Genomic DNA, 72,089 nt, shown 5'->3' with positions numbered 1-72,089 from the left:
CCATGGCGCATAGAACTCCACAAGCACTATATCCGTATCCTCAATAAAAGTGTCAAAGTTATTATCTGTCAGGATTAAGACCCCATTTTCATCCTTGACCTCACTGTCATCGTCATTCTCTTCCCCCTCCTCGTCGTCTACTTCTTCCTCTGCTACATCTGAAAACAATGTGAAAGAATGTGCAAATTCAACCTCTTTCATCAGCAGTAAAACGGTAGCCTATACTATCTACGCGAGAATTAGACCAGCCAATACAGATAATTTAATACAGAGGCAACAATGTATGTCCGGGTATAGATTTGCAAAACCAAAAGCGAGTTCATAAAAAAATTATGGCTTGAGCAATTAATTCCTACACTCGTGGCTATAGAAAGGCGGGTCAAACATCCTCGAGCACTTAATATTTAAGATGCAAGTTAACATACACTACTAACTACGCTAACGTTATGCAAAAGAACACGCTGATGAGTAATGTGGTGTACGTGCTCTACTATAAAATCTGAGCGCTAATTACTACCTATGTAGTTAGTTTACATGAAGTTATCGGACCTTTGCTTGGTCAAAGATAGCGTTATTGGAAATGGGCCACAAATCTCATATCGCTATGCTAGCTAGCCAATGTTAGCCACGTAGCTACTCACCATCTTCTTCACCTTGTATAACTGCGACAAACTGAGCTATTCCAAGTAACACAATGAGTAAAATTACATTCTTCCTTTTCATTTTACTTGATCTTTCAGCGAGAAATTCCGAGGATAACTAGATTTGTCGTTGACGACTCCCTCGGTACCGTTACAACTATTAGCTAGGCTAGTTAGCTAAGATCCTGTTAGTCTGAATGAAGCAATGCAGATTACTCGGTCATGCCAAATTGTGCAAGCAAACGTTGCTAAGAATACTGATATTGAATTCTGAGATCACCTCAGGGAGGAGACATGTAACGGTATCTAATCTACGTCATGTTAAAACAAAAGAAAACTGACTTTGCACTGCTAGACGCAGGTTTTACTGAAAGCAGGCTGTCAAACTTGAACTAGAAGACTGACTTGCCACAATCCCATTGGCTTTCAGAGACCAATCGTACAATGCCACTCGATTCAGGGAATCCTGCACGTTCAAAAGCGGGATTGGCTAGTTGGACAATAATTGTTATCTTATTGGACAATTCCTTAAAAATTCCCTAAACCGAGAAACATAACTGTTTTCAGTAAATCTACTTACTAGTGGTACAGTTTCCCTTACAGCAGAGAAAAAACTAGGAAATTGAATTATGTATTTTGTAAGGGATTTTCATTTGCATTGCATGAGTAAAAGTATAGGACAGTACACTTAAAATATATACCACACAATAGTGTCATAAATGCATATTTCTCAGGTGCTGACATTTTTCTCGGAATATGTCACTTAACTGTCATATTCTCCTGCCTGGCTGTGTTGTTTTCATGAGTATGTCACAGGACACATGTTCCAAGCTGATTTTCATCTGTTATAATGTAATTAATGAAGCATATTAATAGGACTATGATATCAAGAGCAAAAACAGGTGTAGTTTTCCAGGATGTTTTTTTAATGGGTGTGGTGTTCTTCTGTTGACATACCTGAACAAACAGAAGCTGATGGAGTGTGGTGGAAGCACTAAGGTATTACTGTACAGTACATAACCGGATGTCAAAGTAATATTGTGTGCAAGTTACTAAAATACATTTGAATATATTTTTCCGATTAGTTGATACATTAGCATACTTTATAAGAACATGTTACAGTAATTGAAAACATTACTCTGGTCCCTCAATTTCGGAAATGTTTACCTCTGATACTGATACAAATATGAATCTATTACTGTGTAACACATGCCCAGTCACATTTATTTAGCTTTATATAGCGATATAGAGGTATGCATTAACAGCGTTACTAGCTTTACATTTAACTTCAATGAATTTAGATGTGAAGGTTTATTTATAATTATAACATAATGACTCCTTATGTAATAGAATGGAAAAAAGGCAATTCAATATTATAAATACAACACATTTAAAGACAACCAGAAAGAACTTTAGCAAACATATCAGCATTTGTATAAAATAAATATGGTAGTCTGTAGGGAGCCTTCCCTTTTAAAAAACAATCACATCATGGCACTATAAACCCTGATGCCAGATTGACTGAAAAATGAGATGGTTATCTTATACTGTAGCCAGAAAAATGCTCACCCACATATGCATTATATTATTATACAGAGCCTTTTTGTAATTTGGCCTGCATTACTTGATATTTTTAAATGTATCAGTGATCTCCTTAATTTGCCCACACATCTATCCTTCAAGTCAGACAGCAGGATGGCAAACTAAAACACAGGTCAACTTCCAGATCGAAGCCTAAATCTTAGCAGACATTGTGCTGAATGATCCTACTGAGATCAGTATACAATGAGTATATAATTGGTCAGTGTCTAGATGTTTAAAGAGTCACCCCATTTCCCACTGGACCTAAAACAAAACGCTGCTTTAAGTGATGATGGCTTTGGATCTGAACAGTGTGTGGAAATGGCCTCTAAGTTCTCCTGGCTGAAAGCTCCTTCCCTGCCTTTATGCTTCCACGCAGAGGCCGGATAGCAGTGGTGTGTGATCGTCTGACCAGCTTGTGGTTCTTGGCCATCAGGTCTGTAGTCCACTCCAGGACTACAGACTAATCGACTTTTTCTCGTCTTATGTTACCTCAAATGGTTTACATAAGGAGAATTGTCCTCAGATGGTAGTAATAAATGGTAAATATCAGGACTGTTCTTTGATGTCATCCCCTCCATATTTGATGTAATTTCCCCCATTCTTCCACATTCAGTTTTCTCTGGAAACTCCTTACTATAAATAATATAGAGACAGGATTTAATGATAGAACCGTTTCTACCTACAAACAACAGCAATGCAGTGATCGTATGTTATTGTATAGAGCAGGGGTTGTAGAGCAGCCCTGCACTACAACACAGGACTCAACTAATTAACTACTAATAGTCTTCAATCAAGATAACGATAAGTAGAATTAGGTGTCTTGGCTCTGGGCTAAAACAAAAACATGCACCCACACCAGCCCTTTTTGGGTAAGATTGGATACCCCTGGTATATAGCTTCTGGAAATTACCGGTGAAAAACTGAACATGCGGTGAACATGTATTGCCATATTTCCTTCCTTTTTATACAATTGATGATGTAAATCTGTTAAAACTCATTCTTTATTCACAAGTAAGATCAATGGCAAATACACTCACCGAGCACTTTATTTGGAACATTTTTACTTTATTACACCTACTTATTCATGCAATTATCTAATAAAGTACTTACTGATAAATACAAGCATTATATTATTATATTCTTCAGCATAGGTCCTGAAAATATCTGAAAGTACTGTACATTATTATGATTGTAATTATTCATGATTGTAATCATATTCATAATATGAAGAAGTGTTCTAAATAGTACATATATGTACATTTATTTTTTATTGTCAAATATGATTTATAAATTACACAAGTTCAATAAAAATACTGCTTGCTCACAAACCAAATCCTTTTATGACAAAATAGAGCATAGACATTTACTGAGTGAGCACTTTATTAGGGATTTAGTAGACCTATTTTTTAGACTTATTAAGTCTTCTCCTAAAACAAATAAAGATACATGAAAAATGGGTAGCAGATAGTCACAGAACATAATTTGATTCCACACCAGTGCTGATTTTGGGCAAAAGCAGCCCCCACTTCCTTTCATTCATTCATATTTATTTGTTCATTTTTCTGATTCAGTTAAAAACATGATGAAGCCATCAATCACATGTAAATGTAATGTGGCACTGCTCCTGGACTGATGCTGACTTACTGTACCAGTGCGGTCCAGATGACGTACACACTGAAGAAGGATCCATAGAGTGGAGGGATTGAGCCTTTGTTGTGCTGGTACAGTGTGGACAGGGCCTTCAGCTGGCTGATGCCCAGGCAATGTGTGACGACAGTTTGGAAGGACCGGACCAGACTGCTGACATGGTGGGAGCTGGACAGGAACAGCACATTCCCCAGGCTGGCGAAGGCAATAAGGAGGATGACACCTGCCACCTGCAGCATGCCAACAACACATGAGAAAGGAATAATTTACAGTATATAAACTGTGCAGTCACACAACAGATACAGGAGCATATTCTGAGGTTGACAGTTTCACATATGTGGATCAAATCAGATAATCATTGCTTGTCCCTCATAATAATTCATACCATCCTGTAATCTCTCTGTATTTTGCTAGTAATTACTGCAGTACATATGGTATTAACTACTGTACTCAACCAGAAAACACACTTCCACTTACCATACATTTTTTTACATTATGATGCTAACTGGTTCATCCTCGTTCATGACTGGTTGTGCCTACAGCAGTGTTTTAGAGATAAATACAGCAGACTTATTGGGCGTATCCTGAGGGACAGCTTCAGCAGTGTCACAGAAGGAGGAACAGGAAGACCATCAGACCATGGAGGCAACGGGAGAGCTGGGTGCACCATGGAGCCATGAATAACAAAACCATTTGATCTAACATCATGAACGCTTTAAAAATGACTGAAGATCGGTATTGCCACCATGCCAATTCCCATGTGATTCATAAAATAATTCACCCCCCAAATGTTTCCCACCATTTCCATTTGACAAAACCATGTCATCCTGAGAGGAAATTTGTGAAGAATTGAAAATAATGGCTGTAGTTACTGTATGTAGCAGGCGACACACGTGGCAACATCTCAACCTAACCCATCTGAAAAGTTGTCTAACCTGTTCAAGAATAGGAAGCTAATATCCACAAATGACTTGAAGTTCTACCTCAGCCAGAGGTCAATTGTCTCCACAGCCAGAAGGAAGTGGTTCAATAATTAATTCTGTGTATTGGTTAAATTTACCTCCACATTTGTCCCGCCAGTACACCAACAGTCCTTTCTGACTTACAGTACATATTTCTAAGTACAGATGAAGTAGTATGAACAGCAGGAAGAGAAAACAGGAGAGAAAAATCAGCTGAAAAACCAGCATTGATAAAGCACAGAAAATTCACAGTAGACTATAGCATTAATGCCCCTTCAAGGCTGTACGGCTGTAACTGCTCTCCTTGGTCTGCTGGCATGAAATACACTGTACTAACACACATACCCAACTTATTCATAGCATGTAAATAGGCTTAGCTGCCACACAAAGAGAGCCCTGAAGCCTCCAGCCACTGGACTGCTAGTCAGTCATTGCATGTGAGTGAGGTATTAATACAAAAAGTGGCTTGTGTGGCCTGTGTGGCTTCTGTTTGGCTCATTGTATTAAGGCACTCTGCTCGTACATGAACCGGCCTCACATTCTGCTATAGAATCCAGACTGTACTCATGCCAACTGGCCGACAGTTCTACAGGTTGATGCAGAGTTGGCTCTAGCGTCACCTAAAGATGGCAGGGCTTCAGCCGGCTGGTAAGACAGCATCCCACTGCGCCCCCTGCTGGTCAACTGGGTGCCTATGGAGTTGCACATGAAGAGACTTCATCTGGTCAGGAATTCTTAAGAACAGAAGGCACGTGCTCTCACCTCACCGGCCATGACGGCGTAATGGAGGGGGCTGGCAGTCTGGCAGACCCTTATGGTCTGGATGAAGGCAGAGAACAGCATATGCACTACACTGGGCTGCTCGGCCAGGCTGAGCTGAGTCCCCATCCCCTCATAACAGGCAATGTGTCCGCAGTGGCGATGGCTGCCTGTGAGGGCCGGGTCAACTGAAGACTCTGACTGACCCCAGTCTCCAGGGCTGTATGCAGGGAGCCATTCAGGAATCAGTACTTCAGAAGAGCTAGGCAGCTTAGGACAAAGTGTTTGCTTGTAAATGGCAGGCATTTATATAGCGCCTTTATCCAAAGCGCTGTACAACTGATGCTTCTCCATTCACCCATTCATACACACACTCACACACTGACAGCGATTGGCTTGCCATGCAAGGCCCCGACCAGCTCGTCAGGAGCATTTGGGGGTTAGGTGTCTTGCTCAGGGACACTTTGACACAGCCAGGGCGGGGAATCGAACCGGCAATCCTCCATCTGCCAGACGACTGCTCTTACTGCCTGAGCCATGTCGCCCCCATGTGATACTTGTGATACTAATGTCAGACTGTTGATGGCATATATGGTCTTACTTACCGCACACAGGCTTATGTGGTGACATGCACCATGTTGTTCCCACTCAAGATCATTCACTTAAGAACCCAGCTAAGCACTAGACTGTCATTTTCTGTCGCCATTTTCAGAATGGTTTGAGCTGGACTGGTTGTGAATTGAAGAGTGCTCCTCTGTTTTGTGTGTCAGTTTAGCATTTAATTAGCATCTTTTAGGCAACCTCTGGAATTGTCATGAACTCTCAAATCCATTTTAACTGGTTCACTGGAGTGAAAAGATCATAATTATCACTGCAATTGTACTGCGGTCTAGAACATTTCACCCTGTTAATGAGATAAGTTTAAAAGTACAGCTAGGGTGCCATCTACTGTTCATAATGGACAATTACAGTTAAAAGTTATTCTGCCTTTTAGTTTGATTATACCAAGAAACATGCAAGTCAGTTTGACCATGCACTGAAATACATGTTTCCTTTATCATCTTCATTGTATCATGAATGCTTACCTTGCAGACTGTTTTCTTTTCCACTGCTATCTTTTTTTCAGCCAATTGCAGTTGGTTCTCTAATCAGAATGTGCCTTGGACAGAACCTGCAGTTCATCATCATACACATTGGCACAAAGAAACACACAAATCCACACTGTGACAGACGATAACTCTCAGTGATTTGTTTTCAGAAAATATGGCAGGTGTGACACAAATTCAGATGTATTCTTTTCAAAATGAAAGGTCAGATGCAATAGCCTTTCAACAGTCACAATGCGATATGAACCCGGACGTGCGCCTTGGCATTAGTACAGACCTTATTGTACCAGGTGTCCCAGTAAAGCCCATCCAGTAAAGCAGTTAAAGTCCAGTTCCACCAGTCATCATGGGTTTTCATGGCATGAAAGTCGCAATTAGAGCTCAACGAGTGTATGTAACAAGGGATATGGTATAAATGAGTCTGGTCACATACCTGTTAAATTCACTTCTGATGGCTTGATTCAGCTGATATTTACTGTTTGAGGATTTTCCATAGGTGACAAACAGGAGAAAAAACTACGGTCTCTGGTGTGCTTCAGCTCTGCGGGGGTCGGTGGGCAGGTAAGGCGCAGATAACGAGCTCTCTGACAGGCTGCTAAAACCTGTCAATTAAAAATAGTGCCATCATCATGTGGGCAAGGAATCTTATTTGGAAGCAAAGGCAATCAGAAATGGCATAAATATGTATCTGCTTTTAGCACATGGATACAAATTCTATGCTTTAAGTCAGACGTCTGCGCTTTAGACTTATAACAGATGAGAGAAAAAGCTTTTTTGACATTTTTGACAAACATCTCAGATAGAATCCTATAATTCTAAGATGTCTGTTTCTGTTTCTGGTCCTGACTGTGATCACTGCCAGAGATTCTAGGCGGGTAATAATATCCATTTTTTTACTGCCCATTTATTATAACATTAGTCAGAGAAATTGCATCACTGCTAACCTTTATGTATTCAGGTGGTGTCTTCAGTAAGAAACTGCATATTGTGAATATATGAGAGCGGCCTGCACAGCTCATGGTACAGGTCAAGTGCTGGAGACACCGACCATATCCCCACGAGTCCTGTGATCACAATGCAGAGGAGGGTCAGTGACAAACACAGAGTCCATGTCACGAAGCGACACCATGAGGGCAGCACAACACTGCTGCGTCCCTGTTCCACTGCTACGCTCTGGAGAAACACGGCGAGGAAAAAGGGTAGACAGAATAGCTTTAAAAAGGGTATTTTTAAAAAGGATTTTGCAGTGTCAGTTACTACTACTCAAATGTATTTGCATGAATTGGGCAGCCTATTATTATTATTATTATTATAAAAAATAAAAAAAACTGCATTTTGCCCTTCTGTGTTTTATGATAATGTAGCTCACTAATGGAATTGAGAGTAAACAACTGGCTCAGTGGATTGCACTGTGGATATGCACCCAATCATTTAGTCCTGAAAATGGAAGGTAATTAGCCCTTAGCAATTTATACCCTGAGATCTTCACTGCCCATCCCAGGGGGAGGGTGTAATATGCTGGTGGAAGACAGCTCCTTGTGTATTCGGATACCTGCTGCACAGCCTGACTGCAAGTTTTTACTGGACTGCTCCGTTTGCAGTCCTTATCCAGAAGCTTACTGTTGTTGTTGGAGCTGACATCCTGGAAGCCACTGGAGCTGCACCATGCAGTGCCCTGGCCTTGTTTCTGGAGCTCACAGTATGGACGCCTGGCTGGGGGAACGGCAGTCTATCACTCCACTCTGGGGGGAACCCACAGCAACACCATCATACACTCTCCGAAGAAAAATGGTTCTTTGGCTTGTCTCCATAGAGGAACCCTTTTTGTTTTTTTATGGGAGCCTCTATCATACAGTAGGTGAGAAGTGTGAAAGCTCCCACACAAAGAACAATTTTGCCTGACAACGAACTACATAGGGTTCTTCTATGAAATCAATCATCCAAAGATCAAATCAAACCATTTTTTTCTGAGAGTGTATCAACGGGTATGTAAAACAGCTGTAAACAGCTTTCAGGTAAATAACCTGGCATTGCATCCTCCATTTCTCCTGTGCCCATTGCTGAAAGCTGTGCCAAGGCAGGTATGACTCCAAAATGCTGTCATCAGCCAGCAGGGCATTAGGATGAGCTGAACAGAGCAGAAATGAGTCACCAGATGGCTTGGAGCTGTGGACAGCTATAATATTCACCTCTTATACAAAAAAAAACACATCCATCTCTCACCTTCCACAGAGCAAATTTCAGGTATTCTAGTCCTGTACTGCTCTCCAAAACAAGCCTTATTAGCCCTATTAAGCCTGTAATTTTAAGGAAGAATGAACACACTGATTTCCAATGACAGGGTAACCATGAAGTAACGCTGTTGGAACTGGGAGAAAATAAGCTGTTTTCTGCCACTGATATCAAGAGAGGACGAGTGAATCATGTGGCGTCACAATGCCAGTGACACTCTGACCTTGCAGGGGGAGAACAGCAGGGACACCAGACCCCCCAGTGGCAGAACCGCCTCGTTAACGAGGCCCAGCTCCACAGTGTCCTGCCAACATCATGAGAGAAACGACACAGCAGACCAAGCCCAGCTTAAGTCCAGCTTAAATTCACTAGTGCTCAAAGGTCAGCCTACAGGCCCTAGATCAGTGGTCCTCACTCCTGATCCTGGAGAGCCGCATGGTGCGCTGGCTTTTGTTGTTACTCAGCACTTGATCAATTTAAGCAGTTAACACAGCTCATCTGGTTTCTTGAGTCTGAATTGGTTACTGATTATTAAGGCGAAAAAAAAAAAACACCACAGGACCACTGCTCTAGATGTCTGAATGCATCCACTGCAGACATTCACCTTGGTGACACCATTTCCATAAGCAGTATATTCTAGTGGGGAACACACTACACAATATACATCAGGGTCAAGAAGCTGAAGAGCCACATGTAGAGTATGTGTTAGATACTGGACAGTCATTGCAGATGTATTGAAGGTGATGACATCCTTCACAAATATACTATACTTCTCAGTGTATTATTCTGGCAACATAATTAATTTTCAACATTAATTCAAAGGTTAATGGGATTTCTCTCATATTATGGGTGAATACTCTCACAAAATATGCTTCTGAAGTGTATGAATATATTGACTTTTGAGATGACCTCGTAAAAATAAAAATGCAAATTACTGGAGCAAGAAGTCATAGAGAGTGCGCCCAAGAAAGGTGAAATCAATTTGAGAGGTGGCAGAGATCCAAGAGCATGTAGTGTGTTGTAATAGGAGATGAGACAGGACTGCAGCCTTGTTATCTGTGCTGATGTTGTTGCTCTTCCTGGCCACATGGTCCTCCTTCAGGGAGATGAACAGGGTGTTCACACACACACACACACACACACACACACACCCCTCCAGCAGCACCAGGACACGCTCAGATGCTGTACAGAGGTGAACCGACTGTGAGAGGGGCCCCACCAAAGCCCACGAGTGGAAGTCCTCCAGGTACTCAGTCAACTTCAAGTACAGTAACTGCTCAAAATACACACATAAAGAGAGAGAGAGAGAGGGGGGAGGGAGAGAGCGGGGGGTGAGAGTGAGAGAGATGGAGAGTCCACCATGTTCACTTTTTTATACATCCCACATAAATAAGTAAAACTGAGTAGTAGTAAAGCTGGACACTTTTGTGAAAATCTTGAGTTAGATGGGTCAGGCTGCCCCCGCTGATCAGGTCCATCACCACCGAGGCTCAGGTACCAGCTGGGGGAGGGACGGTGTTATTGTGCCAGATATGGACCCTCCGTATGGGGCCCAGGTTGTCTGGGGTGCCAAGGCGACACTGCTCATGTTTTGCCCTTGAATACTAATCAAGTCAGTTGCATATTCAGTGAGTTTTGAAGGACTCATGAAGTTTATATAGTGACTATAGGACTGGACTGTGTACCTCAGTATGAAAGCATGCCTACAGTTCCTTTCAAAGAGAAGCTTGTCAAAGAAGTTGAGTTCCCTTGTCTGTGAGGCTCCTCCTTCACCATGGAGGATAATGTGTACCTAACAGGCACAAACCACAGTTTATTTACCCTTTATATGAAGCACAGTGTACTCTCTGACCATAAATATCAACCATAAAATCTTCTCAGAAAAATATCTGGGGATGTTAGCTTCTTCATTAAAGACATGACTGAAGATACCAACACACAGGACAACCAAATTGAATGAATCTGCAATCATAACAGTTGCTACTAGGGGACAACAGTGATAAGTGCAGTGACCCACCAGGAACTGATTTCCATAACCACTACACCACATACAACCCGATCATAACCATGTAAAGTGTAAGGTTTACCGTGTGTTAAAGCTGGCACGTGCACGCTGGCATTCACTAAGCTGGACTTTGCATGTGGTTGACAGTGTGTGACACAGCTTGGCAGATGCACTGTGTGGTCTGGTGCCTTGGCTGTCATGGAGGCTCTGGAGCAGAATCCCGGGTCGATGGTGACAGCGTACAGCTGCTTGTCCAATAAGCTGTTGTCCTGTTGCAGGATTGACCCAGCTGTCCTCTTCCTCTGGATGTCAGCCCACTTGCATGCTATCATCACAAGGATGTATACAACCAGAGAAATTACTTGAACACTGCAGAACATCAGGTTATTGAGGAAGCTGCAAGATAAGGGTATATCACAGTTACAGCAAGCGTCTCATGTTTCAATGCTATATTGTTTCAATTACAATGCTTTAGGCCTATGTAGGGAAGATAGTGGATTTTTACTTACCCAATAAACTTAGACACATCAGTAAATTCATGATGGCTTTGTATTTCCTGATAAGCCACTGCAGACATTGCCAGATGGTTGCACCTGAAAGAATAACATAGCGTTTATATTTCCGAAGCTGGCTCTAGTTACATGATACAATTACAGAATGTATTAATCTTTCACCAATTCATCTATCATGGTGCCATATAACTTTATCCTTAGAGGACAGAACTAATGATGTATCAACTTATTTCTATGCAAATCAGACAGTATCAATGGTGCAAATATCAGCTTTGTGCATGTGATAAAGTTACAGAACATTCCCTGCCCCATCTCTACCCCAGTGGTAGAGATCAGTGGTCATCCCCTCCAGAGTGGTACATCCATCAGTTTCCCACAGCTTCACCCCATCCCAGGACACATGCCGTGTGGAGTTTATGGCATTAGAGATGTACTTATCCCATGGATTTCTGTTGTAGTCTGCTTTAAGGGGGGCCAAGTACCCAGTGCCTGTGTCTGCTCAACACACAGTTAGAACAAACTGGCAAACTAATTAAAACCATTGCAACAATTGCAGAATGTGTGGTAATACAGAAGTAGCACAATGCTTTGGGATGGGAGAGCGAATTAAAGACGCACCGTTCGGGGAACAGGGAGGCAGGAGGATGTGGGTTGTGTTTCCTTCCCATAAATCCTGTGTGTGTTGTACAGGCTGGGCGTGGGCCTCTCAAACATTCTGCGCAAACAGCAGGAGAGAAATAAACACCAATTACAGCTGCTTTGTAATACCACTGTGAGGGTAAAGTTAAGCAATGAAATTACTTTACATAATTTTGTCTCAGGATTGCATGTTTCTTCCTGAGAACATTTCCGATCTGATGCTTCGCGGCAGCTACCAGAGAGGTCCTCACACACCTGAAAAGGAGCATTGTGGGAAAGGTCTGCCTGGTCGGCTGGGTGAACTCCTGCACGTTGTCTGGTGTCATGTTGAACTGGTGAATGTTCATGTGACTGCGCAGCAGGGAGAAGTGGTTGCTCTCCTGTGGCAGTAAAATACATTTCAGCATTTGCCTTGAAACTCAAAATTAGCAAACAACAATAAAACAATCTTCCTTGTTATTTCCCACTGGGCTGCTTACACCAGCAGCCTTACCAAAACCGTACATATCCAATTGGGGTAGAAACAGAATGCACTCTGATCGCTCTCCTGGCGGTGCAGGTATACAGTGTCAGATCAGCTACATTGTTGTTCATCTGAGAAATAAAAGAATCATAACTCTCACCTGCTTGCAGAAGCCTGAACTATCACTCAGATCAGCTCTTAAAATCTCAGGCCATCCTGCTTTACACCAGGAGTTTCAAACACTGGTCCTGGAGAGCCACATCTATAAAATAGTTGATTACACAGTTATGCTAATTCATCGTTCTTGGTTACTGATTTTCAGGTGAAAATAAAGCCTAGTAAACCTCTAGCAGGCTCTCCAGGAGAAGTGTTGAGGACCTGATTTGTTATAGGAAGGACTAAGTCTATTGTTCATTTGCCATCTTCTCAGGAAATAGGCCTCTGCCTTACACTCTTCTCTATACAGGACCTCACCTGAACAGGTGCATGGCCCCAAAACTATGGGTTCTGCTTAAAAAAGCTTTTGGGGGCCATTGCTGTGGGTTGCCACACATCAGGGAGGTAGAACGTGGTGGAACCCAAGCTGCTCCATTGGCTGGTCTAGAGCTTCATCGGACTAGTGATCACACTGTACTCAGAGGCCTCGTTCAAGAGCACATACTTCTGCAGGCCAGACAAAAAGACCTGACACAAAAGAGCTTTCATTAAACCAAACACTTTTATTGATTCTACCCTACATGTTTGCAGAATATTTAATATGATCATTATATTATATATTCAAAGTAATAAAATACTTTGTAGTAGTTTCAATTAAAATATGAGAAATGCATCGGGCATTTTAAGCAAGAAAAACACGTTTTCATCTTGTGAAGTTATGAAATTGGCCAAGCTCTGGTGATTGAACACTGCGTTTGTACTGTGGCTGTGTGCAGCACTCACCAGCAGCAGGTGGGCAATGGTGTGGATGCCATCAGTTATCAGCTGGGGCTAGGCATGCTGGGTGGACCACTGGTTAGACCCAGGACATAAACAGAGTTGTCCACAGTCATTATATGCATGGCCTCTGGAAATATAACTTCACTGCACAACCTGCTTAAGAATGACTTCAAGTGTCATTTCTTGCTTTAAGGCCCTGAATGCCCTAGAAAGTGACATGCTACTGCCTTTTTCACTTACTACTTACCAGCAGACACCCCCAGCATATAAAGGCCCTTGGCCCTCAATATGAAGGGTTTAAATGTGATGACAGGAGAGGATATGCCTGAATGGAGTTTAAACAAAAGAGAATGGATAGCAAACTACAGCATGAATTAATGTTCTGTAAAACAACTACTGTTGAATTTAAACAGCTAATAACACACTGCTAGAAATTAATAACAAGAACAGCAAACTGTATGCAAGACAGCAATACCAGTATTAGCTGTAATAATTGTATTGTATTATAGAAAGTAAAAAGGACACATTAAATATACATTATACAATTCAGAAATAACTTTTCCTTGATCCAGAAATGAGCAAAAATAAAATGACTCAAATATTCTTGTTTTGTAGTATCCATATGTAACAACATGGTTAAGCAAACGGACAACAGTTTACACATATTTACTCAAGTTTCCCTTCCTGTGAGCAACATTCAGTAACCTACTGTGATATATACCTGTGAAGACGAGGGACTGGACCACAGCACAGTCGATGAGATCGTTTTCTCAGGGCGAGTCAATAACACTGGGGTCCATCAGGTTGTCTCCCCCTCCACCACTGGAGTCTTTAATCACATTGCCCCCACTCGAGCTTCCTGACCCTACCACTGTCTCACACACACCATCACACACGCACGCATGCACACTCACAAATGCACAGAGATCAGATCAGATATTTCCTGGATTTCATTTTAAAACAATTTCCATATAAAAGAGATTGAATAAACACCATTTCATCGTAGTAAATGAAAACCCCAAATATATCACGTTTTTATATACAAAGGCAGTGAAGTGTTCTGATTACCAGGTTGACCAATGGCAGCACTGCTTTCAAAGATAGGGAGAAATTCAGAGTCAATGGGAAGTTCAGTGATGATTCTGTGATAGAGTACTCTGAATCATGGTATGGACGAAGAGGGATGCTGTAAAAATGCAGGCACAGCAGGCAGAGGCCCAGAATCTGTAATTTGATTTCCAGATGGACAATGGTTTAATGAAATAATGACAAATTGATATGCAGGGCCAGCCCCTTCCATAGGCCTCCGCTTATATACATCTGTTTGGGTTCATTGTCTTAACAGACTATTTTTCTCTGGCAATGTATAAATCCCTGTAATTCACAGGATTTAAGGGGTTAGTAGAGGATTTTCCTGTTTTCACAGAATGGCTCAAATGTTATTCTTTCCCATCTGGAGTTTCTTTTTCCAGTTGATGCAAATAAACAATGGAAACAGTGGATTTCTTTACCTATTTAACATTTAAAAAATCAGTTTTCAGATTAGTTTTTATCTCTGACCTGAAAGGCCTATTGGTTATTATTTTTAGAAAGGGGCTACATATTGTCCACTCATATACCTGTGGCAGATTCAGCCAGATGGATGTGGGGGGGGGGGGGAGTCTGCTTCCTGTGGCTTGTCTGACCTCTGCTGTCTGGTACGCCCCCCGAGGGCTGGCTCTCCTCAGGAAAGGGCATGGGGAGGGGGGGAAACAAGGGGGAGAAAGGAGGGGCGGGCAGAGCTGGAACTGTGGTTGGCTCAGTTACCATTGTGCTGCTGGTCATGTCTGATAATGTCACAGGGCCACTCTGGTGCTCTGGTTATCTGAGGTGTGTCAGGGACTGCAGAAGCTTTGGAGGGGGATGGGCAGTTAAGGTGGCTGATGATGGAACAGCAGCGATAGTAGAGTACCAGGGCATTGAGAGGTTGTCCCCAGGGGCAGAGTCAGTTCTCACAGTGGAACGGAGCTTGGGCCTTCGAAAATCCTGGAAGGCAGGGTCAGATCCACGGTCTTACAAAAAGGAACTGAAGGAAACATAACCACAGTTAAGATATAATAAAATGCAACAGATTCACTGTGATGTTGCCAAGACAGGAAAAACTAGCTTCACTTACCCTCAACAATGACTACTTGAGGCGTTCACCAGAAAAAGTTTCCAGGTATAGAAAATATATCTTGGGAAAATGCCATAACTTTCACAATGAGCTTTGACAGAAAACTGCTCATTCCAATTCACTGTGCCCCCCTGGCACTGGTAGCAAAACACTTGCATGTTCCTGAAAAGAAGACCAATTTCAGGTTCCAAATAGAATTTCAGATTAGACCCCGACCACCAAAAACCAGTGCTCCTTCTGGTTCTACTGGTGCCGTCTCCAAAGCTCCAGTGATAAGTTACATTGGTGCCACAGTTGATCCTGCAGTTGAAGTCTCTCTTTCAGTTGCTGGTGCAAGCTGCTTTAAAAATATCATTAAAAGTGGTACTACAGCTGAACTTCAAGGGATCATAGCAATCCCAGAAAGGGTACACAAGGTAAATATATTCAGGGAAGCATCTGAAAAACCTTCCCCCAACAGTAACCTTAAACCTAGGATCGACTGTAAACAAATTAAGTTAATAGAAAAAATACAAGAGGATTACACAATTGTGATATGTACAACTTACTGCAAAATAACAAGATCAAAATTTTCACATCTGACCTTTAAGTCTGAAGTACAAATAATAAAAGCCTTGCTTTAAAGTCCTTAAATTCAGGTTTCAAAATACATAGTTGATGGGCCGGTACCAAAACATTGTATAGCTGTAAAATAATTTGACTTCATTGGTTGAAAATCGGTTCTAATTGCCACAACCAATGCCGTTTCAACATCAATGCATTCACAGAGAAGGGGTGGGATAAACAGTGTTGTGGTTTGAACATGTTTGTTGCTTTGCTGTGGTTTGTACCTTTAACTAGTCAACTTGTTACATTTTCGCTGTGGCAGCCTGTCACGAAAGTACCACAGAAACTCCAATGGGCCCAGTTTGGGGATTTGTGTGGATCCCCAAAGCTGAAACACAGCAGATACGAAATTAACTGCAGTAAAAAGGAATCAACACGTTGATACACCATCTCCATCCAGACAGTGTTAAACAGTGTGGGTATTTTTACAACATGCAAGTACTCTGCATGCAAATAAACACAGAGATAAGTCCTGTTTCATGAAGCAAGATTACTGAGGTAGCTATGTAACAGCACTGAGTAAAACCTGGAACCCTCCCAACCAAATCTGTCACATGGAATGAAGTAGAAAGTGCTGTTTTGAGTTTCTCAGTGCAGTGACTGTATCCAGCTAATTTAGTAATCCTGCTTTGTGAAATACCCCCAACGCTATGTGTAATGGTGTGTTTGCACATTGTAAGTGGTAATATATGGGCATGAGCAGAGCTGGCCTCAGTACAGTGTGTATGTACGCTGTATCCTGTAAAGAGCAGAGATGCTTATGCTGGCTGTCACACTCCGCATTTTGTTCTGGGCAGTTACTGATACACTGTTGACTGCTGCAGTCAGAAACAAGTGAGAGACCACAGGCCCTGGAGACACAAGCACAACATTAACTTATGCTTATGCTACCTGCTTGCATTTTCATTACTGTTACCATTCCAATCAAATCAAATCAATTTTGTTTGTATAGTGTTTTCATAGAGAACTGTCGAAATATGGTTCTGGTGAATGACTGAACAGTAAACATGGTAAATGGTAAATGTAAAAGACTGATGAAAGAATACAGTAAAGATTATTGAAAGAATATTTTTACTGGAAAAGAGAAACTTTTTTTTGATTTCTTTTATCATAGGTCATCTGATCACCCATATGCCAAGAGTATGTGACATTTGTTCCTTGTCCTAAGTGTGCATTAAAGAGAGATGCATTAAACGTAATGTTTATGGACCACTCTGGAGTTTGCAGTGAGGTGTAAGGTGCTGACATTTTCTCCACGTAGAATGGGCACTGAACCTCAGTGGCATTGTAGAATTCATTATATGCTCATCACGTGCAAAACAAAAAATTGTGAATAGTACAAAGTAAAAAATATTACACATATCAGATAATAAAACCTGGACTGAATTGCACATTGTTGCCAAAGTTTTACTAACAATATAAGTGTTCTAGCCTGAAATTTTGTTACTTGACCTCTATATGAGGCAGCCAGGAGAAATTTAACCACACAAAAATGACTACACATTGATACAGGGTATAAAAAACTGTTTATTCACATTGCCACCATTTTATTCATTCTGTTGAAAGGATTTCTTAAATATATAAAGATGCCCTTTATATAAATTCCATGATCTAATTCTGAGCAACCAAGTGCTACTTTTGCCTACGCTGGCAGCTAAATGTCAAAGGAAATGAACCAAGAGATGAACTTCTCATATTAAAACTAGAACTACATTCACCATTGATTGCAATGCCCGTGGGCAAGGTGAAGTGGTGTTTTTATTGCACAATAAATCAGCACATTTGACAGCCACAGCAGTGAGTGAATACAATTTCTCTGCATTGTTTACTTTATCTTTACCTAACTCCTGCAATTATATTTCAATGAATCTTGCTTTGCCTCCATAATTCATAGGAATCATACTCTGTATGATATGAGCATCATATACCTATCTGTAAACCTGCATAATAAAAGTTGTGGAACATACTTTGGCAAATGTTCTGTACTCTAATATTGGTGTTGGGAAATACTCTAAAGCAGTTCACTGCACCCCTTCCCAGAAAAAGTATTTCATTGTTTTGGAGTGACTGCTGTAAAATTACTCTTTGAATTTACTGTGGACCCTCTTTGTTTCATTCTCCTTATAAGATCTGCACTTTTGTCTCCAAGTCCATGTTCCAGTTTGGAGAGAACTTACTTAACTGTTTATCTTACCCTTCACCAAGACAATGCTTTCCGCAATAGGCAGGCTTCATGCCAGCTAACAAAGACCCCAACAGTAATAGGAGAGGGAAGATACAACCAACTGCAAATATAGACATGTACAAATCACTGGACGATTTCACAATCAGTCATTTAGCGAGGGCATGCAACAGAACTGTGTACTGTGTCATAGGAATATGCAGCTATTGCTGTAGCATTTCACAGAATCTTAGATCATGTTCCCACCGCATAGTATATTTCAAAATACATATGTAGCGGCAGGAACAAGCGCATAGTCTGCAACCCATTATTACAAATACAATGCTCCATACTAACTGTTTTATTTTTTTATTAGTTGATTTTGGACGTATATTAGAACATAACAGAAAGTCCTGACATCTGAACCCAGAAAAAAAGCTATTTCTTCTTTCCAAACCTGTGGCTATACCAAAAAGACTAATGTGAGAAGATTCATTAGGCCTAATGCCTTTTTAATTATGTATTTAGAGAGCTGTGGCATGCACACAAATAGCCCTACGTTTTGGAGGGAATCCGCAAAAGTAAAATGAGCAACACACAAAAAACAAAAAATCCCAGGTTCATTAGCCAATAATGTGAGATGTAATTTTAGTTTTTATTTCCATGCCATGTACTTTTGTGAAGATCTTTTATTTTGATAACGTAGCTACTAATGAATATGTTACCTTTTCCGATTTTGATTGGCCTGGAAGGTAAAGTGAGGCCTCTTGGGTAGAGGAAGGAAAAAAGACGGGCTGGATTGGAAATTGAGTAACGTTGAAATTAGTGGCTATTTTAATTTGTGAGCGTCATCACTTCTCTGACTAAAACAATTGCGGAACTTCACGCAAACCCCCGGTCCACGAAGCCCCCACGCTTTACACTAGGAAACTTGACGTCAAAAAGCTAGTTCGGACAAAATAAGAATTTTCCTTGAGGTTTCTTGCACTCTCAAATTCCGCTGTCGCCTACAACAGCAGCTGGAGCCAACAATGTGAAAACATAGAGCTGTACTGTGTGACAATCGTGCCATTTCCAAATGATACATTTTGCATCCAGGAGCTCACATCACTACCGGACACTTCTGTCTACACGTGCAGGGCGGATGCTTAGTTCAGCAACTACTCTTATTTCGAGTACTAATGAGAGCTGGGCGTGGTTTCCATTAATCCTGCTAAATAAATGCAGGTGCACTGCATTCTTTATCCTGTCTATTTATCCTGTCTCACATCGACGTTAAATCCGGAAACAATACTTGTAAATGTGACCGACCACTTTTCTGCTTTAATTACAGGAACACAGATCAGTATCTGAATTCTGAAATAGTTAAAACCAGTTCAATCCAATGATAATCGCAAAATAGGAATAACCATAATTTTAAATAATGTATAATGTAGGCTATTAATTATGAAGAACACGCTGTGACACCTGTAACAACAGATGAACTGAGCAAAACATATTTTAAACATATTCCAGCCCTAATGGGGGCCATTAGGAAAGAAATTAACTACATTATTGTGAACGTATTTTGGAAGGCCTTCGGGCTGTCCGTGAAAGGATACTGCACCGCTCTTAACTTTATAATCGTTTGTAGAGGGACTCCATCAACTAAAGTAAAAGTAATTTACAATAATATTAACAAGTGTAATTGGTTATAAAATATGACATTTAATCTCTTGTTAATTAAAGCTGTATAATTTTACTTAAGGCATTACTGTCCCCACTTCTCAAGTGATTGGCTGCAGAAAAAAAAGGTGTTGATTTTGAGATTACATTTTCTAGAATGACATCCATTATTTGTTCTTTGGCAATGGTGCTTCTACTTTGAATTCATCCCTTGCAGCCATTATTGAGTGCTGGAACCAATTGCTAAATATTCTGCTGACTGCGGTAGATGTAGAACACTGATCCTCTGACTGAGTGCTAAAGTGTTGTGATATTGCAACCCTAAGCAAAGATTTTGCCCATTGATTTTAAATAATCAATGAAATACAGGTATCTTTCAATTTTGGTGTTATATTATGGCAAATAATTACCTGTACAGATTGCAGGTGTGCGTTGCAAAAACATTCCTGCAAACATGCCTCTTTGCAGTTTAGTTTTAAATCCTAAAGTCAGTCTTTTCACAAGAGGTGATAGTCGGTTTCTCTGACATTTCCAGGCAATATGAATGCAAATGATGAACAGGATTATTATGAATTCTTATAGCATCATATGCTCCTGTTTATGTGGGGGGCGACATGGCTCAGGCAGTAAGAGCAGTCATCTGGCAGTTGGAGGGTTGTCGGTTTGAACCCGCCCTGGGTGTGTCGAAGTGTCCCTGAGCAAGACACCTAACCCCCAAATGCTCCTGACGAGCTGGTCGGTACCTTGCATGGCAGCCAATCGCCCTTGGTGTGTGAGTGTGTGTATGAATGGGTAAATGAGAAGCATCAATTGTACAGTGCTTTGGATAAAGGCACTATATAAATGCCAACCATTATGTTTTACCAATTCAATATTTGAACAGACACATTAGGCTCTGCTGACTATGCACTGTAATAGTTAATCAAACTAAGGTAGAAACTGTATAATAACAGTTGGATTCTTATGTGACTTGAGCTACTGTAACTCGATTGGTGACATTTCCAATGTTACAACAGCTGAATTTGCATTTTCAGTGGATGCCCTTCAGTGTTTTGTTAGTGGCACATGACATTTGAGAGACTTTATTTGGTTGAGATGGTAAGATGAAAAAAACGAAAAGATTTTTATATTCTTCTATTCTTCCTATATTCTAGGTTCTTTTATAGATTCTTGGTCTCCTGGCACTAAGGCAGATCTTGTTAAGGACACAAGTCATTGTCTTGTTTTTTAAGTGAATCTGCTTAAACTTACATTTGTTTTCAATAATCTTCATACAGTAAAAGAGACATTCATACTCTTTACAACAAAAAAGGATGTTCCATGAACAAGGCCACAGTGCTGGTAGACTTCCAAATGGAGAAAAAATGTACCCCCGGGTATTATGGAACTGAAAATATATTATACATATTATACTGTTATACTGCTAACTGAAATGAAAAAAAGTTTTCTTGGCACCTCCAACTGAAGCATTACATCTCGCTGCGAGCCTGGCATAGCGCCACCATCACTTTATATGCATGATTTTTCAAGAAAAGGAATTTTTTTAAATGATATTCAAGCTGTACTGTAATGTTATACTATATTCAGCAATAAATGGTTATTTCAGAAAATGAGACACCAAGTTGCCACTACTGTGATTGGTTTTGCTGTATTCGAGTTGATTTGGGATAGGAACCCACACTGAAGAACAGTTCATTACAACATCCAATGTATGTAAGATGTAAAAAGACACTTAAATTTAAATATTGCTGTAAAAAAAACAGTAGACCAATGATATAACATCGATATAATGATCATCCAGAGAATGGAGTACTAAAACAAGGTAGTGGATGTTATCTGTAACCACATTTATTTGGCAAAGGTCCAGATTTAAAACCAAAAGACATGTTTTATTGCTTTATTTAATACCTACAAATAAAATAAATGGTCCAGCCAAGAATGTTCATAACCTTCCCACCATTATGCTTTCTAGATATTTTAACAGACAGACATGGAATGCTATATATCAGAATTTACTGGTGTTTTGCTAGCATTTCACGAATGACATCCAGACTGTATTATTTACATATACTTAATTATTTATTTCATAAGTCATTTCATGGTAGATGAACAGAGACCTTTCAATAAGAATGCAATTGCAATACTGGTAGGAGTCTAAAAAACTCTAATGTAACTACTGCGTCTGTGTAAATTGCCTGCACAAACTGCCTCATAATGAATGGCTACTCTTTGCTTGACCCATAATAAATGTCAAATATAATTCAAGAAAAGCTATTATTTTTAAGCATGAAGGGAAGATTAAGGAAAAAAGATAAATTAATCCATCCATTATCTCAACCCGCTTATCCTCAACAGGGTCGCAGGGGGGCTGGAGCCTATCCCAGCATACATTGGGTGAAAGGCAGGAATACACCCTGGACAGGTCGCCAGTCCATCGCAGGGCACACACACCATTCACTCACACACTTATATCTATGGGCAATTTAGACTCTCCAATCTGCCTAACCTGCTTGTCTTTGGACTGTGGGAGGAAACCGGAGTACCCAGTGGGTACCCACGCAGACACGGGGAGAACATGCAAACTCCACACAGAGAGGCCCTGGCCAACGGGGATTCGAACCCAGGACCTCCTTGCTGTGAGCGGCAGTGCTACTCACTGCACCATCCGTGCCGCCCCGATAAATTAATCCAACAGCGCATATTAGTTGAATGCAATCACTAAATTAATTAATTATATTTAGTGTAAATAATAAAGAAGACAGAAAGTTAATGTCAGCAATGTCAACAGTAATACTCAGTTCTGATTCAATAAGAAGCTTTCTGAGCCTTGTACTTTGGCATCATTAGAAAAGTTGCTTCAATAAAATAAGATAAACAACTCATATAGATAAACAATGGACAGTGAAAATGTGTTTAGTTTTTGAGATATGAGCCCTTGAAAATGGCATCTTGTGAAAAAAAAAAAAAAAACATTTATGGCCCAATAGATTTAAATATGAAAATAGATGAAGGTTTTTGACACCTGATTTGACTTCTGCACACTAAGAATCACCAGTATGCCAAATATCACATTATTTTGTCAGTTTGCTTGTAGAAATATAACTATTTAATGCAACTTTTTAAGTAATGGCCCCCTAAATTTGCCTCTAGCACAAAAACAAAGCAGCATATGAAGCTCAAATTTTCTGGATTGCCTACCACCACACAAATTTGAAAAGATTGAGAAGATGCTGCGCTGCAGTTAATTTCAGTTGAAACAGAATGACCATTTTTTTCAACAAGATTTGTGTGAATTATCCACTTAGTTTACCATGATACCCTTCTACCATGTACTTGAAAGCATGCCACTGTCCCTGTTGCTTCCTCTACATACCCAAAGGTTTGACCTAACATTGTAGCTTTACTGAACAAAGGAGAAGTAATGTGATAAAAATAACAATAAATCTGATTGGTGACTTTTATACTTTTTTTTATACTTTTATAATCTACTGTTTTTCCTTGCGTCATTTATACATTTATACAAATGCATTGTGTTTGTAATTATACAAAGTTCCATAGAGGGTTAAGGGAGTACACTGTCATATGCCTCTGTCCGTATAGTCAGATGGGGATTTGCTGTTGATAATCCTCTTGATGTTTCCTAATATAAAGAGTTGTTTATTTATGTGTAAGAACACTCTTAAAACATAGAAGCGGGTGTATATGCGATCTCAGTGATTGATAACCAAAGTAGTGCCATATGGCTGTCCATATTTCAACAAGTTTTCCATTTAGGAGATGTGTTACAACTGCCATTGCATTCTTTCAGTAAACAAGCATATGCATCAGCACGTGCACCATTGCTTGTTTCCAAACTCTGTGGCTGGAAGGAATTGCATTTCTTTTTCATTTTCATAAATCATTTCATATGGTATATTTTGTGACTCCCTGTCTGCTTTGACCTATAGCTTCCTGGTTCCTGGTCTCCAGTTGGGCCTAATAAAGGCATCCTAATGCCATCTTAACATGTGGGTTATGCATTGCCTATGCACACCTATGGGGTCCTTTTCAATCGGGAGCATTGCTGTATGCATGCAAGGGTTGGTGTGGGGGCTGATTCTACTTGTTAAGGTCTTAATTGAAGACCATGATTAGTTCTTTATTTGGGCTAAAACAAAAACAACTCTCACAAAATCCATCAGCCACTTTAGGGTACGATTGGACACCCCTGCTTTAGAAGTATGAAAATAAAATTAAAAAATAGTCATACAATGATATTCTCTGTCAATGTAGCCCTAAATTATTGATATATTGAACTAGTAGCAGTGATGACTAGGACCATTATAGAGCTCAAGGTGAAAATACCATTTGGAGTTACGGTACCCTCTGTTGGCCACCTGTGTAATTGCAGAGAGGATGCCCCACTCAGCTTGTCATTCGGATCAGTATTTGATTGTTACACCTGACTAGGACAAAGCCTGATTGCAACTTTTATTTTGTTACTCTCCTTTTCAGGCTTCAGGTAGGATTAAATACAGTTTGCTTTTATTGTCTGCAAGTGGAAGAAAATGCTTTGATGATTAGAAAACTAGCAAGCACATACTGTATATTGTCAGTGTTATTCTGAGCAATAAAGGGAAATGATGCACGTTTGTACTGTCTGTACAGCATATTAGTCATATTAAATATGTATATTAGACTATATTAGGCTGAGCTATTTTACCCAATAATGTGTTGTGTGTGTGCGTGTGTCTGTGTGTGCCTATATTTGTGTATAAAAAAAGTTTTTGTTTTATTCAGTGAGAAATACCTTTAATTTTTGGAAATTCTCAACCAAGACTACCATCACATGCAGTCATGTAAAAGAAAAAATGGTTTACGAAGTTGAGGTCACATCTGAAAGTGAAAAGAACATGAAGTGATTTAAATAAATAATTTGCCTTTCAGCGTTAAGACAGTTTTAATGTTTTGATTATAGAAATGTGAAAAAAACAAAACAGATATTTATTCGATACTTTAAAATTATAATCAGTTTAATTAATAAAATAACAGAATTTATCCAGAGAAGATACTTTCAAATGAGAGATGAGAGGTCAAATCAAAATAAAAGTTATAGTAAGTGCCATTGGTTTCAGTTTTTTGTCATGCTTATATATTAAGCGAGGAATTTAGTCACACGTATTAGGCTACTTCCTGTAAAATTCAGATGCAATTATTTCGTTAGAAGCAGATTGAAAGTTGATCAAGAAAATGAATATGGGCACAGATTTCACCGGTAACTCGGTTACTCAGTAGGCATCTTCCCATTCTGGAGAAGTAAACGCATGCCATGCTTCCCTGGCGTCACAAAGCATAAATGTTTAGGTAGAAGTCTATACTGCATTGAGCTTTCACTCTTGGGCGCTTTCTCTAACACACGAACGCCACTCTTCCTCCCCCCTCGTTCTCCTTCTCCCTCTCTCTGACTGTGGGCAGGCGTTTCTCGTGTCGTCCTTGTGCTCGTGCATCGAGAGACTATTAGATGACTCGCAGCCCCTTACTTGACTGGTTCTCCGCTCCAAGAAGTCAATGCAGTACAGAAAATGATTATGCATACAGATTTTTATTAATAGCATTGGATAAATTAGTAGTCAAGACTGATATCAGCTGGAGTGAAAAGAAAAACAGGCCAGCTTGCAATACGTAGAAATATCTTGGCAATTAAGAGAAAATGTTTTACAATAGACATTTACTACGGAGCTAGAATCCAACTGAATGCATTCGATCTGTGTGGTGGAAACTTTATCGATATCGTAATGGATACAAATACTTTCACTGTGCTAAAACTTTTCCTTGTTGGGATCTTTGGTAAGTAGGCTACTGGGCATTTATTCTACATGCAATATACAGTAGACTATAGGAAATGCTGTTGATAATGTTCAATGATCAGAGACGCCAATGTTGAGGCATGATATAGAGTCAAAATTTCCGATAGTTTCATTTTTTATGGTTTAATAAACTAGTTTATTAAAGACATTGTACATTGATCACAATAGCGGAGATAAATTGTCCCTGTAGGCTGCCTATATTTTTGATTCCTGGAACATTGTTGGTACAACGATCAACACAAATCCCATTATGAAGACGTGGGCTGTTGTTTATGGATATTGAATGTGTTACATTTGCACATAGTGCTTCGTGTTTGACGCATAGTAATATAAATGTTTAGTGTCCAGATAGCAACACGTGCGTCAATTGACGTTGTGAAATGGCTTTAATTATAATTCTCATGAATATACTTAACCAGAAGTAAGTAGCAAACAGCCCTTTTTTAAGGTCATGTAATACTACACAGCTTACTTCATTTTACCTGAGGTAATCTCCATCACTCTAAGCTGTGTTAAGGTTGAGGCTGAGTGAATATATGGTGATGTAATACTCTTCGAGCCTGCAGTTACATTGCACCTGGTAGATCATAGGAACCTGCAGCCTCCGATTTATTGTACATTTAGCGTCATCTTGTTTGCGCAGTAGGCTAAACTAACTAATTCTGTCCAAATTTGGAGAATTCATATAATCATGTTCCTGTTGTGAGTTACTTGAGGGTGGACTGTTTTATTTGTTGTTCATCAGTTGATGGTATGAGCCATTGACTCTAATGTGCAGGCTTTGGGTCAGAGACTTAAAACAGATACTCTTGTATTCAGTGCCTAGGGAAGACCTTTACTGGCAAGCAGCTGGTGATGTATGTCTGCTGGAAAACACAAAGCTTTACAGCCCCACCAGGATAGATTAGGATTGTTCTAAAAATAATTATTTTCATTGTTCACCAGGGATGTTTTTGTAAATGATGTATACATTTCCAGAATTTTTTTATGTATGCAATTCTATGAGCCATTACTAATATGCGTAACACATTATCTTTCTGAGAATATTGTCAGACCTTTTAAATCTGCAGAATAAGGATTATCCACCTAGAATAGAGCATTGTTGATCTATTCAAAACTGAAATCAAGAGCTGCCAGCAAACATAAATCCATTTTTGAAAAAGTGCAGAGCAAACATTCAGATGAAAACTGTTTGCTGTATTTTATATAAAATGTAATGTGGTATTTGCATTACAAACTTGTCGATTGAAATTTGCATTAAATTGCCTGACATTGACTTTTGACTTGTGACTTAAGGAACATTTGTTTCAAAAGAGGAGGGGTTGAATAGTCTTGGTCTGTCTGTCTATAATATTTTGAGTCATGGTATATGATCTTATGAAAAGCTATATCAATCTTTAATTGGCATCATCAAATTTTCATGCCCTCTGTGACTGAAATTCACACTTGTGAAGACTATATATTTCTTGTTGAAAGGATGGATTAACTCTTGAGAAGTCTTGAGAAGAAGGCAGAGTCTTGTCATTTTGAAGGTTAAGGCTGTATTTGAATGCTGCCAGCATTTTAACTGCTCATCTACATTCCCAGTTTAAATAAAACTGGTTGAGGGCTGATCTTATTTTCCCATACTGTATGCCTTGCCAAGGGGCTTATAGAGAAATAAATCAATGCTGTAGTAAAGTAAATGGGTCAGCACATCCTATAATCTATTGTTGCTAGTGAATGCAATCTTGTAGGGGAACCAAAGGCTTTGGCTTCTTTCTGTCACAGCAAGAGGGCAGAGTCGGAGAGCAAACAGGATTGTGGAATAGCGAGAAAGAGCCCTTCATTGCTCAACATGGACCTGAGGACTTGAGAATATAGAGCCATATTCCTTGCACAATAATGGATGTTTCAACATTGTTAACTTTCAGAAGATTGAAAAAGTGTAATTTGGAAATTTCATGTGCTGACAGCTTTTGAGACACACTGAGTATTATGTTATGTAAGAGAGAGACTTTCAGGGACTGTGTAGGTATTTCAATTGGATATGTATTCAATTGAAACTGAATTAATCATTGTGCAAAGGCAGACCCTGTATAATTGTACTTTAACACTGTTTTCCCTTATAATAAATCTCTCTGGAATCAAAATTAATTAGGATCTTATACCTTTATGTCTGCTGCAATGCCCAATGAATTGCTATGTGGCTCAATTATTTTCCTCAGGACATCTTGGCAGCCTTTATGGGATCTGTCTTCAACACAAAGAATTGGAATCCCTGAATGTCTGGCTCCTGGTATTGATGGAGCCCTTAATGGTAGTCTTCATAGCAACCACTGCCGTGGAGAGCAGAAATGTTTTAGCACCTCGTTGAATTATCCTGTTTTCCCCCTTTACAGACCAGACATTTATCTTTTGAAACTGAGGCTGGAGGCTTGTTTTTGTATTGTGATACTGAACTGCGCAAATGCCCTGTATAAGACTTGGTCTAATGATTGTCTGGAGCTGCAGAACTCATAGGATTGGATAAACTTAACTCCCTTGATGGAGTCACTTTTCAGAAGCTTTGTCTCCTATCTATTACTATGTATGGGGAAGGGGGATGTTGGGAAATTTGTATAAAAAAGAAAAAGCAAAAAAAACTAACTAAAAAAGACAAAAAAAATAAATGAGTACTTTACATCTGTATAAGATATACAATAGTATGGATGTGATGTGATGCTTTAACTTGTGGAAGAACCTATGCACTAAATGTAAATGTAAATGTATTCACGCAATAGTATAGAATTATAAGTTTCTGCAATAAAATGTCTGGTTCAACCAGTTAATCATTTGACTTACTGGTCAAACAGTTAATTCATGTGAAATTTGTCTCCTTACTTGTAATGTTGGGGTCAATTGGTAGCAGTTACTGTAGATCTGGTACTGTACCAGTTAAACACATGGGTCCAAAGCATTCCCTACCCATCTGTGTCTGCATCTCTGTGTAATTTAGTGCTGTGTTATGTTCTGAAGGCTTTTAAGAATGAATGAGACTGCTTGATGTTCTTCACTGCCACTTGAGAGGAGGGGTATTCTAAGCTGTGTGAGCCATCTCGAGCCAGATGTTTCCCAGCTCCCTTGCAGCACGGTCAAGGACAACATCCTTCAGAAAAATAATCTCTCTCAGAGCCAGGAAGCCTGGGGGTGGACAGGCTCCAGTTAGTAAGATTTTTATGCATTGACAGAGTGATGTCACCGGGCTCCTGCCTACTCATTGCAAGGGACAAGACATGTTTTGTCCTCCACACAATTAAAATGGGTGGCCGGTAGCGTAGTGGTTAAGGTAAATGACTGGGCCATGCAAGGTCGGTGGTTCTAATCCCAGTGTAGCCACAATATTATCCGCACAGCCGTTGGGCCCTTGAGCAAGGCCCTTAACCCTGCATTGCCTCAGGGGAGGATTGTCTCCTGCTTAGTCTAATCAACTGTATGTCGCTCTGGATAAGAGCGTTCGCCAAATGCCAATAATGTAATGTAAATGTAATGTTTAGAGTGCATGTGCAGCGTATGTGGGAAAACAAATGGTTTTGTATCTGTGACAGCCCATGGCATATACTTACCTCTGAGCGCTTATTTGCTGAACCATGATTACGTCATAGGGTGGCCTGTAGTGTAGTGGTTAGGCTACATGACACAGGGTTGGTGGTTTCATCCCCGGTCTAGCCACAATAAGATCTGCGCAGCCGTTGGGCCCTTGAGCGAGGCCCTTACCCCTGTGTTGCTCCAGGGGAGGATTGTATCAAATATCTGCCAAATATCATTAATGTAATGTAATGTCCTTACTGGTACACTTGGGGTGTTAAAGAAACTCAGACTTTAAGGAATTACAACCTTACAAGCATTTTTTTAATCCTCTGGAACTACTCATTTTTATATATTAGGTAAACTAGCGTCATGTGGTGGCTGTGTAGATTTAACAACAAATCATAACATTAATGAAGAGAAATTTGATGAATATAAATAGATTGCCTTTGCTCAAACCCACTGGACCCTCCTCCTTGATTAGTTTTGATTTAATATAGTTTGTTGTATCTTCACCAAGCAGTCTGATATGTTACTGTATAAATGCAGTTTTTGAACCCAGATTGCAAACAGGAAAAGCTGGTGTGCTAACGATTAGGTTGAACCACTACACTAAACCAGCAGAGTGGTCAAAGCCCATCTCCCAAGCAAAAGTGCCTGTTATCCAGTAATTTGAAACTGCAGCAAAGCGTACCTGTGAGAATGTAATTGTACAAATAAGTGCTCAGAGGTACGTATGTATATGCCATGAGACAGGGTATGCCTGTGAAGTCATCATGCCAACTAGCAATATGGAATAATTATAGCAGGTGACTAGCATCTGGTAACCATTTATACAAGGTTAGTTCAGACCAGACTGACTCATTTCCTGAGACCGACTAATTTCCTGGCTTATATGCACCAGTATTTGTTTTGGCGCCATCATTTAGCATCCAATAGGTCAGAAAGGGTTAATGCGGCTCTTCCTTCTGAAATCTGTCCTTGGACTGGCCAGTCATTCTTTCATTCTGGGTTCTCTTTCCTCCAGCTGGTCTATTTATTTCTGTCTCCCTACACCATGGCCGTCCACCAACACTCCTTTCCTGCTTTTGTTTGCCAAGTGCAGCAGAGCTCATATTCTGTGCGATATCCTCGTCCCTACTCAGGAGTCTCCTGCCTTTCCTTCTCTTCTCTCAGATCCAAGGTTAGACAGCTTATCTAGTCTTCCACAGATGGCTTCAAGAGGACCTGTCAGTCTGGGTCCACCCAGTTCCCTGTCTCAGCCTGTCCCTGAGTGGTAGTTTCATTTAGGATGCAGTACCATATTTCTCCTTCATTTCTTATTGGATTACAGCAGGAAACTATGATGGCATTTATTTAGGTTATTGAGACATTGGCTGCAATACTATATTTGATAATACATCTATGTTTGATTATACATTATGCTATAGGGACTATCCAGACCATTATTTGGGGAGATGAATTTGAACTGGGGATATATACGTATGCTAACCAACGCATTTGTCCCTGTGTAAAATGCAACTTGTTTAAAAACAGGTGATGCTATACACTCAGTGAGCAATTGATTATGTAGACCTGTACACCAGCTTGCTAATGCAAATATTGAATTAGCCAATCATGTGGCAGCAACTAAATGCATAAAAAACATGCAGACATGGTCCAGAGGTTCAGCTGGGTGGTGTGAGACACTGCTGATCTCCTGTGACACTGCTGATCCCTGTGATTTTCGCGGACAAGAGTCTCTAGTGTTTGCAGAGAATGGTAAAACATAAAAAAAACAAAAACATGAAACATCCAGTGAGTAGCAGTTCGACAGGCAAAAGCACACTGTTAATGAGAGAGGTCAGAGGATAATGGCTAGACTGGTCAAGGCTGACAGGAAGGTGACAGTAACACAAATAACCATGCTTTACAACAGTTGTATGCAGAAGAGCATCTCTGAACACACAATGCATCAAACCTCTATGTGGGTAGGCTACAGGAGATCAATACATAAAAAAAAATAGGTCAAATAAACACAGAGTGCTCACAGAGTGTATGTTTGTCAGGGCATCACGTGTGAATTGGTGCTCTGTCCTCTACTCCTCTTACTCAGCTGCAGTTATGCAGTTTCTGTGCCACCACCACTGCTGTTTATAAAAGGCAGCTAATCCCTCTGCAATTTTATGTGTGTAGTTTTCTCCCCATAAATTAACTAGACTGGCTGCTCAGTTATTGATTTCCATTTACAGCTGAAAGATAGGTTTAATATACTTAGAGCAGAGTTCATCAGACTGATTGACAGGACATAGGTGATTTAGGCTTTGCAGCATTACCTCAGCAGCACCATCGTGTAGACAGCAGTGCAATAGGGAAGTGTTGGCTGTCAGGGATAATTTAAATAAGATATACATATATTAATCAAATGCAGTGTCACAACAATGTCCTCTCCTTGTCACCGGGTAAAATATGAGACCAGAGTTACAGTTACATGACAGCCTGCTTACAAGCTAACAGTAGCTTATTGAAACAAGTGCTGGTAGATTGAAAACCTGCTGTCATAACTGCCCTTAAAATGTGAAAAAGACTGCTCAGCAAGCCTGAGCAGAAATCCCAGTCTGCTCTTTAGTATAATTATTTCTGTGTTGCAGTTGACTCAGTTTTCAATGAATTCTTGCCCGGGTCTAATCGGTTCATTCTCATGGCAAACTCTTTTTTTGGGATGGTTTTGGTCTCTTCTTGGAGGGATGACTTTCACATACTTTCTATTCATCATCTGACCGACGGTTGGAATGTCTGTGTTATACTTTCCCCCGCTGTGACACAGTTGGTGGACGCATCGCACACTGCCGTGACAGGTGTATCCTGTCATCGCTGCTCTCTATTGATCCGCTGTCTGCAGCTTCATTTGATTGTTTTGCTTTAGTCAGCTCAATGAAGGCCAATCAAAACAACCGCACATAGCCCAGATTTCTCAACACAATCTTCAAAGTTACAGAACAGCTAGTGGCCAAGGAGTGGGTGGAAACCAAAATCTATTTCAAGGCATAGAAAATAAATCTTAGATGGTATAGCTGATAATATTGAAACAAAAGCTGCAGGCATTCAACAACTAGAGATAACATGCACACAAATCGCAGCTCTTTACAGGCTTGTTGTACAGGTGCTGTTTGGTGCATATGTCCAAAGACACCAAGGACTGTTTGCTACAGCAATTTAAGGCCTTGTCAAAGTGCAACACCTACAGAAGGTCTTAAATGGGATTGAACTGGATGTGAATCACATTCAGGATTTCTACCACAGCTTATTTTTAGAGCACTAAGTAGTCCCAGCACAAGCTGACCTCACAAAATTAAGGGGAAATTAAACTTTTCTCTGACAGGATTATCTGTGATTTGACACTCAGTTCTCATTTAACTTTAATAACACGAATTTGAAGGTAACATAATTTCTAGGAAAAAAAGAACTGCTTGAAAGTGAATCCCAGTTGAAAATGCTTAATTGAGCCCACCTCACGCAGACCAAACAGTGGCTGTTAGAAAGTTGATCTGGCGCAACCAGACAAATTACTTTTTGGGTTTCAATCACTATTAAAACCAAAAGTGACATTTTGAAAACCCACATTGAGAACATAGATCACACATCATCAATCCAATCCGAGTACCATCAGTGACAAAGCAAATAAGAAGGTTGCTTATTTCAAAAAAATGAATAATGTTTTGTTTGTTTGTACATCTGAACAGTAAAACTATCATTAGGCAAAACAGGGAGGCTGTACATTCCAGGTAGAGTCAAACACTGTGTACAGACACCGATACAATGTTTTTCTGTGCAACGCTCCTCGCTTCAAGTTGTAATGCTGTATAGCATTATTAAACACACCAATTATATTAATATTTAAAGCAACCTTCCATGACACATGTAATGAAATTATGATTCGCTGCGTACATTTAAATGCTACTATGCCACAAGCTGTTTGTGTGCAAATTCTGAAGATCAACATTGTTGATTGACTGGGAACTATGAATGGAGACTATTCTCATATGTGGCATGTCATTTCAACTTCCTGTTTTTCCATGTTTAACATGGTAGCTCACACAAGTTCAAGAGCCATCAAGGGACAACCCCCTCCTTCCCAAAGAAAACACTTTAGCCCGATCATATATGGACGGCACAAATGAATCACAGGCACTTCCATGTCTCCCTCTCTTTCACTCTCTCACACTCCCCCTTTTTTGTCTTTCATACTCACTTGCTGACTCTAAATGCACACACATGTGCACACAAACACAGACACACACACAAACACATGCATGCAAGCACATACACACGCACACACACATACACACATACAGAGATGCACAGACTGCGCGTAATGGCTGCTCAATAATTTTAGGCTGACTGTTCTAATTCTAAGTTCTAATTGTTTGATGTCAACTTCACTCAGATGAAAAGTGTCACTGTACTTAAAAAGCCAATGCAGTTCCTAACCTACTATATTAACATGTGTCTGATTCCAGTCTATTATGAATATCACGTCATCTTTTCTGCTCTAAAAATCCAGAGGACGTGACCGAGGCCTCCCGACCCTCAGCACCAGGATATTCTCGAAACATTCCAAAATCAGTTGCACATCTCAATAATATTTAGGCTTATATTTCGCAGGCAGTGCAGCTGAATGAACATCAGTGTTGAGTAGTGCATTGATCTAAGCTTAAAAGAAAAATATAGCTTCCATTTTAGCACTCCTTTATCCTTTGGATTGGTGAATAAAGCAACTTTTGTTATGATGTTATGTTTGCAGAGGCTGTACATTTGAAGACATGAATTAGATTAATTAGACGATATGTATCCATTTGTATATTGTGCTGGTAATTATTTCCTTTAGTGCAGCTGACTTAAGCAGAGGCCTCCAACTCACCATCTCTTTTGGTCTTTGTGATTTCCTTTCAGAAAGCAGTCTATTTGACATTTGAACCTTAAGTGCACAAACATGTAAAAAACCTGCAAACACAGCAACCCTCTTGGATTTGAGTTTGAGATCCCTGTCCCATAGGAAATAGCTTTAACATAGGAGAAAGTAATTTATTTTCAGAGTCGGTGTAATACATGCACATACAATCTCTGTTGGTATTGCATCATGGCACTAGCTGATTTTGGGTTACTGGAAGTGTTTATTTTTCTTGGTTTAAAGTATTAAACCCTTAATGCCCTATTCTACCCATTGTAAAGCTGTCAAGTTTATGTAAACTTCTGAAAATATCTAAATAGTGGACTAATGTTTAAGACTGGCCTGAGGACTCTAAATCAAACATTGACTAAGACCTCTTATTTTCCTGGCTGTTAGAATACAGACCCGCTTCATTAAGTAAGAGCAGCAGATATAGCTACATTGTAAATCAGTCTGTGTGTTTTGACAGAGATAAGAACGCACTATAGCTGCTACGGGTCATCAGACATCCCACCTATATCGGAAGGTCTTGGAGTCTCCCGGAATTCTCCCTGATACCCATGAGTGGGCAGAAGGCTCCCAGACATTAGCAATCAGCACCACAAGCAGAAGGGAACTCATCCTGTAGCGAATTGACAGACAGTCATGAATTAAGAAACCGAAAAGTGCTGGGAAACCCTCAGTTCCCCCCCACCCCCCTGTTGCATACCACAGAGCTCCCAACCACCCTTCCCCCTCTGGTCCGTCAGTCTCTCAAACAGAAATAATTTTCACAGTGGTGGGATCTCTGGGTCCTGCTACTTAATGAAATGAGCCTGTATTTTGTGGACAGTAAAATAAGTGTGTTGTTACACATGCTGTGTGCTTCCATAGAGAAATGTTAAGGTCTTGGTGATTGTGCTTTGTGAAGTAACCACAACAGTATTGGGATAATACTGTAGAAATTCTTGTTAGGTACAAAGGGTACAATGGCCCTCAGCTTCTTACACACCATTTTCACATTTCCCAATTCAGTGAAACCTTGATGAAGAAGAAGTCTTCTGTTGAGTGCTGTCTTTAATCATTTCCTTTCAAGCCCTGAGTGCAAAACAGGAAATGGATGCTTGTCGGAAGTGTCGCTGTCAATTTATACCCTGTTCCTGCCTTCTCATTTGTGCAAAGAGCCTTCCAGACGTTCTTGTGTTCCCCAGAAGTTGGTTACGCAACTCAATATGAAACCATGATTGATGTTGATATAAATCAGTATGAGTTGTTTTCTGTCTCTACACCTGCCACTAACTACAGCTGGTGAGAAAAAAAAAATCCCTTCTGAATGCTATTACCATCCTCATTCTCAAATCAATGGGCAGTCGTGGGAAATGCTTGACATCACAATACTGCACTCCAATACAGATTATATACTGTATGCAAACACCAGAGACAATGCTTTGATTCAGCTAGCACTGCATTCCGTCAATGGTTATCCTAAAATAAAAGTCAAACTATGGAAATTTTTGTTAAATCCAGGCATGAGTCACCAATGTTTTTTAATGATGTAGAAACCTGTGTAGCATCACACTGTTGCTTTCATTTTGTGAAACTCTTTCTGCTTTACTATAGTGGTATTATATAGTTATCATTGGTATTATTCAATTTGTATTCTTTTAGAAAAATAATATATTGTACAGTATGAAGTTGTACACTGACTAAAAGTGTAGGTAATAAGTATCCCATTAAGTGTCAGATCTTTGTTGAAGCCTTTAGAGTTCTGTCTGGCCAAAAGGTTTTTACTTTTTCTGCGTGGAAAGAGAGTGGGAAGTGCAGAAAAAAGAAAACAGCAGAATATCAGACAAATAATAGCTGTCTGTCACAAAATAAATTCAGATGGACTGATTTTGCTCAGAGAGAAACAGATAGAGAGCTTTGTGCTTGTTGTTGACAAATACCATTTTCTGCAGACCCTACCTGCTGCTAGCCATTCTGTGTGAGCAAGCTTTTTCCTGTGAGAATATTAGGTTACATGTATCCATTGAGTTGTCCTAAAAGACCCTCTATTTGTTTGTCACTTTTCGTTCCTTCCCAAATCTTAGGTTGTTCAGGATCACCAGTTACACAGTATGAAATGTAAAATGTTATACATGCCTCAAAATAGTAATGTGTAGCAAAATATGAACATTTTACAATTTCATCTGTTCTCAGAAAAAAAAATGTTTCATATGCATTTAAGATCATTCATGTATTTAACTTTTATTTAAACAAAGACAAGATACTTTACAAGAGTGGCCACAAGAAAGTACACATAACATTAAAATATTAGTGTCATCATGATGATGAACTTTAGAGCTGATTTCATATTTAATTGCTGTCTTGCTGTGATTTCATAACTAATGATTGGTGGCTATTCTCTTAACAGTTTTAACTGGATTACATAATCCTTCACCTAATAGCAGAGCCACAGAGATACAGTACCACACATGTGAGAAAGCACACATGACCCATGCTCTTTTTCAAAACATAGTATTTTCTCCTCTCTCCAGGAATCCAGAACTTCCCACGACTCAGAGTCCAAGTACAGCCTGCTGTGTTTCAGTGATTTAAGTGGGAGAGGCATTTTTCTAAAGGCGGGAAGAAAGGCAATTTCTGTAAGAAAAAAAGTTGGAACATTTCGCAAGATGGCCCTCGTTACCTTGGTCCCCGGCCACCAGCGTTTGAACTTATCACACTGCACGATCGCAGGCTTTTGGCTTTGAACGTTTCTGTATCCTGATGCAGGAAATTGCTATATTTAGTGTGTCACAAAATAGCAGTTGTTCCCCTGTGGGCTTAAATGAACAACGGTCTGAGCGTGACACTCAGGATTTATTTATTATTTTGCTGTTTCAATCTTTGCGCTCTCTCATTCCTTCTGACCTCAGTTCAGCTATTCACAGCTGAAACGGGAAGGACTCATAACTGTGCAAGCCAAAAGTAAAGCGGCTGCTTGAACCTATCTGTGTCAAAGATTTCTGGTTTTGGTTCAGCTGTTTTTTGTGACAGTGTCAGACACACTCCATGTGAGACTGATCCCTGGGCTTCATGCTGGACCGTTTCATGCTGGTCCCTTTCCTGGTGTGTGGGGGGTCAGCTGAATCACTGCAAAGTGAATTACAGCCTAGGCTTCCTGGTCGGGATGAAACTCGGAGTGATATTAGTATTCATGGCCACACGCCACACAAAGTAACCCAAGGCAGGGGGCAGTGTAAATATTCATCATGCCCTCAGAGTTTGACCAATACTCCCGTCACAGGAGAAAAGTGATGTTGGTCTGCACCGGCATAGCATGGCTCCCAGCATGTCATCTGCTCAAATACTGTCTGCTACTTAGAGAACATCTAACCTGGATTTATGCTGTGTGTCTACTACCAGTGAATGGCCATCAGTATCCCATAAAGGGAGGCACTGTTTATCCTAACTGAATTTAAACAGCCTTGATTTTAAAACAGTTAATCCACATATCAGCGCTTATTTTTACTGGATTTAGTTTATTGAAAATTGTACCCTGGGTGATAGAAGATTATCTTGGTCTTCAGTTGACTGTAAGGAAGAATACATTTTTCAGCTTTCAAAAGGTTATTTTAAGCCTTGAAATATTAATTCACTATTTTTTCTTTTCTCATGCGAAGCCTTTGTAAAGACAGTACAGGTGACTGACACCTGATGAAACAGTGTCACTGTTGTCATGGTTACAGATTGACTTTGGGCTTTTGTCTTTCAGTGAATACCTTAATGGCAAGTGGGCTGTCAGGTAAGAGATATTTCTTCCTCATTATATTTCTAATATTTTTGATATTTCTATGTGTTAGTTCAGGGTTTCTAAAAGTAATACTGTAGCTTTGTTGTCATTTAGTTTTTTGGATCAAACAAGTTGTAACACTTCCTTGGTTCAATCTGCATTCATCCTTTTTACTGAAACATGAATGCAGTGGTTTTTTTGTGTTTGGCAAGTTTATTTTGGTGATTAAAGGCTTTGCCAAGCTGTCTTTTTGTAAATTATAATGAACACCCTCATTTAATCCTGAGCCAAATTTAAAGACCAATGGCCATTATCTTGATTAAGAATGAATAAATCTCCAAAGAGATTATATTTAGGTAAATTAATTGACATATCCCCCAATTGAAAAATAAAATGTGCATTTGTTTTTGGACCATTTTACACACACTGCAATTCCCTCCAAAATTTGCTACAGATTTCTTGCTACAGATCTTCCATTTAGACTTTTCATTCTGAATTCCATCATCATAGGCATTTATTGACTTTAATAGTTTTTCGTAAACCTGTCAGTGTGCACTAGTCATTCAGTACAAATGTTTTTTTTTCTTCCATATCCCAGCGACAGAGAATACAAACAGTCAGGCCATAGAGAGGCCCAGAGCAGAGATATGCAATGAGACTTTACTGCTGTTAGAAATGGAGAAATGTGGGGAGATGTTCAAGAGTGATATGAAGCAAGTGGATCCTCAAAACTGGTGTAATTTAACACATTTTATCAGGTAAGAACACTGTATGTATACACCTCACATTTAAGAACTCAATTTGTAAGTGATGTGATTGAGGTAAAAATTTCCCATGATGTTTATACTCATAATCTTTATGTTTTTAAGAGTAAACTATCTGCCAGGGAATGTGAGAGCAATGTTAAATATTGTTCTCAGCCTATTCAGCTGCTTTTCTCAAGTCTTTTTCATACAGCTTCTTTGATTGCCCACAGAGCCAAAGGGACGATCAGGTTTTAAAAACTGAATACATAATCAACCTGTGCTCATACAGTTCAATAGGAGTGAATAATTATTGAACTTCTCCACTGGGATTTTTCAGTCACTTACTGAGCTAATTCAGTTCCCCTTGTTGCTACCACCAAGAAGAACCCCCCTTACAACATGACTCATCACACCAATAGAAACAGCGTCACGAATCTCATCATGGACAGTCTGGGTCTTATTCTGAGCCTGAACAAATGCCTATATCCTGTCCAAATTACAATTTTGTATCATTCATATTTTTAGTAATATGTGCATAATGACCTTGTCATGTACTTCATTTTCATTTCATAACTGAAACTACTACATACTATAGCAGGTAGACAAACATGAAACAAACCTTGACAAAAGCTTCCTGATGAAATGATGATGAAATCTAAATTATGAAATTATTATTATTTGACTACTTCCTTATTGTACCGCAATTGTCCATTTAGAAATTTGTACTACGTTCCCTCCATTGCATCTGGTGTATTTTACTAATTAGACATGTGCAGAATGCATAAGGTGTGGCTTTTATAAGCCATACAGTATGTTACCTATTGTTTTTATGATCCTTGTATAGACCTAGTGTTGCTATGCATTGGTCTTTTTGCCTTGTTCTTGCCTTGTATTTTTTTAATTTAAATATGGTGAGAGAATCAGCTGTACATTTCATATCTTTCACAAAAAAAGCTTTTTCTTGCCCATTGAAGTCTTTGATGTGATATAGCTGGGAATGCAGCAGGTTAAATAAAGCTGCTTGTAGCTGAGAGGGGATGACATAAGTGAGAGAGAACACATTACAAACAGGAATCACACATAGTCTGAATAAATCATTTATGCTTGAAATAAGAGTCCCTACCGGGGGCAATGTGGATATCACAAGCTGTTGTGTTTGAGCAACCCTTTGAGTTTGTGAGAGAGTGGGCCAGTGGTGCCCAGATGTGCTGAGGGTGTCCTGATACGGCATCGCCCACACGAGTGTCTGGTTCCAGGGGCCAGTCTGGCACCTGTGCTCACTGTATGAGCCAGCAGGGTTTTGACATGCCTTTCACTCCTCATCCCTCTCATGTATCTCTAGCTGCGTGGGAGATTTCTTTCCTCATTTCTCAAAGGAAAATGGCTGAGACCACTGCTCTAAAAATACCCGTGCCTTGCTGTGGTCCACCGTCCTTGTTCTCAAAGCTTTAATTGGCTGCTGATTGAAAATAAATCACAAATACCTGAATACACTGTGGCCCTCCAGGATTGGAGTTTGACAGCTTTAGGCCTTGTGCAAGAACATTTTTGTATTATTACCGTAAATTTATCATACTCTTTATTTGTATGATGGACTCCGTGTGCTAAGTGTGCCATGTCAGATTCAACAAATGCTCTTAAAACTCTCCTAAATATCGGCAGAATATGAATGGAAATGAGTGGCCGTTCATGAAAAATGCCATATAAGGCTAGGCATGTCAGGAAAACTCATAAAAATGGCATCTGTCCATTAATGATTATTCCGTTACTGTAGGTGGGTTCCATCAGCGAGATGGCTCAATGGGATCATCAAGAATAAGGGACATAATCTATATATATATAGTCAGGTCCATAAATATTGGGACATCAACACAATTCTCCTCTTTTTGGCTCTATACACCACCACAATGGATTTGAAATGAAACGAACAAGATATGCTTTAAACTTTCAGCTTTAATTTGAGGGTTTTTACATCCAAATCAGGTGACCGGTGTAACAGGAACAGTTTCTGTGCCTCCCACTTTTTAAGGGACCAAAAGTAATGGGACAATTGGCTGCTCAGCTGTTCTATGGCCAGGTGTGTGTTATTCCCTCATGATCTCATTTACAAGGAGCAGATAAAAGGTTCATTTCAAGTGTGTGTGTTCAAGTTAATTTCAAGTGTGCTATTTGCATTTGGAATCTGTTGCTGTCAACTCTCAATATGAGATCCAAAGAGCTGTCACTTTCAGTGAAGCAAGCCATCATTACGCTGAAAAATCAAAACAAACCCATCAGAGAGATAGCAAAAACATCAACTGTTTGGAACATTCTTAAAAAGAAAGAACGCACCGGTGAGCTCAGCAACACCAAAAGACCGGGAAGACCACGGAAAACAACTGTGGTGGATGACAGAAGAATTCTTTCCCTGGTGAAGAAAAACCCCTTTATCACAGTTGGCCAGATCAAGAACACTCTCCAGGAGGTAGGTGTATGTGTGTCAAAGTCAAAAATCAAGAGAGGACTTCACCAGAGTGAATACAGAGGGTTCACCACCAGATGTAAACCATTGGTGAGCCTCAAAAACAGGAAGACCAGATTACATTACATTACATTACATTACATTATTGGCATTTGGCAGACGCTCTTATCCAGAGCGACTTACAACAAAGTGCATACCCATAACCAGGGATAAGTTCGCTGAAAGACCCTAGAGGGAAGTACAATTTCAACTGCTACCTGTACAACAAAGATAAGGACAAGGGCCATGTTTTTTTTTTTTTTTTTTTTTTTTTTTTTTGAACAAAGAAACAAACAGACAGAGCATAAGTGACCAAACTTAACTATCCAAACACTGCTTACCTAGCCAACTAAAAATACCGATACACAAAGCAAGTCACAGAGACAACAACTAAGGTTCACAGGGAGGTAGGGAGGGATGGGGAGAGGTGCTGCTTGAAGAGGTGTGTCTTCAGCTTGCGCTTGAAGGTGGGGAGAGATTCTATAGTTCTGACCTCAACGGGGAGTTCGTTCCACCACCGTGGAGCCAGAACAGACAGTAGTCGTGAGCGTGAGATTAGAGTTTGCCAAACAACATCTAAAAAAGCCTTTACAGTTCTGGAACAACATCCTATGGACAGATGAGACAAAGATCAACTTGTACAGAGAATGATGGGAAGAGAAGAGTATGGAGAAGGAAAGGAACTGCTCATGATCCAAAACATACCATCAGTGCATCAGTGAAGCATGGTGGTGGTAGTGTCATGGCGTGGGCATGTATGGCTGCCGATGGAAGTGGTTCCCTTGTATTTATTGATGATGTGACTGCTGACAAAAACAGCAGGATGAATTCTGAAGTGTTTTGGGCAATTTTATCTGCTCATATTCAGCCAAATGCTTCAGAACTCATTGGACGGTGCTTCACAGTGCAGATGGACAATGACCCGAAGCATACTGCGAAAGCAACCAAAGAATTTTTTAAGGCAAAGAAGTGGAATGTTACGCAATGGCCAAGTCAATCACCTGACCTGAATCCGATTGAACATGCATTTCACTTGCTGAAGACAAAACTGAAGGGAAAATGCCCCAAGAACAAGCAGGAACTGAAGACAGTTGCAGTAGAGGCCTGGCAGAGCATCACCAGGGATGAAACCCAGCGTCTGGTGATGTCTATGCGTTCCAGACTTCAGGCTGTAATTGACTGCAAAGGATTTGCAACCAAGTATTAAAAAAGTGAAAGTTTGATTTATGATTGTTAGTTTGTCCCATTACTTTTGGTCCCTTAAAAAGTGGGAGGCACATATACAAACTGTTGTAATTCCTACACCGTTCACCTGATTTGGATGTAAATACCGTCAAATTAAAGCTGAAAGTCTGCCGTTAAAGCACATCTTGTTCGTTTCAAATCCATTGTGGTGGTGTATAGAGCCAAAAAGATGAGAATTGTGTCGATGTCCCAATATTTATGGACCTGACTGTATATATATATATATATATATATATATACTGTATGTGTGTGTGTGCCTGCATGTGTGTGTCTAAATACTGTATACCAAACCAATAAATTGCAACTGTATTCCGTCTCAGCCCCACCACTATAATGGGGCTAAACCAAACAGATGAAAGGCATCTGGTGCTATGGCTGTGAAATAAATGACTGAAATACTCTGTGGGATATGTCGAGGGAGCACAAATTATTCGTCATTTACACATTATCCCTATCCCTCTTGTCTAACCCAAAAAAATAAAAATAGAATTGCACTTATGATGACTGTATGTTTAGAACAGCGGGTAGCTTTCTGTTGGCTCTGCCGAGAGGTTTTTCTCTTTTCTCCCCTGTTTTTGTTGGGGAGTTTATTTTGTTTCCTTTTGATTTTCTTTTTGTTTAGTTCTTGGTCATGTCGTGCCTGGGTTTCCACCCCAGCTGCTCCCTCCCCTTATAGTATATTATGAAAATATTGTCAATTGCTAAATTTGTTCTGGCAAAAAAAAGAGTTCTGAGATTCCTCGCATGACTTAGGATGTGCCTATCAAACAGTGTTCCTTGGATTATGGAGCTTGAACTCCCACTTTCTTGGTGCTAAAGAAAGGCTCTGTGTATCTAGCCAGTACAGTATTTGAACTGAATAAAAAGATGGCAGGGACATTATGTTTTTATTGACTCTGGGCCACACAGGAGAGCTAAAGCAGCTTCTTAGGGAACCGATTGGAACCACACGCAGACACCACATTGTAGTAAATAACAGGCTTTAATCAGAGTGAACAGAAACAGGTCAATGTCCTGCAATCAGCGCAACACAGGATTGAGAAGATACATGTTGGAATCAGTCAGCGGGGCGGGAGAACAGGAGGGGGAAGAGCAGGGGCAGGGCCTGGATGGAGATGGCTAGGCAGGAGGGCTGGAGCAGGGCCTGGATGGGGAGGCAGGCAGGAGAACGGGAGCAGGATGGGACGACACAGGACTGGAGACGGAAACTCAGAACAGTTAAGGAGTAGGCAGGAATAACGCTGAAAAGTAATGGATACAAGCATGAATGCAGGGCGCAAACCAATCTGGCACAGAACAGAGAAACAGTTGAGCTTATATGCAAAACGAATGACAAACCAACAAGGAATAGGTGAGATGATTGCAATAGAAGAAAGACATTTATGGTGCGGGGGGCGTGGACACGTAAAAGGAAAAGGGAAAACGTGGATCGTAATACAAACACAGAAAACACATAGAACAAAGAAACCAGGATGTGAATTGTGACAGAGGCACGGGACGTGACAGCAACTCACATTGCCTGGATACCATTCATAGCTTCAGAGCAATCTCATTACATTGTTTCCGTTCTCAATTCTCAATTTGGCTCTAAAGTAGGTAGACCACATTGAATGCCACCCTGATGGAGATTAGTTGAGAAGCCACCTCCATCCTCTATCTAAAGGCACATCCAGAGAACAGCTGTGTCCTTTCTTGTTAAGAGAGCCAGACATCTGCTCTACAGGGAAATGAACGCTTCAGCCATACTACCTCTGGCGTTGCAAAAATGATGTCATTTTTAACCACATGGCTTTTATCCAAATGGTGATGCATTAATGTGGGATTGTTTATGAATGTATCCCTTCAATTTCTAAATAAACTTGAAGTATCCAACCATGCTGTGTATACATGAGTTACTAGTGTGGGCAAGTCACCAGAGACTTATGGGAAGGTATAATGAACTAATTATTTATATAAAGAGGATAATCCCTTGGGAAATAATATTTTGAAGAAGACTCCATGGCTACGGTCCTTCAAATCAGATATTTTCAGATATCACGTCAAAAATAAATATTCAGTACTTTCAAAACAGTTACTGCATAGGCTTACCATAGGCATACAAAATTACCAGAAGGTATGATAAATAATTTTCTTCCTTACAGTAAGCCAGATATTTTCAAAATTATCAAAGAGAGAAAAAGTGGTTGTTTTCACCAATGGGCTGTTGTCTGTTTTTATGCCATATTTATGCTTCATATGGAAATCTAAAATACTTCCACTGTATGGAAAAAAGTAATAGGACTTTAGATGTTATATTTGTAATTCCACACTGGATACTTTTTACTGAATGGCCATAAGAAGAAACTTTCCACGTTTAAAACTATTGGCAACAATAAACCTTGTTTACTGTAACTCGGGGAAAATTCCGCTTGAAGCTAATTTGATATCTGGAATGCTTTGAGAGACTGTCAGTTTTGATTCTCTGGGGAAAATAATATTAAAGCTGTTTGGCATTGCGGCCTTGGTTCATCTTAGTGAAAGTATTCAAATATAGATGTAGCCATGGGGGCCAGTGCTTCAGAGCCGGGTGGGAGTGGGTTGTGGGGTGGATGAGGAAGCGGCTGCTTATGGGGCATTCTAGTGAATCGAATTGATAATGATGCACGTCCTTCTGTGTCTTCTGTGACTAACAGACTCTTCAGTTTTCTAATGGACCACCATTGTGCAGATGATTCTATCCTATATAATTATCTTGTGTGGCAGCATTATTTTTTATCCCCTTCCCATGATTTAATCCTAACAAAGAGCATTGTTTATATTACATTATTTCATTATATCAAAGAGATGATGTTGGAGATGGAATTGAAACTCAGCCAACTTTTTTTAAATACATATTTAAAGTTTATTCATGTTGAATGCACAAAGGCCTACTGTACCTACCATATTACTGTAGGTTCATTCAAGTTAAAAATGATGAGTGACACTAATTTAAAAAGGCACAACACACTATTCTTCCAGATAATTATAATTAAAGCTAGGTTATCTAACTCCGCTATCTATGTCTCACCGGTTGTTCATACTGCTGTCCTACTTTCACTAAGTAGGCACTCAGGGAAATGTCTTGGACAGGGATAAGATATAGCAGAGCATGGCTGGAACACTGCCCTTGCGGACTGTGCACAGCAGGGCCACATCCTGTTGTAATGACGACTAACTGACGCTAATAACCAGGCTAGTCGCCCTTTCTGCTCACAGATGCTTCTCCAAGGTCAACTGATCCGATTTGAGTGGCCTCCAAATGACATGAGCCAGCATTAAAAATGCAGTTATAATAATTTACTGTGGGTCTGATTGATTAAAAATGGGTTATAACTGCGCCAATTCTAGGACAGGTTTGGGCAGAGGGGGTGGATGGGGGCAGAACATGTGTGTCGAAACACAGTATAAAGAGAACAGTTTTCCAGACCTCATATGCCACATATCCCCCGGGGTCTTTTTTGAGCTTAGCCCTTTATGGCTCTGGAAAATGCATCCATTATCCTCAATTAGTGCTTATTTCCCCAACTTGCTCCTCCTTCCAGTTGTTTTCTGGACATTTTGAGCTTTTCTGTGGTTGATTTAATGAGCTGTCCAGTTAAGTGAGTATGACATCTCACTTGCTGATGGGATCATTTGCAGCATTTGAAACGTACAGTCAGTGAAACTGAAGGCTTATGCTCTTTGTTCTTGTCTTGTCAAGCCAGTCTCAAAACTGGGACCCATGTCATTGGCTTTGACACTCTAAATGTATTTGAAGTGCTCACATTTAAAAATAAAATGTAACTGAATTCATAATCTTGAAATTGGTCCATTTTCATAACTTTCATTCACTTTTTTTAAGTGAATTTGAACTGTAACCCAGACATCTTTGGGACATTTTGTTCTGTGAGTGGGAAGCTTTCCTTATTCACAGAACTGATTACATCGCACAAACAGGCAGTATTGAATGATTCTGAGAATAGATTTACAAGATTGAAAGTATCCCTTTCCTCTCAGACCTCCATAGTAAATATGTTGAATGGCATGTTTTTTTTTGTCCTTCTGAGAAGTTGTTTAACCAGCACTACTGAAAACCCGTAACCATCTTTTTTTTTTTCAAACCCGCATTTCTGAATGTACAATGTGGTTTCCCATTTCCCATTTCCCATTTCCCATTCCCAAGTGGTCATTACTTGGAAAAGGTGAAGTGAGTACAGCCAGTTCCATATGGAGGCCTGTCATTTAAAGAAGTAGTTCATGCCTTACGCACTTAACATAGTCCCTGAAGCATATTTTAATGGATCTTACTATAGTCCGTTTTTTCACTGCTGAGAGCAGATACGTAAATAATATGGAATGTCACTATGAGGGATTTCATGGTTAGTTACACCCAATAAAGAAATACACATGCATAAGCATCCGTGTAATTTTAAAAGCTATTTAAAGAAATCATGCATAGTTTATTGCTTAGTACATCTTTTCCATGCATTTGAGACAGTGAATCTGGAGAAAATGAAAATCTGAAAGAACTGTTATGTGATTAATATTATGAAACAATTATTAGTAATCTGGCCTTTATAGAGATCCATGGCTCATTATCCCTTCTGGTGTAATGTACCACATTGTAAAGCAAACCTTTCAGATTTAGGTTAAATTTTCAGTGCAGTCTTTTCTTAGTCTCAAGATAAATACTGACTCTTGTTTACTCCAGATCATGAATAATTAATCTCAAATCTAAACAGATTTTTTTAATTCACCAGTCATTTTTACAATATTTCTGGATGTTCCATGGACCCGTGCACCCCTTTTTCCAAACATAAATACAGCTCACTGTTGAGATGTTGACACGATGTTGTGTAAGAAAATGTGCACACACTTTTTAAAAATGCCTTTTGATAAACTTGTATGAGTCTTATATCTAAGACTAAGTCTTATATGTACTAAAGACTCTAATATCTCTAATATTGTCAAATGCACTATATTTCTTTACATCCAACATCACTAATTTAGGTGATGCTTAATATCTGAAAATTGCAATCTACCATCAAGACAGGCAACCTTGCAAATCTACCATACCTCCCAAATCTCTTGTAAAAGACACTAAAGCAGGGACCTAGAGGGATAGAGGCTCTGCTGGCTTCTGTGATTTCCTTTCAATCAGCAGCAAATGTGGGCTTAGAAACAGGCTGTGCCAACTCTTGCAGGTGCACTCTTGCAGGGACACATGAAAGTTAATCAAATCAAGTTGTTAACTATGAAGATTAGTGTGCCCGAATGGTCCGATACCTTTATGACAGGGCTTGGCCTCAGGGTTCAGGCTGAGTTATGCACCTTGCTGAGGTTTATTATTATTTCCAAGAATTCATACTGCTAATATTGTCGACAAGCACAGCTGTGCAGCTGGTTTATTCCTCACATAAGAAATGAATAAGGAAGAATATAAGTAGGCTGCATTAAGTGCGTTTCATGCTAGATTTCATTATACATAGGTAATTGATTGGATACACTTAATCTAGTTGATATGTTTTAATCTGCTGAAAACCAAGATCATAAAGCATACTGATAAACAAACACATTTCATTGTTAATGTTGCTGCTCTGAAATTATCTGGAGGACATTTTAATAGCCATTTGTACTTTTGTAACTTTGCAAGTCCATCCCAGTATTATAGCATACTCTCGCAAGCTGAGAGGCTGCAGACCCACATGTTCATCATGTGAATTATATGCAGCTCACGGCTGCTTTGTTTCACTGTGCTGAGCTGCAGATTCATTGTAAAATAAGGGGCGGCCTGTAGCTTAATGGTTACGGTACATGACTGGGACCCACAAGGTCGGTGGTTCAATCTCCAGTATAGCCACAATAAGATCTGCACGGCCATTGAGCCCTTGAGCCTTGATTTCTGAAGAATAATCATGTAGCATAAGCACATGCAACCTCTGGAGGCATGTCGTAACACCTTTGTACAAGCTGCTTTGGAGTTTGTTGAAGTGCATTTTTTGTCACCAGAGTCACCAGAAAAATGTCCTTCATTTCACGCAAAACTGCCAGTGCTATTCAAAAACATAGTCTAAAGCTACAATAATCAAAACACCTCAGAAACTGAACTATTACTTCAAGGGACATGACATATTTTCCTATAACCGTTTATAGGAGCTGCAGCCCATGTCTTCCTGTGGGACAAAATGTTCACTTGCACCGGGAAACAAAATAATCGATGGTGTTCATCGATCCTCAATTTCAACAACAGAATGTGCATCCAGGCCTGCTATGCCAGCATGGCTCTGCTGCTTTGTGGAGGTTCTTAGTAATATAAATTTCACACTTTAGTGCTTCTCAGTCCTTTGAACACTTCAGACCCCATTAGCATTATACAACAATGCTCTAATTTGAGGTCCAGCTTCTCTTGCAGGAATAATTGGCCACATGAAAACTGCTAATGCGTTTAATAGCTACATTAATCTATGGAATGGATATGTTGTGCAGTACCATTTATGACTCACATGTGCAAATTTTGACATTCATAAATGCATGGGCCAGCTGCTAGACTTGTCCTGCTATTAGAAAGCCTCAAATAACTGAACCAAGAGACCTTTGCCCTGATTTGTCTTCTTGTATTTTATCATACTGTATGATCTGGTTTTGAGAGGACTCCATTTATGGAATGTTCTTCAGGTCAGGAGTCCATTATTTTCAGACCTTATCTGAAACTGTTTTATTCTGTATGTCTGTGATAGCCATTAAATATGTGGGTAGTTCCAGGATGGCATCATCATGGACAAATACATAGTATAAGTTTACAATTTAAACATTGAAAGTTGTTTTATGTGCATAAACATAACCTTCTTTTCTGACCAAGAAACTTGTCATATGGAAGCAAACACACTCTTTTTCTATAATTTGCTGAATATCCATCATCACACACAAAAGTCTCGGCTGATTGAAAATGTACACTAAAACTGAAATAATATAAAAAGTTGAGTTATTCCATTAAGGAAAAAAAATCACTAATAAGATACTTTACTGTACCATAATATAGAAAGTGTGCATTGTTACATTGAGAACTATATGTTTTGTCCGCTTTTTCCATAGGGAATACAACTACTTCTCAACCTGCACAGAGGAGAGTGCAGTGCACATAGGCTGCTATTGGCCCAACCCACTAGTGGAAAACTACATCATCCAAATCCACAAACACTTCTTCTCAAATTGCACCCTGGACCGCGTCATCTGGGTGGATCCTCCGGACGACACTTTGACCATCCTCATCCTCGTGCCGGTCGTGCTCACCTTGGCCATGATCGCGCTGGTGGTGTGGTGCAGCAAGCGCAGCGACATCCTGGCCTAGCGCTGTGGACCCACTGAGCGGCCTCCTATCCCTCCGCTCTGACCACTCGCCCCTGCTCGGGGGAGTGATGTAAGCACAGAGCAACTCATTGCTTCATCGGTTCTCGTGCATTTCATCACAGGGTGGGACTAAGACGGACCAAAGATGAAATCACAGTCCGAAACCTTTTTGAAGAACGGCCACAGCATTCCAATGGCCCGTTCCAAGTCAAAATGAACATGTCCTTAGAGGAAACCGCTAAGCAGAGACCCATTTGCTTATGTGAACTTTTACTGGACTCTGGACTACCAGAGAAGTGACTGTATCATTTCATTAACTATTGTGGTTATTGGATAGAGTGGATATACCCTCAGTGAGGTTGTTTTGGATGGAGAACTGAGACTGAGGGCTGAAATGTACAGTGCCATCTACTGTAACAAATACCAGTTCGTTCTTCACCAGCTGGATGCTCCATTCAGGAAAGAGTGAGCAGCTCATTTGTGTGTTTAGGTCTGCAAAACTGTAGTATAGTGGACGGTGTTCCCACTGTGGCCAAATGACTGCATTGTCTTCATGTGGCTGCTTGCAACATGCATAAGTGGAACTATTATTTTATTGATGTTCTGAGGCTTCATTGAGACCCCACTATGAGTGAATATCTTCACTGATTGCACTGTGTACATTGCAAAAATTCAAGATCGTTTCTGTTGAAGCTAACTGTAATTTAATTATGTGTGTAATAATTCAGGTGGGACACAAACCGTGAAATGAGAGGATCATTATCTGACTTTGGACCAGTTTTGAAAGAATATTATACCACCAAATGTTGACTCTGTAGTAATAATCATTGACTCATGTACTGTACTGCTATTTAATGTTTAATTAAAGGAGTCTTAGAATTAGTCACTTTGTTGAATATTACTCAAAGGTAGCACTGGTCTAAATCCACTCTGTGGAGCTGTACACAATACATTATTTTTTCTGGAAGAAATGGTGGCAATATGTATACAGATAATTGCAGACATTCTTCTTCTTACTCTCATTTCAAATGCATATATTGATTATTGGTGAAGTATATAAGCAAAAAACTCAACTGAAAGTGTAATATGAAAGAGAGATGTGCCCATGCCAAAATTATCTGATAACCATACAACTAATAGAATTGTCAGTACATAGGGTCAGTACATTATCTCCATTCTGTATCGATAAATTGAAGGAGTTATGGAGAGAAGGTGGGTGGGGGAGAGAGAAAGCTCTGATTTCTTGGTGTTCTCAGGGACATGTGCAAATTGTATAGGCCAAATTGTTGTAATTCTCAGGCAAGACAATTTACTCATCTGAAAATATCTGAATCAAAAGAAGAATGATCTATTCATATTTAATTATGAATTTGAGAAACTGAGCACATTAAAGATTCTTCAAAATCTCTGTGAATGTCCAGAACCTGAATGCGGAAAGCAGAAAAATATAGCATTGAAACGTTGACAAAAGGCACATTATTGATGTACCAAGAAACAACTCCATGTTGTAAATGGGCTTAAGAAACAAACAAAAGACAATGGTACATACTGAACAAATGCCCTGCCGCGTGCCCTTGCGGATGACTCCTTTAAGCCACCAATGTTAAGAGCCAAACTGCAGGAAGGATATAAGAGTCTTTCCCAGAGCAGGCAAAGAATTAAAGGAAATGGGCTGGCTATGATTTTACCAAGAGAGCTACAGGAACTGTGGAGAGTGCCATACCTTCCTGCTCTTTATTGTTATGACTAAGCCCCCAACAGCAGTGCTGCTTCAGCTCCCGGCAGTCCTCTCCAGTCAGACGCTTTGTTTTATAATTAAAGGACCTGAATAAAGACGGATGTTGCTGCCTCCAATAATTTATGATGAGTGTGTTTCTGTCTGTGTTTAAGTGTATGTGGAGACCTTTTCTTTCTTAAACGGGCCAATGTAACGACTCTCTTCCCCTCCTCGAGGTGAGACTCGCAGTCTGGGAGTCCCCCTCTTCTCACTTTCGGGCTTCTCCCAGCCCTTAAACCCCAAGTCAGGGTCTCATTGTCCCAGCCAAGGGCTTCCCCTTTCCCACACAAACATGGTCTCGCACACATGACCCAAGCAGGAACTCCCTTCCTCCTCTTTCCCCCCAGCCATGCACAAAGGTTTCATCTAACACAAGCTGCACATTTTCTGAGCAGACAAGCTGTCTGTCTGGTCTTCAAAGCCTGGAGCACAATGAGAGTGAGGAGTTGTATCATATCATATTGGAACTATACAGCAGCAGGACCTGTTTATGTGGATTTTATAACAAATTGCTGCAATTTCTGATGGCAAATTTTGTATTGAGAAACAGAATCACTGATACAATCATGCTGGAGGGACTGTGAATGATAATGCTGCGTCAGCAGCATTAAAATGGACTTTGCAGGGGCTTCTGAATTATTAATTTTTATTCAAAAGCAACTACAAGTGTTAGTGGGAGGGAAGTGCTCTTTAATTTGCAATATTTTTTTACCGCAGATTGTGTAGAATCCAGGCAGTAGCTTTTGAGTTTTGTCTTGGGTGATGAGAAAATATTTTTTTCTTAGACTTCAATATGTTAAGTTAGTAACGCCTTCCTTTCTTGTAGTTCACCACTCTATACAAAGTTCAGCTCCCAGCCTTTGAAACATATTAAAGGAGTATTCATCAGTTTGGCCCTATTTGTGTAATCCCTTTGAGACTGCTTGAGTTTAAAAACATCTTTACTATTGTTGAAGGAAAACTCTACCCTTTATTTTGAGGCCACGTACAGCTCCTAGATTCAGGGTGGTGCATCCTGACTTGCCTATACAAAAGGGACCAAAATCAAAGGACTTTTTTTCATGTAGAATGCCTTTGGTGTTTTTCTTTCCCTTTTTATGTAATGAACCCCATGCAGCTGATGTAAAAATGATCTGTGATAATCTTGATCATGCATCAGACCCAACTTCTTTTCGTGGACTGACCTTCCAGTACAATATCCCATAAAAAGGAATGAAAGGGATTTTGTAAAATATTTCAATGCAATATAGCAAATAACATGGTCTGAATTAAAACACAAAACACAGTCTTACCGGAGCTCACAGATACAGTAAAAAGTAACATCTGATCTTCCCAGCAGAAACCTTGGCTGAACTTGACATTTACATAGCCCATAGATGCCTTCCTCAGTAGGTTGAAATGTCTCCACAGGAGAACCTATATCATATTCAACATTGTTTTTCCTTGTAATGGGCACCTTATGGGAGATAATGTTAGGTAAGTTCAAATCAAGCTAGCAGCAATGAAATAAATCTGTTTCGAAAGAAAAGATCACAACACCATACGTTTAACCCACACACACAATGCAGTCTGGTAATAGCTGGACTTTGAATACCATTGCACTTGTCACCCATACAGGTACCTAAATAATTATGTAAAAAATACAGTAGACCATGGGATGATACTTTGTACTTGCTGCTGTGCATTAAGTGTGTCAAAACAGTTCTGCAAGCAATGAACTCTCCAGTTTCCTGAGGAACACCACTTGCAGCTTCTTTCACAAAGGGCACATATACACCATTGTTCACAATTTACTATTATCCATTATCACTCTGGTCTATAATGCTTCAAATGTCTAGTTATTGTGATTGTATAAAAAATGAACTGTGTAAACAGAAAAAGACAAAGGGAAAGGGACAACATGTCTGGACTGGCTCACATTCTGACGCAATGAAAATTCAATGCAAACTAACTTGCCTTCTATACTGCTCCATGGAGGTTTTAAGACCAAAATTAGTTTCAAAAGCACATGCCAAGGTTGACAATAGGAGGAAACCTGTTACAATAAAGCAATACATTGAAAGCCATTCTATAACTCACATGCAAATAAGTGCATTTGACTAGCATTAGCTGCAATTTTCTCTGCTCGACACTTTGTGAGCAGTGCTTCTGCAGGCCACTTGTTAGAGATCAGTGACAGCATCGGTTATTGCCAACAGCAGTGGTTCCTAATTCTGTATGTCTGGCACATCCATACAATGTGCACAAGACCATTATGTTCATATGATTATTGTAACAAAGGTGGACACAGGAGAACTGCACTTCACTGGCTTGCTGAACATACAATCACACTCAAAGCGAGCACCAGCCCCATGGGGCCGGTTAAAAGAACAGGACACATGGATTAATGTCTTTCGGAAGAGAAAAGAGACATCAGCATTTCCACGTATCTATAGTTTCAATTCCTTTGTTGTGCCATTTAACATGCCACACGCAATTACGACTAGTTAACAAGAAGCATGCCAGTTTCTAATACCTACAGTACTGTGCAGAATGTTTATTTTTTTGTGTGTTAGTATAAAATAATTTGAGATTTCCAAATATTCCTTTTCCAAAAGATTTAATTTTACAGAGACATTTTTGTATTTAATTTTAAAAAGTAACATATTACTGTAAGCAATTGACTATTTTTTCATAAAAACTTGATCAAGGCTGTCTGAGATCGGAAGCAAGGAGCCAACCAAAGTCAGCAGAAGAACTGTGGCAAGTTCACCAACATGTTTGGAACAACCTCCCTGCTGATTGCCTTATAGAACTGCAGGACAGCGTTGGCTATCTCAGAGAAGTGGTGCAGTTTTAACGCCGAAGGGTGGTCACAAAAAATATTGATTTAATTCAGTTTTTAACTATTCTGCCAAATTACTAAAATGTGATTTAGGACCTGTCATTGAATTATTTTTGAACTAATCTTATGTGTACAAAATGTTATACAGGTGCCTAAGACTTTTGCACAGTACTGTAAATGTAAATGTAAAGGCACTTTTGTAATGTGCTTTTCATGTCCAACATCAGAACTATTTGTTTGTACCATCTGGTCCAATGTCGAAAAGGCCATAATATCCATAGACATGTATTCCACCTGCTATTGTGCAAGCAATACAGTGTGCTGAAGAGAGATACTTCATTGAACTGATGCTTATGCAACTTGAGGCAATCATGAGGGCTTCTGATGTTCTGCCACACTCTGGAACGTAAAACAGGACAGTGATTTGTGCTTGGAACCCTAATTATGTGCTTCTCACTCTTTGCAACCTTTTGAGACTTTTGAGAATACATTTAAATAACTCAGCCTTGGAAACTGGAGAAATGGGTGTCAATGCTGATGTTCAACTGTAAATTCACGATTAAAAAACACGCCTGCTTCAGGTATGGATGTTCCCCAGGTGGGGGACAGACCCTAGAGAACAACAAAGCATAGCATCGTTTATTGTTTTGTTTAACAACAACAAAAAAACATCTGTCTAAATATGTAAATGAATAACATACAAGTACAAAATGATGTTAATTCTGTGTATGTATTACTTCATGAGTGGTCTCTGACTTTTGCACAATATATTATATACACACATGACTTCTGTATTTTCTGTTATTTGACAGGTTTTCTTGAAGAAAAATTTATGTTACGTATTAAACTACACGATGAACGCATTTCTGTGCACTGTAGCAGCAGCTAGCATTGCTTCTGTATCTAATCATTGGACTGCATTTCCTCACAAACACTCTGCACTCCCCCACATTGTTAGATGGATATCATTACCGGTGTCAACATCATTTACTGTTGACTGTCTCATTTATATACACTTTTCCAGGGATGGATTACAGAGATTAGCATAGGTCTCATCATATCTCTCTTTTGGGAATATATTGGATTTATTTTTATACCGCACTGCTCATTTGAAAGGTGATTACATCAGAACGACATTATGCAGCGCTTTTCCATGAGGTTCTGTGATGCTTATCATCTAGTTATTATGGAAATGCTCAATTTCATAAAGCCATGATTCTTTCAAAAATAATGAAATGAAAAGTTTCTAAATATCAAACCAAAAATCTGTAAACATTTAAAAGCTACATCAAATGAACATTTGTTGCAACCACCCTTCACTGTTAACATAATCTATTCTCTTCGGTACACTGTCCTGCATTTTTATAAGAGAACTGACCGAACTGACTTTGCCACAGTTTTTCTGTAGATTTTAACTGTTTCACTTCTGGCTCTTGAGGTAAGCCCAAGCAGCCTCAATCAAGGTTTTTTTTTTTTTTTTTTTATCTGAAAAGTGGTCTTTTACTTATTACCCTGTAATATCTCATTTTTGAGAAATTGAGTGTTTGGAAATCTCTTTTCTTAAAGACATAATAATGAAACAGAAAACTAATAGACTAAAGACCAACACCTATGATCAAATTTATTGTTTTTATTAAGTTTTAAAAATCTAGGGTGCCTAAGATTTATGCACAGTACTGTGTAGGCCAAACTTTATACTGTTTCAATTTTCTAAAATATTATACTTATTCCAAAGGTTTTACTTTGTGCAGTTACCTCAGGCAACTCAGTAATCCTGCTTTCTGGAGCAGGCCTATTATTATATCCTGATGTTAACCTCAGACTACAAGACACTTATCACTCGCAGAATTTATATTAATCAGATTTTTTCTACAGAAATCATTTCTTCAATAAAACAGCCCCTGTGGGAAAACAAGGCCGGGTAAAATCAATACGCTCTTAGAACAATATATTCACACATCACAATCTCTTGTATTGAAAAGTTTATTTGTATTTTTTTGCTTCGGGTGGGTGGTAAGAATCACAATAACTGCATCTGAGCCTTTGTTAACTGAGGTGCTGTGGACTGGCCATACTGCCATTTCACAGTAAGTTGACCTACGAGATGTATTGTTTATCAGTGAAATGGGTCAAAACAGTCTCATATCACCCTCATGGCTTCATGGGCCATCCTTCCGTATGACCTCTTGTTTCCTGCCATAGTCTTTCCCTGCTGTGCTGTGTTGCATTCTCCAATATGCACGGAGCTCCAGCGGCTTGCCCTCATATTCTCACCATGTGAGAACAACATGTGAAATGTGAAACAAAACATTCATGCATTTTTATTACATGTTTTTCCATCATACTCAGAGCGAGAGGTGAGCAATGCATAAATTCTCTTTAAAGAAACATTCACAAATCACCAAGGGGAAACACACAAGACCTCAGGCACAGAACTAGAAGTGCAATCCTATATACTGCAGCAAGATCAGATATTTGGTGAAGGATGGGTGTCTGGTAAAATATTGGGACAGTAATAGAAGTTGTTTTGGCACTGCACTCCAGCACATTGGATTTGAAATAAAACAATGACAGAATATTTACATAAATATCAGGTAATCCATGTAGGAATGACAGCCCTTTTTATACATACAGCACGTGTAACACTATTTTTTTCTGCGTTTAACACTATTATCTGAGCCGTTCATGAAGATGACCAAAAATAGGCGATATACAATAACCAACATACAATGTGCTATTGTGCATGTAAAATGAGAAAATTATATTATTTTTTAAGTAATGCAATTGTTTAGAGGAAATGGTTTGTTTGCAAGTAATATTTTATCACTGCTTTCATCCTGTCTTCTAAGCTGTTTTCAGGAGTTTTTAATCAAATTAGAGATCATATTGGTTGGGGTTTTAACAATTTAACCATTTCTCCAAAAACTACAAGTGCATGTGATACAACTGTAAGGATTCATAGTTTTGGTAATTATTCATGCAATGACATTTTAGTATTCTTCAGATGCACTATATTTTTGCATCCAATTTACATCTGATATCAGGAGCAGGGACTCATCTTATGAAAAATGCAATATGTAAGCTAATATCTGAAAGACCATTTCTCATCTCAGATTTGTAGCGTCGTGGTTTCATTTTATGAACGCACCTGACAAAGTTAATGCTTAAAACTTAGGCGCCCTTAGTCCAAACACACAATGTTTAGTATAAAAGGTAAATTAAGGACAAAAATATTTTATTTATGTTTTGTAAGAAATAGATCAAAGATTGCTGTCTTCATTCTGAGAGTGGGCAACACAGGCTGCTGTGGAGTGAATCTGAAAAGATCTGGAAGAAAGTCAATGCCCAGAAAATGAAAATGGATTTAAATGAAATGCAAAACCTTTAATTAATTCATGTGCGGTATATTATAAGTACAACATTGGCCAAGTAGATGAAGAAAAGCCAATGAGCTTGTTCCTGTGGCATGATCAATGTGGGTAAATTGATATACTATGTAGACTACAAAGACGACAATATATGCTGACAGCAAAATATCAACTTAGAAGAGCTGAAATGTGCAGAAAATGATTGCAGAAGACGAATCAAGCAGAGCAGCATTACACTTTTACCTTATTGTGGGCAAACATGCGATTGTATAACAGTTTAGGGTAAATGCATGCACATATAGTCATACATACATTCAGGGAACCAAAATATATATATATGTATATATATCCGTTTCACTATAAAGAGACAAACAAGTTTCTACAAATCAAACCCCTGATACTTCGATGACACGGCTCAGTTCTATGACCGAGGATAAAGTTGTTCCCTGGTAAAATGATACACTAGGTGATGTCACTAAATCTGCCCTTGCTCAATTTCAAAAATGAGAGAGAACAAAACCATTCTTTTATTTATTTCTGCAATTGGAGATAACTTGACAGTATGACCCATAATTGGATTCAGACGACTGAAACATGGAAGGTACAGCCGCAGCGTGAAATGTTTACTAATGCAGCAGAGAAGATTAAACTTGGCAGACAGTACCTCATTAAGGGTGAATTGATGGCCAAAATTATGTGTTCTGCAACAGAAAATGTGCCATATTATTATACTTCTGAAATGCGCACTAACTTTTTGGACTGGTTGCACGGTTGTTAATGAGGTGCGGATAGCACTGGAAGCTGAAAATGTAAAATTAGCATCACAAACTAAGAATGTTATTTCTCCTCCAGGATACGATCCTGACTCATTTGTCCTTGCTTTTCTCAATTGCCAGATCACAACACAATAAAGCATTAATGAGATATTGTTGAATAAAGCCTGGAAAGTGTTTTTCACTTTGATTATACTAAGAATGAGTCAGTAACATAGCCAGAAATATTCCAATAGTTTGGCCTGCATAGATCTAGGTGGGTCAGAAGTCCCATGGTGGGTATTCACAATTGTGGTGGTTCAGCCAAGATGGGTGGGCCAGGATACCATTTAGGTTACACACCCATCCCTACGTGGTCAGAGTGAGTTGAATGACTTTCATGTGGAATAATTGTGTTATATTCCTACAAGAGTATTGCAGACACTGGAAAATGTGCAACGGTGAATCCAGACCATTATATATGTGGTGGCCAAACAGCTTATTAGGTGTGGTGTATTATGTATTAATTATAGTGGTGTTTTATTTTGTGCTTACGACCAATAATGCATAATTACAAACATAAATCCATGAACTTAAATATTTTCCAATGTTGCTAGTGAACTGTATTTTTTATCCTTGAAAAGTACAATTCAGCTACAAAACTGAGGAAATAATTTGGATATATAGAGCCAAAGCAAGCAGATTTTGAGGGAGAACTGCACAAGTAAGTATTCAGAGGTCCCTTGGAGGGTATAGTAATGCAAATGGATGGCATGCTTGGAGTGCATTTTCATGCCAGCAGGCTTTTGTCCTTTCTGGACACTGAGAGAGTGACACTGTGATAAATGGCCCAATCATCCTTCAGCATCCCGAGCATTGGTGAAGTATGGTCCAAAAATGTCAGAGTTCATTCTTCACTGCTGCACTATGGGTCCTGCCTTCAGCTCCCACACAGAGGCATGAGTGCCATTAATTTACTGGATTATTGATGGAATGATTACTCTAGGTTTCCAGTTAATCTGGTCATAAGAACTAGTATAGCTGTTCATCTGCCTGTCACAAATTATTCACTGAGAATATGGAATGGTAACAGTTAATAACACTTTATTACCATCACTGTAATATTAATGAAATTTGAAATTACACAGATACTTGTTATTTGTAAAATGGATGCCACATGCACAAAGCTCCTGTTGCACAGCACACAATATTTGTGTTTTTCTGATTTCAGACCCATTTTGATAATGCTCATTTGAACTGTGAGTGACAGCAGGCAGTATGGACTATGCCTCAGTGGCCACAAATCTTTAAAATAAATAAAGCACTTTGAAATGCAATTGACATAGAAAGTGGCCTTGCGCTCTAGCTACCAAGGACAAGGTGAAAAGAGAGGAAGCCTCAATTTTCAGCTAAAGAGCCCACTCCCAGATAAATGCATTTCAAAACAAATGAAATAGCTCGACTTTTACTTTCTGAAGAGGACTGGAGAGGACTTTTCCTTTCCAAACTTTCTGAAGAGGCATTTCAAAGTTCTCTAATTTGTAGTTATTCCATTTTGAGCTCTCTCCTAGAGACATGGGTTTCAAAACAAATCATATAGCCAGACACTTCTCTGTAGGAATAAAAGTTACAGACTTTTTGGCATTTTACATTTGTAAATTGAAAATGCATTTGTATTAAAAAACAGATAAGTATGGTTATTAGAACCATTTGAGAAACCATTTGAGAAACCATGGTTGATTCATTATACTGTTCAGCATTTAATTCAAATAGGTATGTCTTGGAGCTCCAGCAAAAACATTAGTTCTGAGGTACCCCATCCTCCAGAATCAGATCTTGAGTGTCACAGTACCAGAGGAAAGTATAAAGTGGAACAATGGTTGGTGGTTAACTATGGTAAGGTTATAGGAATTGCCTTTTGTCATTGCTCTCACATAATGTTGCCTAATTACAGTGCATCACTGTAGCACTGATTGGCTGTGGCCTGGAAGATTACTTCCTGGATGTGACTGAAGCCGTCAAACACTCACAGCGTTTTCACTGCAGTTGAAATTCCGTGGAACTGCCAAAGCGACCGAACAGACCATTTCACCAGAAAATGCAGTACGGAGTCCTTAAGGAGGCAGGCTAAAGAGTCTTTCCCCTGTTTCATGAAACAATGTTTTGCTCTGAGCTTCCCGTGCTCCAGCTTTCCTTATTTCGGACTCGTCTCCGGGAAGTTTTCCTCGAGTCTTTATTATTGTATTGTCCTGGCAATTGAGCACCTTATAGTCCTAGTTTTGGTAAGTGGCTTAAAGAGCATTTGGGGCTCTCCCTCTTTGCAGGCTAAAGCTTATTTGGAACCGTGTTTTCAGATCTTGCTCCAAGGATGTGACTAATTCAGTGCTTCAATGCTTAATTTGTTTGCCGATGCATGAATGCATGCTACTGTAGAGACAGAGTTATCAAGTCCTCCCCTTGGGCTGGGTGCCTATGACCTGTTTATGCTGCATTATCATATCTGTCATTATTCATGTGCTCTCGCAGCAAGCCATTTACAGCTCATTCAGAGGAAGACAATGAGAAGAAGACAATACCCTGCACCAGAAGCTCGTCTGCTCAACCATGTGCGATGCAGCCCATACTGGCAGCGAGTTGGTAACTTAATCTGCTATTGGCGGTCACTTACAGAAGGCAGGGAAAAAAGATACAGAAGGCAAGGAAAATGTCCTCTGTGCTCCACTACCTTGCCAGCAGCAAGCCATTCATTACAAATTCAGAGGAAGACAAAAAGAGGAAGATAATACTCCATACAAGAAGCTTGTACACTCATACAGCTATGTGTGATACAGCCTGTACTGCCACTCAGATAAATAATTTAATTTAATTTAACAGCAGTTAAAGAAGTTGGTAAATTTCACCGCCATTCCCAGCCATGTTTTAAAATGATAAATGTATTGAAGGCAGTATAAACAAAATACTATTTGCTTAGTTGAGACCGGAAATGCCAATAGTTTCACCAAAGTTGCCATGGAAACCTTTAAAGCCCAGAAAGATAACATTGTCATCTATTCTAATAAAATAAAATACCTGGTGCTTACATGCTTATATAAAAAGGTAAATGTAGAAACGTGTGTTTCTCAATATCTGCACTTGTCTGTCCATGTGTTCTTGGGATTGAGAAACACCTAAGGACGTTTATATAGATGTTTTTACCAGCTATACATACAATATCATTTTTGGTCACTTTGTAGTTTTTCCTCATCTGAGTATGAGCAAGACACAAGATCAGTGATTAGTAACCTATAGGATGAAAAGCTAATGAATTAAGGCATCCAATATGTACAGTTATAAAATGGGTAGTCTACTTGTGGATGTGATATAGGTTCATGCTTACTGCTCATTGCTTATATTTAAATGACAGTACTCTTGTTTATAGCTTGCAGAAAGAGATCTGCTTTCGAGGAAGCATAGATCACGTGACACTGAACATCATTACCAGGACAGGATACATGCTGGCCTCGTTATTCAGGACTGCCCACCCACCATCTAATGAAGCATTAGGACTTTCGGTCTGTGGAACGACATTATTATTTTGTTGCTGACATCCACAGACTCACTGTCTACCCCCACGGTGTGCTTCTCCCACCCCTAAGGCAAATACAGAAGGTGCCTGTCTTGCTCCTCACACACAATAGCCCTTTATTTAACTCCCTGTCTACATCTCAAGCTAACGTTACTTGGCCTGGGAAGGATGTGCTGGCCTTATCTAATGTTTGTGCTTTTCGTCTGTTGAGATTTGTTCTGTATACAGCGAGATAAAAACTGTTTAGGTTAACTGTTGGCCCGCATCCTGCTTCTGTTCCACCATGCAACAAAACACAATAGCACCACAGCTGGCCGCGGGAGATGGTTGCCGTTCACAAGCGCCTGTGCGCAGACGTACAGGAGGTTCAGCCCCTCCATGGCTTCAGCTGGTTAAGTTCATGAAAAGTGAAAACAAACAACAGTGATGGTACTCTATGAGGAGGGAACAGGAAACATTTAAGGCAGGGTGATTGGCCCATTTCTGGGGACCACTGATACACAGGGAACAGCTTCTCAGCATTCATAGAATGGCGGTGTCAAGGGAGAGGGAATTTGCCCTGCAGACAGGTTATGTTTTTCTTTAGAAATGAAGAAAGAGCTCCAGAGATGGGACACAAAGAGCAGCTGTCAGCACAGTGTTCCTCCCAAGAGACCAACTGCCAGCACGCTACACCTGGCCCACCTCGATTTTCTAAGACCTTTACCCATAGCTGGGAACATGCCATTTTTCCTCACTTACTGACACATCCACGTTAATTATAGTTAATGCAAGGCTTTGTACTCTACCTGCCCCTGTCAGGTTTTTTCATGGCTTGATTTCAGATGTTCACTTTTCCAGCTGAACCGTTGTGCTCCTGCTCCCCTGATCCCCTTGCTCAGAGCTTACTCTGACTTCAAAGCAAAGCAAACACTGTGCTCTGCTGATCCTTACAGGGATGGGATAGCTTTGACAGCCCTTTTACCCTGGCTCTGCACATCTTCAGGTAGCCCACAGTCACTGCTCATAGTCCCAGCTGCTGGATCAGGCTTTCTGCCTCAACAGATTCACTGGCGTTTTTCTGCACACATCTAAAACCCAGCTTTTCAGATGACACCTCAATGTTTCTATTGCCTACCAGGGGATATGCACAAGTTGCTTGCAAATCTGGCAAAAAGGTTCATTATTCGCTAAGCACACACATCATGCTTATGAAATTCACTGTCACATTTTCATTTCAGTACATTTCTTGCAGATTGTAATGCTCTGTAAATCTCCCCAGAGATAAAAATGAATAAAATAAGTTTATAACTAAAGCACTACATACAACAACAATATTGTCTATTTATGCATTTTTGATGCATGTCTATGTGTGGTGAGACCATCTTTTTATACTGTATAATGCAAACAATGGACCTCATGCAAGAACAGTCCTAAATGAAGATAGTCTGTTATAATACAGTATATCTGGTAATTACGTGGGTCAGACAGATAGCCAATAGGATTATCAAGAACAAGGAAAGACTGTGGTCTTTGGTAGACAGTGTTCAGTCGTTTTTGCTAAACATAATGATATGGCGGACTGTTGATAAACCTTTTTTTACCTACACTAAAATATGTTTCTGAAAATGATTTGAGGTGAGAAAAAAGCAATGCAGTTTGAAGGTTTAATCAGAGTTCTATGTGCCAGGCGAGCTATGCTGAGCTGGCTCTTGTTTACACGATTAATACAACAGGTTGGGGCCACTCATAAATGTTGTTCCTCCCTAAGAAAAATTCTAAATTGAGAAATTTGGGTTTGAAGTTCTCTTAAATCACTCGTTTTAAGATATTTAAGCGATTTAAGAACAAATCTGTTTGTACTAGTGGTTCTTGCATGAGGCCCAATGTTCAAATATTTTTCTATTTTGCTCTTCTGAATGGCCATCATTTATATTTAAAATGAACTGTGTAATGCCTACCGTAATCCTCCATTATTTGTGTAACAAAAGATAGATATGGATATTTGTAACTCACAACAAAATTGTGTGGTTTGTGTGGTGTCTCTGTGCATACTGTAAATGGGTCAGTAACATTGTGTGTAGAAAAATGAAGTCCTTACTGTACACCAGTGCTTATTATTCCCGAATGGGTTCATGGAGTGTATGAGTCCCAGAATGAGTCTGTAATGCGTGTGTGATTGATGGGACCCTGAAAAGTAATACGCTTCAAATTTGAGTCCCCATATTCAAAAGTATGTCTTATTTGGATATTAAAAAGAGGAACTAGTGATACTCTACTGATGTTGTCTGTGACTGACCAGGGGAGTCACATTTCCCATCCTGTTGACAGAAAGCCTCCCTCCCTGGATTAACCCAGAGGAATTACAATATGCACCTCCAGGCAGAGCTGTTATCTATCAGGAATTGATCCAAACTGAACAGATTCCAGAAGCTAACTTTCTACCTTCTCTATTCTGAAACTGTTGATGGCGTGAGAATTGGGAAAAAGCATTGCACTGAGACCCCAGCACAGCATGTCTGAACAGCTACATGAATAAAACATGCACGTTTTCACTGAAAAGGATGGATGGGGTAATGAAAGGCAAATGTACTCCTTTCAGCTCATTCCCTATTGCTGCTATTTTGTCCAGGGGCCATTTTGTACCTCCTTGTCTCCAGGTATACTCACTGGTGGTCCCACTTAGTAGTGTGCAGAGCATCTGAAGCATCTGTTCAGAGGCAGCTCTCCATGGTTCTGAAGAGGGCACAGAGAGACTGGCCCAATCCAACTGGGAAGAGTCGTTTACCTTCATGAAGCCTCTCAGTGAGATCAGTTTTTTCATTAGCAAGAAGATAATGGGAGATGAGGATTCCAGAATTCATAAATCTTTGATGCTTATGAATGCTGAACTCCAAGTTCCATGTTCTACCTACAGATAGTTTTGGGTCAGGTCATATGCTGATGTTTAATGGCCTTGGATGTTCTTAGATTTGCTCCGTTGTAAAGTGTAAAACTTCTAGTTACATTTCAGATGAACGTTTAATATGACTTATCCCAGTATGAGTTAGGTATGAGGTAGCCTGAGATTATAGAACTGAAAAAAAATTGCCATTGGAAGAATATTCATCTTGCTTGGAGTGAGGATGGAAGAATACAAATGCAAGAATGCATTTTCTTTGCAACAGTTGAAAGAAATTCACTTTTATAATTGTACGCATGTATAGATATACAGATATCCCTCAGTATGTAAATGCATTATTAACTGGACTGGAAGTGGGATGGCATAAAGATTGGTTACATTTTACATTTTACATTTTAGTCATTTGGCAGACGCTTTTAATCCAAAGCGACTTACAAGTGCATAGGTTCTACCACAAGTCAAGCATCACATCCAGAACTAGAAAAATACACCTGGACTGCTGTTCTAAACATGGTTAAGAAATGAGGTTGAATTTGCAGTTTATTTTATTACCTATCAACTAAAAGTATCAAATAAGGTATAGAGTATACATTTGGAGTGTGTGATTTCATAAATATAAAGCAAGATATCATTGGCACATAGAGATACATAGGTTTTTAGGAGAGAAAATATATTCCTTGTTTAAAAGCCTGAGTGGCAGGTTTCAGTGCAAGGCCAACAAGCAGTGGAGTAGAGGACAGCCTTGGCATGTTCCTCTAAAAAGGGCAAACGGTGTAGCTTCGAAGCTGCATTTTAACTCAGAGGGAAGCTGTTACACACACAATGAATGTGTTTTTCTTTACTCTCAATTTAGCTTGTCAAATAAATCTAATCCAATGGCCTTTATTGCTATCTTAAAATATATATTTTGGGGAAATTCAATAAGACACAGTTACTACCCTGCTGGGAGAAATTTATGTTCTGTGGTTGGACATGAAACCCAACCCAGGATCACAGGTGCAAATCAAAGCATCTCTTACGGCAATCTTCTCCACACAAGCATTCAATCTGTTACAAAGAGCCGCTCCCTGGGGATTCAACCAGTCATGTCAACCCATATACAGTATCTACTGGGCCATTCAATATATTCAGCATTTTCAATCTCCAAGTGCTGTGTGCAAGGTGGTCAGAGCTGGAAAACTGTAATCGCTCTGTCTTCACCTGGGAGGGTACAAAATACAATGGAATGCATACATCTTTTCTTTTCTTTAGGATGGGTACGTGTGAGTGTGTTGCAGTTATCATCAAACTCAAAATTCATGTTTAACTTTTAAAAGGAGAATTCTAATGCTTCATGTTGGCAAAAGGTATATTTATTGGTATATTGGTGTATTGGTACATTTATTTAAAAGGTATATTCACTGAGGTATCAAAACCCAAGCTAGCTTTGTATTTGGCTTGAAGTAATTTGTCTTTATTGCAATTCAGTCAGAGAAACTAATGAGTTACAACAGGAGGCTCCCACTGCTGTTCTCATGATAAAAGCTGGTATAAATAAAGCACCACACTATTGTGAGAGCTCTTAGAACAACCTTTGAGACCCTGATAACAGAAAACAAAATTAATTGTAGATTAAATTACAAGGTCACTGGCTAACTCGCATGACCAGTACAGCATGGCAGCCAAGATTATATCAAAATAATTAAATGCTCTAGCTTGAGTAGGCTATATGAAGGCACAAATAGCTGATGGTAAATCTGTTTCAGAAAGAGTGGGTTTTTGTTTGCCTTACACAATAAATTGTGTTCTATTGTATAGGACAGAAACTTTGCAAAACAGGATGTATTTTTTGGTGCTGTCACACAGCCCTAAATGCTCTTTTGCCATGTCTCTTTTTAGTTACAATATGAGCAACAATAACGTGCTATATGAGAAAGAATGGCTATATTCCCAAATTTCTACAGTATAACACCCCTTCATTACATTACATTACATTATTGGCAGACAATCTTATCCAGAGCGACGTACAGTTGATTAGACTAAGCAGGAGATAATCCTCCCAGGAGCAATGCAGGGTTAAGGGCCTTGCTGAAGGGCCCAATGGCTGTGCGGATCTTATTGTGGCTACACCGGGATTAGAACCAACAACCTTGCGGGTCCCAGTCAATTACCTTAACCACTACGCTACAGGCCGCCTTCACATTTGGATCATAAAAAGCAGCATACATGCTTATTGATATCACCACACTGTAAAGATTCCAGAAGTTGTATAGCTTTCTTGGATGAAGAAATGCGATAGAAGAAATCTTTATGATACTGATAAAAAATGATCAGTTTCCACATTAATTGTCATCAAATATGTTTAGCTTTTTTGGGGGAAAGGTAAATATTGTCAACTTCCTCCTTGACACCTGCAAACATCTCAGTTATACAGCAACCTCATTTGTGGTTGGAAAGAAATTTACTATGCGCAAATTTCAACATTATTAACACTCAGTTAATCTATTCTGAATATGAGATGAGTATAACTTTCTTTGTCATGAAAAATAAGGGGAATAAAAAAGGGATTGGGGTGTGTCAAAACAAAAGTGTGTGCTAAAAAGTGATCAAAGTGAATTATTACCACACATTTCAGTATATACACCAGAGGCATCTTTATAAACTTCATATTTTTATGAACACGAAATGAGTAGAGGCAATATATATTACAATCACTTCACACTCGCCGACAGTCTTATCTTGGACAAGACCAGAGAGCCAAGAATAGCGTATTGATTGTGCTATGTACCTCCTTCAGGATAGAACACTATATAACATTTTTACTAGGAAAACCATAGATGCAAAACAATTCGTTTGACTGAGTACAAAATCATGCAGAATATTATGGTTTATTGGCTTAATATTTGTCAATATAGAAGGAAATGGCTAATGTATCATTTTTAAATTACAGCATTCATTTCACCATACATTTGTATTCTCATAATTCACTTTCCTGGTTTAACCGTTTTTTGGGGGGTTCATATTGACTTTCTAAATCGAAATGTCAAGAACTAATTTAATTAGCATATTTTATTCAAGGGCCTATTTTTTTATTGAGGAATCTTGAAGGAAGGTGACACTAAGTGACTGGTGTCATAAGGGTACGCGTAGCTGATTTCCCTAAGCCTGACACGCACCTCCCCAAAAATGTAACTACGTGACGCGGCGAAGCAGACCGTAAGGACTTTGATTGGTCTGCTTGGTAGCATGGCATTATGCATTTCCAGCTGTTCCGCCATTGATCATTTTCAGTCGCCTGTGCTGTGTCCAGAACCGAAATCAGTTGACTTCATGCCTCGTTGCCTGATTAGTAATCTGTCCTTCAAAAAAAAGGCGACTTCAAAGGTGTGTTCGCAGCACGCGATTTAGTCACACTTAAGATGTGATCCGTAATTACAAGCAATTTAGCTGGCTAGCTCACGGAGGCTTAAACATTACATTCGTCATGTCAGCGTGTTAAGCAATTAAAATGTTCTTTATAAAGTATAACTAAATCGAAATGTCGAGCTTGTTGTGTACTTGCACTTGTGGACAAGCTCTTTTTGAGGTATTTGCGAACTCCGCCGCTCACCATTAATTTAACGGATCCATACAGTTAATTGCAAATGATTATGGGATATAATGACGACGAAAACTAGCGTTTTGTCGGTGTAATTGCTGGGCGACGCAGAGACCCCAACATACAAGTAGAAATGCCGTCAACGGCGTAGGGGCTACTCGACGCAGAAGTATAAATCAGGCTTAAGTCATAGCTTCTACGTGCGACGTTACTAGGCCCATTGACTCGCTCTGAGATCGATTATGCACTCCATGCAGCGACTCCATACGCCACCTAGCAATGCGCCTTCTTTGTCATGTCATGTTTTATTAACATTATTTAAATATCTTTGTCATGGTACCTTAAATTACTTTGCAATCAGGGTTGATTTGTCAGAAGCACCATCACATTACTGGTGTGATTCACTATTTTCTCTGATTAGCTGACATTTTCAATAAAAGCGCACCAACAAGCAAAACGCACCAACACGAAAACAACATAAGCTTTTGCAGAAAAAAACAAAGAAAGAAGTAGTCCCACAGCTTCATAGCAAACGAGATGGAGATATTGTTAGAGGACGTGGCGCTGAATAAAGAAACATTATTTTCTACTTTTAGGACTACGGTGTCCAAAAAACAAAGTAAGAATTATGGTTAAACATCACTCCAGCCCACAGAGTGAGTGGGAAATCGTCAGTTTATAAATATAATTTAAAAGGCGATTAGGCATCATGTTCAAGTGCAACATGCATCCTTCGTAATGTACAATTTTATTATTTGCATGAAAACAGTCCCATTAATGTGGTATTTTAGTAATATTATTAGCCAACTTCAACTGTAGAATTATTAGTTTGCATGTTGCTTAACAGATTGAGGTGTAACTAAGAGCAGCAGCTGATTTCAGAGGCTTGCGGTTGTAACAGTGGTGGGCACGAGCGGAGTGAGCTGAAAACAGTGCTAAGGTATAGCTAAGAGTGGTCCAGACGAACCTTACGAAAGTACGACGTACAGAAGGTATACTTAGCTAAGAGCGTTTCGGGAAACGCGCTTAGGTACAGCTTATGAACAACATAGTGTTAAGAAGGCTTCGGGAAACACAGCCCTGTTTGATTTATTGTGCAGTGTATTTCTGTTACATTATACATGAAGTTCTGAAATGAGAAATTAGTTCTAACTGTCATCCACGGAAGGCAGGTTTCAGTCAGCAAGTCACTCCCTGCTGTGGTCGTCATACCGCTGAAGCCTGCAGCCCCATGAGCACTGCATGAGTCTGTATATTCACACAGACGGTGGAAAGCGTTATGTACTGAACAGTATGGGTATGACATTTGACAGCAGGGAGGGATGAAAAAAAGAAGGTGAGGACATTGTTGACAGTAGAAATTTTGAAAAACATTTTTTAAATTTTGTTGGGAGTTTAACCCTTGTGTTGTCTTAAGGATCAAAAATGACCCACAACTATGTTTAACAGCAGAGGAAACCCCCTAAATGATATTTTTTCAGCTTTTAATGACAAATGTTTTGATGATGAAATTTGATGACAAAGTTTGTGATGAGTGACAGGTTGTTTCTTCATGCAAAATAGATTTAGGGTTTAAAATTCAATTAAGTCGCTTTATTTTAGGGGAAGGCGGCTCATTTTTTACCGTTAGGACAAGGGGAGTATATTGAATCTTAACACTACACAAAATTTAAAGATTTTCACTAGCGAGCAGGTCTGTGCAAAGCACATGGGTGTCATGTAAACCATGATGTGGCTTTTTAAAGTTGTATAGACTTATGCCTTTCAGAAGAACCAGAATCTGAGTAAAACCATTCCAGTGAACTAAGGTATAATAATTTACCTGTGCTGCAAGTATAACAGGATCATTTCTATGCAACTTCATAGAATCATAAACTAAGTTCGTCCAGAAATACAACTGAGTATGTGCATATCGTCCCATGGATTCAGCCAAGGCTTGTGTTCTTTTCTAACTAACCATTTAACACAAGTGTTTCTTTTTCTTAGAAACTTTGAGACAAAAGTAGATTGATTCCAGGGGTGTGCCCCTCCGGAGAGCTCTGTGCTCTCCTCCCAGTCCTGGCCAGCGTCCAGGGGAAGTTTAAAGCCCCAAGCAGCAGTGGTTCTCATGTTTAAGCAAGTGCAGACTTTGTGCCTTCTTAAGTTCCCACGATAAGTCCCCAGCTCGGGTCAAGGCTCAATCTGGCATGTTTTATGATGATGTATATCTCTCCAATGAATGAGAGTCCTCCAGACCATCTCAGTCTTATCTCTAGTAATGAGGAAATGGTTTGATTACCGTTGCACTATACTAATGAATGTGCATGTTTATTTGGCTGACTGTGTGGTCTTAAAAGGAAGAGTGGGATGCAATGGCATTTTCTCCCCTCAGCCCAAGGGACCGAATCTAATTAAACTCATGTTTGTTCTGGAGACAATATGCTTCATGTATGTATTCTGATAAACAAAGCCCTTAAAGTTGTAAAATAACAATGAGAAAAGTTACAGTAAATTAAAAATATTTAAATGGGGATAGAATGTACATGGGAAGCAAATAAATTAGAACTTGTTATTGTTTGCTGAAAATATATATTTTAAGAACATATGAGCATATATGTATACTGTAAAGAGAAAAAAAGAACAGGAATCATACTATGTCAATAAGAGATTGTTAAAAACATGTATTTCATCTTTAACATTAAAATCTAAAATCCAAGCCTCACAAATAGTTATATACTGTACTATAGCATTGAAATGTTTTGAGATTAATTTACATAATGTATCAATATATCATGCATATTTCTCTGAATATCTAATGATTTCTCAGGCGGTAAGAGCAGTCGTCTGGCAGTCGGAGGGTTGCCGGTTTGATCCCGCCCTGCGAGTGTCGAAGTATCCCTGAGCAAGACATCTAACCCCCAAATGCTCCTGCCGAGCTGGTTGGTGCCTTGCATTGTGTGTGAATGGGTGAATGAGAAGCGCTTGTAAAGCGCTTTTGATAGTGGTGCTATATAAATGCCAACCATTTGCCATACCAGTGTTAGCAGCTTGTCTTTAGGAGCTGGGCATGGCTTTTCCTGAGGCTACACTTTATTTTCAAATCACAGATTTCAGACTTTTTATATTAAAGGTTTATTTTCAGTCAGTGCCTCAAGAAGAAGTGACTTATATTTTCATCTCAGTGAAATTAGCAAATATAATGAGCTCTCATTGAGCTTCAAATACATTTAAAAAAATGGAAAACACATTATTAATAGGCATGCCCTCACAAATGTTTTGTGTTAAATGAACTCAGATATAATTACTCACTGATGAAGTTGGATTACAAATAAATGTTAAAAACAAAACAGTGGAAAACATTATATGATGAAAATGCAGTCTGGCT

General features: G+C 39.5%; 2 protein-coding genes across 2 annotated transcripts in view; one reads left to right on the top strand and one right to left on the bottom strand.

Annotated features, from left to right (window-relative positions):
- The window catches only part of LOC133127777 (protein disulfide-isomerase A4-like), a 7,270-nt gene extending 6,223 nt beyond the window's left edge, over positions 1–1,047 (bottom strand). The window contains exons 1-2 of the mRNA XM_061240937.1: positions 642–1,047; positions 2–158 (exon numbers count right to left, since the gene is read on the bottom strand). Of these exons, the coding sequence (XP_061096921.1) occupies positions 2–158; positions 642–723 (239 nt within the window). The 5' untranslated portion in view covers positions 724–1,047. The remainder of the gene's footprint in view (position 1; positions 159–641) is intronic.
- Positions 1,048–25,587: 24,540 nt separating this feature from the next.
- LOC133127481 (receptor activity-modifying protein 3-like) lies at positions 25,588–50,863 on the top strand. Its single transcript, XM_061240410.1, has 4 exons — positions 25,588–25,899; positions 38,129–38,158; positions 38,745–38,904; positions 49,727–50,863. Exons 1-4 carry the CDS (start codon positions 25,848–25,850, stop codon positions 49,980–49,982), a joined length of 498 nt encoding a protein of 165 aa, XP_061096394.1. The 5' UTR covers positions 25,588–25,847; the 3' UTR covers positions 49,983–50,863.
- Positions 50,864–72,089: the final 21,226 nt, after the last annotated feature.

This window comes from Conger conger, chromosome 4, assembly GCF_963514075.1.
Source record: "Conger conger chromosome 4, fConCon1.1, whole genome shotgun sequence".
NCBI lineage: Eukaryota > Metazoa > Chordata > Actinopteri > Anguilliformes > Congridae > Conger > Conger conger.
This window is presented reverse-complemented; position numbering and strand designations above follow the sequence as displayed.

What these genes read in the sequence shown, in the direction of transcription:
- LOC133127481 (XM_061240410.1), top strand. Translation starts at nt 25,848, where the DNA reads ATGGATACAAATACTTTCACTGTGCTAAAACTTTTCCTTGTTGGGATC. An exon ending in AATGGCAAGTGGGCTGTCAG is followed by an intron (nt 38,159 to 38,744) that starts GTAAGAGATATT and finishes TCCATATCCCAG; the next exon opens with CGACAGAGAATACAAACAGT. An exon ending in AATTTAACACATTTTATCAG is followed by an intron (nt 38,905 to 49,726) that starts GTAAGAACACTG and finishes CTTTTTCCATAG; the next exon opens with GGAATACAACTACTTCTCAA.